We start from the raw sequence: 72,089 nt of genomic DNA, 5'->3' as shown, positions 1-72,089 counted from the left end.
CCCTAAGATAAAGGAATCCATAGAAGACCCCTTCAAGTAGGAGACTTGGTTGAGAGACGTTCATGTTGGGCTACATGTCAGAGTCCTAAATACAATCACTGCATCAGGTATGTAAGTGTTACTGTCTATGTACTAGCTTTGTCTTTTGATAGTGGATTTCCTGGGTTTGGCTGCCCCAGAGTGATTTTTCTCTTAACTAACTTTCCACTTCGTTAACAAAATATTTGTGTCATTTAAAGTCCGCTTTACAATATTTTGTTACACATTGTGCACACACACACGGTTAATTAGAAGTCATTCTATTTTTCAATTCGTATTTTAGGTCAGATTTTTTAATTTTATCAAACTATTTGTATGTGCCCTTTATTTGCAGAAATTTGATTTTGTATAAATGTGGTTATACTTATATTTTGAAGGATGCCACAGTAATAAAGAATGATAAATTGTTTATTTGTTATAGATTTATGGTCTATATATTATTACTTATAATTCTTATATTTCTAATAACTTTGAATTAGAACCAACATGTAGTCATATGGTTGTCCAAACATGAGGGGGTTATGAGTATTTCATCGCTTTCACTGATGATGACTCCATGTATGGTTGTGTATAACTAATGCGTCGAAAGTCTGAAACCTTTTTAAGAGTTTGAAGAGTTTCGAGCAGAAGCCGAGAAGCAATTAGGTAAATACATAAAGACTATTTGATCTAATCGTGTGGTGAATGCCTTTTCGGGAGACTTTAAGGATTATTTGTCAAAGGTTGGGATTGTATCCCAATTGACCGCACCAAGGACTCTTCAGCAAAATGGTGTGGCAGAAATAAGGAATATGACTTTTTTAGAGATGATAAGGGCTATGATGAGTTATGCTACTCTACATACATCCTTTTGGGATATGCCCTAGAGATTGCGACATACTTATTAAATTTGGTTTCTTCCAAATCTGTCCCCAAGACACCTGTCGAGTTGTGGTTTAGGCGAAAATCTATTATGAGATACATCCACATTTGGGTTTGTCCGACACATGTGCTGAAAGGGAAGTCAGATAAGTTGGAACCAAAGACAAAAGAATATATTTTTTTGTTGGGTATCCAAAAGGTACTAAGGGTAGATTGTTCTATAGTCCTGAGAATAGGAATGTGTTTGTTATCATAAATGACAGGTTCTTAGAAGATGAATATGTGAACAATTTCAAGTCAAAGAATATGGTAGTTCTAGAATAAATATCAGATGCTAGAATGGGCAAATTCTTTATAGTTGTCTAGAGATGATGTGGCTGTATCATATATACCACAAGTGACTACTGGTGAGATACTTAGTACCATCGTAGTAAGAGGCATGACACTTGATAGATTCATGTTCATGAGAGAAGCTTGAGAAATTATCCTGAAAGAACCTGAGTCGGATCCCAGGACCTACAATGAGGTGGTAAATGATGTGGATACAGAATATTGGATCAAAGCTATAGAAACCGAGTTGGAATCTATGTATTCCAATCAAGTTTGGAAAATTGTAGGGATGCGTGACAACATTAAACCCATAGGTTGTAAATGGGTCTATGAGAGGAAGAGAGTGGTAGATGGGAAGGTTGAAACCTTTGAAGCAATGTTGGTTGCAAAATGCTTTGCTCAAAAAGATTGGATCAATTATGAGGAAACATTTTCACCAGTAGCGATTCATAAGTCTATCCGGACTCTATTAACTATTGTCGCTCATTTAGATTATGAGGTTTGGCAAATGGACGTCAAGACAACCTTTCTAAATGGTTATCTTGACGAGGAGATCTATATGGTGCAAACATACGAGCTTATGGCTAAGAGCTAGGAGTATGTGATATGCAAGTTGTGAAAGTCCATATATGGATTTAAGCAAGCATGCAGGTCATGGAACGTCAGATTTGATCAGGCAATCAAATTGTTTGGTTTTGATCAAACCCTGATGAGCCATGTGTGTACAATAGGTGTCAAGATAAACTAGTAATATGCTTAGTGTTGTATGTTGGTGATTTCCTACTCATTAGGAATGATGTAGGGACATTATCTACAAACAATGTTTGCTTGAGAGAAACAAGCTACATCCTAGGAATCAAGCTTTGGCGAGATCGTAAGAATAAGATGTTAGGCTTATCCTAAGCTACATAAATAGATAAGATCCGGTCTAAATTTAGCATGCAGGACTCAAAGAAGGGATTACTTCCATTCAGGTATGAAGTTCCTTTTTTAGGGAGCAGTGTCTTTAGGGTTGGCAATTTTTGACACGACCCCCGAATCCGACACGAAGTTATAGGGTTAGGGTTTAGGCTAAATGAGTTGACGGGTTGACCCGTTTAGTGACACAATTATAAACGGGTTGACCCACCAACTCGTTTATGACACGTTTATAAACAGTTCAATTTGTCAACCCATTTATTTATTTATTTATTTTTAAAAAAAATATTCAGAACTTTAGAAATCAGAAGTTAGGAGAAGGTTTTAGCGCCTCTTGCATTTTTCATTCACATGTCATAGATTCACTCCAATCTCCAGCGCCGTCGTCCCCAACTCATCCATCGACTCCATAGTCCATACCGTTCGTCCGTCGACTCCACAATCCTTTTAGTTGTTCCAAAGTAGAGAGAGAAAGAAGACAGAGAGATAGAAGAATAGTTTGTTCCAAAAGGGGAAACAAAAAAAAAACCCCAGGAGAGAGAAAGCTTGCTCCGATTTCATTCTCACAACCCTTTTAGCTTTTTCATTCGAGATCTCGATTCTTCATTCCAAAGGAATGCTTTTTGTTTGTCAAAAAACAGGAATGCATTCGGTTTTTGCTTCTGAAAGTCGAGTCGTGTCAACCCGATATGGCCCATTAACTTAATCGTGTCGTGTTTGGGTTGGCCTAATCAGGGTGGCGGGTCAACTTGACACGATAACTCATTTTACCAACCCTAAGTGTCTTAAGACACCTCAAGAGGAAAAGAAGATGAGAGTTGTTCCTTATGCTTCGATAATAGGAAACCTCATGTATGCTATGCTATGTATTAGACAATTTTTTTTTTCTTTGGGTAATTACCTTTTTCCCTCATGAACTACTGGTCATTGTTAATATGTCATCACGAACTGACACCCTCACCAAAAGATAGCATTGAACTACCATTTACATATACTAAAACCCCCATTATGTCAATCAAATTCCTGAAAAGACTCAAATACCCCAATTCAAAATCAAAATTTACATATAATACCCTCAAAATTTAAACAAATTTAAAAAAAAAAAAAAAAAAAAAAAAAAAAAAAGGGACCAGCCACCACCCCCTTAGAGGGAGGGGGTGGTCTGCAAGCCACCCGGGGACCTGGGGGTGGCCTTTGAGCCCTCCTAGAGGTGGCTATGCTGCTTTTCTTTTCCTTTTTTATGTTTTTGTTTATATATATATTAGGCTTAATATTTTTTTATTAAATTATTGTTTGATGGCATTTATGTCTTTAAACAAAATTTAACGTCTAAAAATAGAATATTTTGTCCAATTTAATGAGATTCCCTAACGGAATGGGAGTTTTGGTATGTAAATGGTAGTTCAATGTTCTCTTTTGGTAAGGGTGTCAGTTTGTGGTGGCATATTGACAATGGTCGGTAGTTCATGGGAAGTAAAGGTAATTACCTTCTTCTTCTTCTTTTTTTTTTTTTTTTTTTTTTGGCAATTAAGCATGGTCAGTAGGTATCAATCAAATCCTAGACCATTACACTTGGTATAGGTTAAGCATAAATTCAACTATCTTTAGAGAATGAGGGATTAAATGCATGTCATTATGAGAATTTGATAGCCAGTGGTTATACATATTCTAACTTCCAGTCAGATTGTGATTCACATAGATTCACTTCAAGGGTAAAGTGTTTACTATTGTAATGCCCTAGTGAAATTAACTAACTGGTAGTTAACTTCATGGTTCGTCTTCCAGCCTTATTGTCGGAAGAATAAGACCACAGGGATTTCATCCTCTCGAAATGGACTTTGCATTGGAAGACTTTCACTTATAGCATAAAGATAGCATTTAAAATCCACAATCATAATATGAGCAATCAGAGCATTACTAAAGCATCATAACATAGATATGTCTCCAAATGTCAAAGTCAAAAGACTAGTCTCCGAAATTCCTAAAATATTACAACTAAATACTAATAGTCATAATAAACATCAAGAGAGTCAAGGCCCAGTCTTAATAAGATAAAGTAGTTAGATAATCTCAATCATGCTCTCATGAGTATCCCTGTCCTCATCCCACAGACTTAAGTGACCCCAGATTCAACTTTTCAAAAATCACACGAATCACATCCTCCAATCGGACCATCCTGCGCTCCGGCATCGGCATCGGCATCTAGATAACTAACTATAAAACATTTGTTTCATAGGTGAAAAAGATACGAGCGTAAGTCCACGACTTAGTGAGCATAAATACACATGATGCACATGTTATCATGGAGTGAACTCAGATGTTAGACTATAAGTCACATGCAGCAATTATAATCCTTTATTGACAAATGATCATGAATGCAATATAGATATAATATATGTTGTAATAAGAGAATTATGTCATAATTTAATTCCATATGGTCTATCCAGAATATTAACCACTTCCCAGTAGGGTTAGCGCTGTCCCGAGGGACCTGTAGGCTGTAATACAACACATGTGCCCTGAATATTGTATGCATACCTTCATATACTAGCAATTCGACCGAGTTCGACCGAGGGTGGCCCATGCTACTAGCAAAGCCATCACCGTGACCCTCATTCAATCATGGTGCATCGGTCACAAAATAACCATTGGTTCCAAGGCCCATCGTAACATAATCATAAACTTTTGACCATAGAAAATAACTTGTATAATAGTAAGCCCATGATCGTTATCCTGTACGTATCGATGTACTATGTCATACAATGTAATTTAATATTCATTGTCTTTTACATGCATGCTTTTATAAACTCATCATTTTCATTATCTTGTTATTCATAACTCATTTTCACAAAAATAAAGTTCACAGTTAAAAGTGTATTTCATGTGAGTTGTAAACATGCATGTTTGGTACACAAAATAATCATATTATGCGAGAAAAATAATAACAAATATCCATGTGAGTTTATACTCACTTTAGTCATGTATTTCTACCAGGTAATCCTCCAGGCACTCTTTAACCTCCAAATCTGTGAAAAGACCTGCCATTCGTCTCTGAACTCGAGCTAGACAAACCTTAAACCTTAAAAGTTCAAAATAAGCTTATTGCTCGAGGGTCGAACGTTATGACAGGAAGGTCAAACGTTTGGCCTTGACATCGAACGTTCATCTAGTGCAAGGTTGAAACGTTCAGTGATGGGGAAAAATTCTATTTGCGAACCTAAAAGCCACAAAACCATTTATAAGCAAGTCCTATGGTCTTAATATGATCTTTAACAGAATCCTATGCCTCAATATCACTTCATACAGAACTTGGTAGGTTAAACTTCATCAAAACACTAATCTAACGTTAAACTATCATTAAGATCAAAACAAAGTAAAGAAGATATAACTAGCTAGAGAAATTACCTAAACAGCAAGCAAGTAACACACACGTTAGGTAACTTTTGTCGAACATTCGGTGTATTGTATTACCTAGCGGTTTTAGGTTAGACCGAACGTTTGGTTGTCCCCCTTCAAAGGTTAGGTGCACCTTCTCACACAAAGCTGTTGTTTGAACTGTGGCATACACCAGATTCCTAGAACGTTCGTTCCCGTAAGATTCGAATGTTTGGTGTATTGTGATATCAAACGTTCAGTAACCCTAGTCGAACATTTGACCAGGACAAAAAATAAAATAAAAAATAAAAAATTACCTCTTTATCCAATCATAATCCCTCATCAAAACTGATTAAGGCTTACTTAACCCTAATTAATGTTCGAGGTATTACAATTATAGGTGGTGGAACTAATAGTTGGAGGAGTGTTAAGCCAATTTGTATTACCTACTCCACCGTGGAGGCTAAGTATGTTGAGACTTGAGAAGCTGTAAGTATCATCAAGGAGATACAATTGCTGTAAAAATTGCATAGGCTGAGAATATGCAGACTCTTTCACTAAGACATTGCCTCATAATACTTTCGAGTCTCACTTAGAGGGAATGAGTGTCAAATGTATGGCAAATTGGGTTTAAAAGAAAGTGGAAAATTGTTAGGGTTTAGGCCCTAAAAGCTAAATAATTTTGTATGACATTTTAGTTGTATTAAATAAAGTTATTTATTTGTTGAATTATTTCAAGAAAAATTGTGCATGTTATCCTGTATATACATGTAGTTTTTAAGTTATACTAAATGTGGTTTGATGTGTGTTAATGAGATTATTACATAAAAGATCTTAAACCATAAGCCTTGTAACTTATAAACTATTATTCATAGTCAGTAATGGAGTTAGTCATTCCATTTTATAAAACTATAACATATCAATCACGATGATTTTATTTTGATCATATGAAGTTAATACTTCTAATTGATATGTTGGTGCGGTAACAATGCACTAAATGGATCACGTGAGTTGTTATTCTATTATAACTACTATCAATATAAATAACTTGACCTCACAACTACTTATAGTATTGACTTTCAATCATGAGAAGAATGTGAACTCAAATGTGAAGTGGAAGTCACTTTGATATATTTAAGAATGAGATCTTTCATAGTCAAAATCTAGGTGTGTTGGGTGATCACATGTAACATTGTGGGCCCTCTAGAAAGAATCCATAATCCTTTGATTTTTATCAAAGATACATGAAATATCTAATTGAGAAAGATTTAATGGGAATCGATTATTCCAAGTCTTTGGCCGAAGCATTTTAGTAAGAGTTACTAAAATAAAATGTAATTTCTTTAGTACAAGAATAATCAAGAGATTAAATTGGGTACTAAAGGATTAAGAGAATTAAAGCGACAATTTATTTATGACTTTAATTTGAAATGAATTATTTCATTGAGGGGTCAAATGCAATTATAAAAATTCATTGGGAGATTTAATTAATCAAAATAAATACTAGGGAGCAACTACAAATTTTTAGTAGAAGTAATTGTAATTAATAGTAACCTAGAACAAGTCATAAGATGACAAATGTCATATGGTTATCAGAGTTAGTTTTATTTTTCCACTAGGTCCTTTCTAAAGCTGATTATTACCTTTATTGGGCTACCTAGTTACATAAAACAACTACCCTTGGTGGCCGTGTATGTAGTGGTGGCAACTAGAGTTTTTCAAGTCCTACTTTAACAAGAAAACCTAATATGTACTACCTTTACTAAGAGATATTGGCCTATTTAAAAAGAGATTGTGTAGGCATTAGAGTCTGAGAAATGATCCATACACTCATTTCTCACAACAGCCCCACAACAAGCTGACGTGGCTGGTAATATTTTATTATTTTTTTACAAAAAGAAATGAAAACAAAACAAAAAAATAATAAAATATTACCAGCCACGTCAGCTTGTTGTGGGACTGTTGTGAGAAATGAGTGTAGGGATCATTTCTCTTAGAGTCTACACTTTTGGTCTCTTAATCATAATTAAAGAAAATGTTTCAAGGTCTCGAAACCCTAACCTATTTGTTTGGTTTGAATTTTGGAGCAAGATAATTCAGATCAGACACAATCCCTGGATAGCCAACTTTGCATTCTGAGCATTATTCTCTTACAAATTTTTGTTTTACATAATTTGATGCTATACTTTTATGATGTTGTAATTGAGATATTTTCCGTTGTAACTTTGAGTTATATTTCTAACAATCATAACACTTTTTTAAAATACTCATAAAACACATTAACAAACAAAGCCGTATGTTATACATGCGTGTTCAACCTGAACAAGTTTTTAACCAAGCTTTCAATACTCATTTCTTGTCGGAATTTCATGATTCTTGAATCAATTGACTCCTTCAGAACACTAGAATCATATAGAATAAAAAAATTATAGCTTGGCTAACAGCATTCCCTCAAAATCCATCCGAACCCTAACAAAACTCTTGGAAATTCTAGTTTTGACCAATGCAGCTTGAAACTCAAATTTCTCCCAATTCCCAAAACCAAAATACCCAAGTAAACACTCCTTAAAAAGCTTAAGTTTTAACCCATAAAACCATCCAAACCTTAAGGAAATCCATGACCCACAGCAAAAGTTACATCCATTCCTGATCAAGTGAAAAGCACACTCAAAACCCATCTCCACCCCCAATTCCTTCTCATCTCTTCGGGCTGGATCCAACCCCTCGCCCAAACTTCCATCCTTAGCCGTCGATAAGGCCCTAATCCAACGGCCTAGTTCAAAATTTTACTACGCCCTCAATCCGTGTCGCGAAGCTTTCCACCAATCAGCGCTCACTATTTCCCTCACCCTCCCACTATATAAACGTCCCTCCTCAACCGTCGTTTCTCACATATACTCAGATACTCTTCTTGCTCTGAAGTTGAATTTCGAAGTTGAATCTTGACTCGCTGAGTTAACTCACCATGGCAGCCGCTGTAGAGAAGGCCAAAAAAGCCTCTGGCCCAAGCAAGCCCAAATCCCCGCCTTCCCACCCTCCTTTCCTCGAGGTATTTCTTTCTCTGATAAAATGTTTTGCGGGTTTTGCTTTTCGTATCTGAATCTGATTTGTTTTTCTGTTGGATTTTACAGATGATTACGGACGCGATTGTGATTCTGAAGGAGAAGACGGGTTCGAGTCAGTACGCGATCACGAAGGTCATTGAGGGAAAGCACAAGGAGTTGCCGTCGAGCTTTCGGAAGCTCTTGCTTTTCCACTTGAAGAAGCTTACGGCTTCTGGTAAGCTCGTCAAGGTCAAGAACTCGTTCAAGCTGCCTTCGACTCGCACTGCTCCGATCAAGACGGCTACCACCAAGCCCAAGCCGAAGAAGCCGGAAGTTGCAGCGAAGGCGAAGACCCATGTCGCCAAGCCAAAGCCGAAAGCTGCGGCGAAACCTAAGACGAAGGCTGTTTCTGCGAAGCCTCTGCCGAAGGTGGCAGCCAAGCCGAAAGCGGCTGCAAAGCCCAAGGCGAAGGCGAAGGCGTCGGCCGCAGTGAAGGCGAAGCCGGCTAAGGTGGCGAGGACGTCCACGAGGACGACGCCGGGGAAGAAAGCGGCTCCGGCGAGAAAGCCGGTGGCCAAGCCGAAGAGCTTGAAGTCTCCGGCGAAGAAAGCTGCGAAGCCGAAGAGCGTAAAGTCGCCGGCGAAGAAAAAGGCTCCGGCAAGGAAGGCGAAGAAGTAGAAGAGTGTTTTTTAGGGTAATGGCAGTCGTGTAAATTTGTCAGTGTAGTAAGGGTAGTTTAATTTCAGGAAAAGAAAATGATAGGTTTTAATACGCAGGTAATTTTTTTTTTTTTTTTGGGCTTTTTTTTTTGAAGGTTTTTTATTTTAATATAACTTTTGGAGTTTTGGTTGTAGAATGCTTGTAATTGATTTAGAAGTCTTCTTTTGTTGAGCATTTTATTTTCAATGGCCAAGATATCATGCTCGTACAGATTCACGTGGGCCATCGGGTTTTTCTATACGTACAGATATTATATATCTTGTCCTTTCTTGCGCAGGTGGCGCACCGTAGTGGCTGCACGTGGCCACGTCTGCACTTGCCTGAGGGGATTGCATTTGGTCGATTCTCACAAAGAATGTGTACGAAATTGACGTCTTCTTTTGTGTGGTCAGGAAAGGTTTCGTGGTGAGCGGTGTTGCTAACACGTGTTAACAGAACGCGCTAGGGTTTGCTTGGGCCGGGGGGATTGGTACACGTACACCTCCGGCGCGCTTTCGATCTGTAGCATAATTAATTTTGGAAAATAACTTTTGCACGACAATTATTCAAAGTTTTTGAGATAAGAAATAATTATCGTATAATGACTTTTATCACAGAGATCTTATTGTTGAATACTAATCATTTCTGATTGTTCTCTGTTTGGCTGGCTGTTAAGAAAATGAAAATACGTATAGAATAAAAGTTGGGATTCTCTTGTTCTGTCATGTTTTACTTTTTTTTTGGGGGGGGGGGGGGGGGGGGGGTTTGTTTAGGCCTGAAAGTTACAATTTTGCAAAGAATGTTACGTTAGTGGGATTTCAAATTTGGGAGGCGCCTTCAGATTTCAAAGTGTGGTATTCGAAAAAAAAAACAAAATGATTGTTCTTTAAAGGCAAATATAAGTTTTTTTAAAATTATGTTTTTATTACTTTTATTTTAAAATCATTAGTTTTCAAATCGGTAGTCCAAACGAATTCTTTTTTTTTTTTTTTTTTTTAACTTGTTCTTCTCCTTCCCTTTACACTGAATCGGCTTGAGAAGTTATATGACTTAAAGAGCATTTTTAGTAAACTCCCTAATTTTTTTCAAATTTTAGTTAAAAAATTTACTTTTATTATTTTAACTATTATTTTTAACAAACTTTCTATATCAAGATCTTCAAATATTTTTCTATTTTAACTAGATATTAATTTTTTATTAGTTTTAACTTCTAACAAATGAAAAGAAAGGAAAAGTAAAAAGTGAAATGAAAGGAGAGAGAAATAATTAAATATTTAATAATTCATAAAATTTGTGAGCTAAATTTGAAATAAAATTCTGATAAGAGCCAAAATAAAAATAAAAAATTATAAAGAATTTGTTGAAGTAGACTTTATTAAGTTTTTCCCTAAATTTTAGTGAAAATTTTGAAATATAGAGCTCACTAAAGATGCTTTAAGAGCATCTGTATCAAGCTCTCCAAATTTTAGCCAAACAATTTATTTTTGTTATTTTATTTATTACTTTTAAAACGTTTCTTACATCAAACTCTTTAAATATTTCTCTATTTTAACTAAATATTATTTTTTTTATTGGTATTGAGAGCAACTATTTTAGCTGTCATGAACATAAAAAATTTCCTACATCAAAACTCCCTCATTCGGCCATCCTCAACCAACCAAAACACTCAACCATTTTTAGCTTCAAAAAATCCCAAAATTACACAATCAAACACCACCCTATCGACCATCAACAGAGAACTCAAGTTCTCACCAAAATCGGCCAAAATATGGCAAATCCTCAAGCTTTAAACAAAAACCCAATATACCGAGAATCATCCAACAAAACATCACAAATAGAAATCCAACCCACAACTCAACAACCAATTGAAACCCACAATTTCAAACCCTAAATCAATTGAAAACAAATAATGAAACTTACGTTTGGGAAGGGAAATTCGGAGCACATCAGAGGATGAGGGACCTCGACAGCGTCAATGGAGTTCTTGAGGTGGAGATCAATGAAGCCCGTGCTATCGAACAGAGAACGGAATGGCTTGGACACGGACCGAAACTGAAGAAGCGTCTGAATTGGCAGTAGGTAGAGCACGACAATGAAAATCGATTTGTGAGCATCTAGGGTTAGGGTTAGGGTTAGGGTTAGGGTTAGGGTTGGGGCTGGGGTTAGAGCTCGAGAATCGACCCGTTGTCCTCTCCACACTCGACCACACCCTCCCTTTTCTCCACAAGATCCTTCGCCTTCAACCTCACCAAGCCGAAATCCCCGAAAAAGGAAAAAGGGGCTCTGAGGAAGAGAAAGAAGAAGCGGGAGAAGGAAAAAAAAAAAATGATAAAAAAAATAAATGGTTTAAGAAATTTTGGGGTTAAATTTTAAGAGGTTTTCTGACATAATTTATTTTGAGTAAAGTTTGAAGAGCTTGACGCATGGAGGAAATCCTGGTTTTTCTCTAAATTTTGCTAAAATTTTCAAATTGGAGAGCTTAGTACAAATGGTCTAAGCTCACACTTGGTTTGAGAAATTTTATCCTTTCAAAAAAAGTTGGGTTAAATATTATTTAGCTTCTTAAATTAACAAAGTCATTAGTTGCTACGCAAATACAAATTCTTTTTCTAAACATGTCATCCATCATTAAGTAGGTAAGAGCATTTATGAAGTTCTCATTACTTTGTGTTTGTGTCTCTTTCTCTTGCAGTCCTGGATTCAGATTTTAGTAGTGCTTTTACTGCTTTAACCTCATTCCAGTCGTTGTTGTTATTTTCAAGTAGGGGTTCATATAGGTTCGCCTTAATCTGTACCCTTTTAGCTTCTATAACCGTCTTGTGCAGCCTTTTAAGAGGACTGAGTCATTTGTCTAACTCATTTTTTACTATTTATAATTATTTCAGTACTGTTTTAATTTGTTTTTGGTCTATTGTTGGGGAGCCCCACCCTTTTTCATTTATAGTATCATTCACTCATTCCTTTTAGATCAAGAGTGGAAAGAATCTTCTTATATAACACTTTCCTTATTCAATTAAAAGAAGAAGAAGAAAAAAAAAAAAAAAAAAAAAAAAAAAAAAAAAAAAAAAAAAAAAAAAGGAGAAGAAGATATCACTCACTCATATGTCTGCTCCAAGCCCTCATAGACATCGGTACGTACCATTTCATGTTTAATAATACAATGTCCTCATAAGAATTTAGAGCTCGTTTGGCAATGCGATTTCGCTGACTCAAACTGCGATTTTAAACTAAATTGTAGGAAATGTTTGGGGGTTTGTTTCTAAAAAATTGTGATATGAAAACGTAGAAAAAAAAAAAAAAAAAAAAAAAATTGTGTTTTCAAATTGCAGACTAGAAGATGCAATATTTTATTTTATTTTGGAATTTTCAAAGCAAGCTTGATTCCAATGAGCTCCAGCAAAATGGCACATGTTCTCTGTTAGTGGATAATTAGCTTGTAACTTATTTTGATTAAACTTTCAGTTAAGTCCGAGGAAGTTGCTAGTCTGGTTCTTTCATTGATTGTTTTCCATGTCTGATTTCTTAAGAAACAGATAGATTGATTGTGATAATTCACCTCAATAATCTTTGGGTGTTGGCTTTCTCTTATTTATAACCACTTACAGAATATTGCTTGATGAAGGAATTAAGTAGAACAATAAATACATTGAATACAAAGAGAGCCAAGTAACCGTAGCTTCCTTGCTATTCTTGTTGTCTAATCAGATGCACATCATCTGTCCGATAGCTGTTCATATTTCAGCAAGTGTAACGGTGGCTGGCTTTTCATCTGGCACCTTTTCATGTTCAGCAGGTGTAACGGTGGCTGGCAACTTTTCATTTGACACCTTTTCATGTATCAGCAAGTGTAACAGACGTGTCTTGCATTGATGCTTCAATAGCCCCCCTCAATCTCAATGGTGGAGGTGTAACATTGAGATTGTTCCGTAATAAGCAGAATCGCATGGACGGGAGAGGCTTTGTGAGGATATCAGCAAGTTGGTCTTTGCTGGACAGAAATCGAACATGAAGATTTTTCTTGGCAACACGATCACGAACAAAATGGTAATCAATTTCTATATGTTTCGTGCAAGCATGATAAACTGGATTAGAGGACAAATAGGTGGCACCAATATTATCACAGTAAAGAGTAGGAGCTGAATGTAGAAAAACCCCAAGGTCATGAAGAAGATATTGAACCCACATTAGTTCAACAGAGGCATTGGCCAAGGCTTTGTACTCTGATTCAGTACTAGATCGGGAGACTGTTGGTTTTTTTTTTTAGTTCCAAGAGATTATATTGTTGCCAAGAAAGATGCAATAACAAGAGTTGGACTTTCTATCATCCGGGCAACCATCCCAATCAGCATCAGAAAAAGCACTGAGGTGCATGGAGGAGCATTTGGAAATGAACAATCCATGAGTGACTGTATGCTTTAAGTATCGAAGAATGAGTTTTACCGTAGACCAATGATTATTGCGAGGGTCATGCATGAATTGAGCAACTTTGTTGACAGCAAAGGTGAAAAATTGAATTGACTTCTAAAAATAAAGTGTGTGCATAAGTGTCAACAAAAATTAAAGCACAGCGGAAAGTAAATGACACACAGATTTTTGTTGACGAAGTGGAAACTCAGTTAAGAGAAAAACCACTCCGGGGCAGCCAAACCCAGGAATTCCACTATTCAGAAGACATAGCTAGATACAAGACAGTAACACTCACATGTACCGATGAAGTGGTCGTACCTTGATCTCTAACGTGTAACCCAACACGAACGCTTCCCAACCAGGTTCACCTACCTGAAGGGGTCTTCAATGGAACTCCTTACCTTAGAACCGACCTCTAAGATAGACTTCGGTTTACAGCACAGCACACTTGTAAAACGGCTTCAGAGGAAATATCACATCTCTGAGCAAGTGAGGAATTCACATCGAATTCTTGCAGTTCACAGTGCCCAAGGGCCTCTATTTATAGGCTGGGGGCTCAAATGAGCGTCAGGCAAAATATACCTAGGCACCGTCCGGACGGTGGACATGGGCCGTCCGGACGGATAACTGTGCGAACAGATTTTCCGAAATTCTCGCGGAGCAATCTTTCCTGTTTAAGGACACCATCCGGACAGGATGGCACATCGTCCGGACGGTCGCACGTCCGCTACAAGTATTTTCCTTATAAGGCTCTCAAGCGTCCGGACCATGGGGGATGGGCGTCCGGACGGCTATTTTTCAACACGCAATTTCCATATCAGTAATGCGCGCGTCCGGACCATGATGGCAGTCGTCCGGACGGTTGAAGTCGAATCGGCAATTTCCTTCTTTGATGCACGCGCGTTCGGACCACGGCTGTCAGACGTCCGGACAGTCATATTTGAATTGCGATTCTTGCCTTACGGAGACGCGCGTCCGGACGGGATACCACATCGTCCAAATGGTTGATTGATCTTCCCTTTCTTGGAACTTGGAAGGAAATCAGAAACTGATCGAGTACTGGGAGGCGTCCGGACATGCTACTGAAACGTCCGGACGGATGCAAGCTGGCACAGAAACTTCTCGATACAGTATGGGGTCCGGACGGAATGAACACTTCGTCCGGACGGATGATGCAGGTCTGTCTAGCGTCTGGACGGGATGACACGTCGTCCAAACGGATGGATCAGTGGACAGATAGGCGTCAGGACGGGATGGCTCGATCGTTCGGACGGCTGACAGGGAACTTGAATTTCTTCTGACTTGCAGACTCTAAATAGTGGAACCCCTGTTTACAGCATCTTTACACTTAAGTGATTTTGTCCAAACACAGAATGAGGCCAAAATACTAACAAACTCCCCCTTTGGCCATTCTGGGACAAAAATCACTTGACCGGTTTGGAAATATATTTCCCGGTCGAAAATAAAAATTACTCCCCCTTTTTGTCACAAAGGGACAAAGGGTAAAACAAAGTAATAAAGACTAATTGTCATAAGAATTACTCCCCCTAACGGTCTCAGAAGGACCCGGGAAACAGAGTAATATATATCCAAAAAGTTTTAACAAAGCAAAAATTGTCTCAAAATAACAAAAGATAACAATAAAAGAACTATAAACATAAGAGGGAATCAAACATCCTCAGTCATGGGTAAAATCCCATCTGCAACATCCTCATCATCACTGCTGCTAGGATGATGATACTTCAGGCACTCCTGAAGGTCCAGCTGGTTCTACTCCACGCGCCTGTCGATGGAGTGCACTGCTAGCTGCATGGAACTCATAGACTGCTGCATGGAGAACATAGACACCTGCAAGCTGCTCATCCCTCCCTGAAGTGCAGCAAGAGCCTCCATAATATGAGCATAATTGACCTCTGGCTCAGAAGGTGGCACAGCATGTGAGGATGAAGCCATATCCGGAAAGCCGACTGGCATAGCAGCAGGTGGAGGCTCCTCATCATCGGAGTCATCTCTTCACAGCTGCGCATTAGACTTCATCAATGTCTGCTTTCTGATGGGCTGCTAGATTTTCATCTTCGGTTCACCATTGACATTGATGCCCGACTGTAGAATAATCTGAGTGAGAAGGCAACCAAAAGAGAGACCAGCAATGCTCTCATCACGGGCCTCTAATATAACCCCCAAAATGTGCTTACACAGGCAGAAAGGCAAGCGGAGGTGGATCGCGTAGACAAACTGGGCCCGCTTCAGGATCAGATCACTGCGCCGGGAAACAGGCCAGATGTTCTGCTGAACAATCTTCGCCAGCATGCGGTGGGTGGATGACAGTGCACCAATCCGGATGGCAGTAGTGCGCTCCTCACCATGGGGAACGGCACGAAAGAATTCCTTGAGATCATCCAAGGATGGAGGAAACACCACCTCATTGTACGGGCTGGCCGAGATCTCGAGCACTAGGAGTCGGATGATGTGGCTGATGACCTGAGGATCAACAGTGATGAGATGGCCTGCGACTGAGGACTGAAGTACCACTCGACGATCATCATTCTGAACCACCTCCAGATTGGCGTAGAACAGCTTGACTAATCTAGTGTATACCTGACAAGCACAGCTGTGGAGATATCCCCAATTGTACGTCTGGATGATGCCAAGTATGTTGTCCAGCGGTGGCACCATGAGATCAGCCCGAAGAACGTTCCGCTCAGCAATGACAGAGCGGTCCATTATTTTGGCCTAAATTGCAGCCCTATCTTCCACAAGCCTCTGACGGACCCTGCGGGGTGGACTGCCGGTAGACATGATTCTGCAAAAGATCCAACAAGAATTTTCAAAGAAAAATATTCCAAAAATATTCTTGTTAGGATAACACAAATTTGGCAGAATAACAGTAGTAAAAGGACTTGGGAAAATAAATTCAAAATAATATCAACTAAGTCCAAGAAATTTCAACATGGCAGATATATGCATCTCATATTCCAAAAAATAAATAGCAATCTAACAATTTTAACAAAAACTGAAGAGATAAGGGCTGAAACACAATACCTGGAATATGAGAAAAATGCAAAAAGCCAAAGAACTCAAAGACAAATAACTCACAAGCAGCCAAAATTTCAGATTTTGTGGGGTATGAGGAAGAATGCGAGGAGCAGGGGTTTTTATAGCCTCTGTGGGGTCCCCTTCTGGACGATGGATTGAAGATGTCCAGACACTCGCTACCTCAGAAAGGAGCAGACTGGCCGCGCGCGTCCGGACGATATAAAGAGACGGTTCGGACGATGATGATAGCGCGAGTCCGAACTCCGTTAGGTCCTGTCCGGACATGTGGGTTCCATCTCCGTCAGGACTCCAAGGGAGAGCTGTCCGGACGTCAATGTAGACCGTCCGGACGCTCCACACTGAAACACCAGAAAAACTGAGAAAAATTTACAGAGATCAAATTTTCTCAAGTCAGTGTCAGAATACGCATGCATAATCAACTGATAACACAATCAGAAAGCATCTCAAAAATAAGCAGAGATATAAAAAAGGAAGTTGAGATTTCAATTGGCACAAATAATTTTTCCTGATCATATAAAATTCAAATAGGCAACACAACTCAAGCAATGCGTGTGTGTGTGGAGACTCATTTCCCACAAGGTATGACTTTCCAAGACATGACACAGAGCAATTTGATTTTCTAGATACGAGAGAAAATCAGAGACAGATTAGCCAAAAGTCAAACCTTATAACTTGCTAGGACCTAGACACCCTCATCTGATACACTCCCCATAAGATACAGCACATAAAATTTTTTTTTACTTGCTCATAGAGGGCAAGGTAAGTTTAAGCATATAAGCAGTGATTAAACAAATTTAAAGCACATAACTTTTTATGAATTACTGCTCTAATCTTATGGTACTGTGAACTGTAGGGAGTGCCAGAGTTTATAGATGCTAGGTTCAACTAGCATGTGGTCAATCTGGCCATCTTATCAAGGACTTCTTCTCTTATCCAAAATTTCCAAAAACAAAGAGTCAGAGAAGGAAAGATGTACCTTTAGGGGAGCCTGAGATAGTGCACTTTTTCATCGCATGAGAAAAGAAGCTATCCTACTTTTTGCATAAACAGGAAAAACACTTGGCTAGTATAGTCAAAACTCTCAATTATATTTAAGCGTATTTAATCAATGCAAACCGAATTGAGATATCAGGCAAGAAAGCACGCAATATCTAATAAGCCAAGAGAAATAAAATCCTGCAAATTTTCCCAAAATACCCCTTTTTTATTATTATTTAAAAAAAAAAAAAAAAAATGCAATATGGAAATGACATCATATGCAAAGGTAAGATCACACATGTAACTGCTCAAAGATGCCAGTACAGAAAAACAGTCGCTCGACCTGCTTTTTCTGTCTTCCCCAATATATACCTGCAAAGTTCTCTCAAGAGAAACAGGGGGCACAACAAGCTAGTTCCTAGATTGCATGACAAGCACATAAAAACATAAAAGGTGCAAGCAATCAAACCTGATGCCTTAGGATTAGGAACCAAATCCTAGGCATGAACACCCGAACCTGCTAGGTGCATCGGTTCCCCTTCCTGGGGTAACTGCCCTTCTCAGCCCAAGTCTGCCTACCAGTGGGTGGTTGCTGACAAGACTGCATCATCAACTCCATCATGTTTTGCATCCAGACAGGAGGCTCACTGGAGTATTGCTCTTGGGACCTTCTCAAATGCTTAGGTTTGCTCTTGTAAGTGCCTTTGTAATTGGCTGGTACAAACCGCTGTTAAGGCCGCTGATGCTGAGAAGTATGAGACCAAGGGGCTTGATACTGATGCCTTGAAGCTTGTCCCCATGGTACTTGATAAGATGCCTGATGCCAGGGAGTCTGATGCTGAGCCATAGGTCTAGCGCCATAATGAGCTTGTTTGGGCGCTTCCTTTTTGGCTTTGGCCTTTTGTGCTTTCAAGAGGGAGCACTGAGGCCGAACATGCCCACTGAGATCGCAGTGATGGCAAATAGGAGGTCTTCTAATGGAATGAGGCTGCTGAGTGCCTGGAACATCATCATTGACCTTTTCCTTCTGTTTATCTTCAATAACTAGAGGAAGCTCTGGGACTGTAGGAGGCACAAATACAGTCTTTGAGGAAGAAGGAACATCATAAGAGAAAGCTACATACCCGAGACCAGTCTTGTCATGTGGGCTCTTCTGGATGGACAGCATACGAGTCATTTTTTCATCAGTGACTCTCTCTAGCTGGAGCTGTGTCTCAAGTAGCTTTTCCTCGAGCTCCTGTATCTTGAGCAGCAATGAACTCTTCTCAGTATGCAGACTGTTCAGATCATTAACTTGCTGCTTTCGGCCTTCCCTCAGCTTCTCAAACTCTTTGTAGAATTTCTTGTAAGCCTCCTTGAGCTTTACCTCATTCTCACTATGCTCTGAGTAGTATGAGTCTTCTTCTTCAATATATGGGGCCACAAAGGCCAGAAATTTGTCAGACTCTGGAGCATCTTCTTCGGACTCATCACTGAGAGTCACATTGTAAGCCTTCCCCTTGCCCTTCTTGAGATTTCCACAATCCGCCCGGATATGCCCAAAGCCTGAGCATTCAAAACATCGGGGTCCTCTGGGATCTCTCTTCTCCTCTTCCTCTGGTTCAGCTTCTCTGAGAGGTTTCTTCATTTTGTCAGAAAACTTCTTCTTGAACCGATCATCTTTCATCAGTCTTCTGAAATTTTTGGCTAACATAGCCACAGCTTTGTCTTCATCCTTAGAGTCATCTTCAGAGGAGGCTTCTTCTTTCTTCTTGGAAGCCTTTAGAGCAATGGTCTTTAATTTCTTGACCGGGGGCAGAGACAGCTCATATGTTTGAAGAGATCCCACCAGCTCTTCAATCTTCATTTCTTCAAGATCCTTGCTTTCCTCAATAGTCGTTACCTTGATCCTGAAACGCTCGGGAAAAGATCTGAGAATTTTTCGGATGAGTTTTACATCTGAGATAGGTTTCCCAAGACTCACCATGGAGTTCCTTAGGTCACTTATTTTGGAGTAAAACCTTCAAATGTCTCTTCCTCTAACATCTTAATATCTTCAAATTTTGAAATCAACATTTGAAGTTTGGCAGATTTTACAAGTTTTGTGCCTTCATATGTTGTTTCCAAAATTTGCCATGCTGCCTTGGCTGATTCGCAATTTGAAATTTTGGCGAATTCAGATGGAGAAAGCGCTTGGCATAAAGCATGGAGGGCTTTGTCAATTGAAAGACGAGCGTTCTTTTGAGGGACTAGTTCAGGTGTTGCATCCTCTGGTTTAGTCCAACCAGTTTCAACAATACCCCAACAGTCAATAGATTTCAAAAAGAAACGCATACGTGTCTTCCAATAGCCATAGTTCGTACCATCAAAGGTAGAACAGAATTAAGAGTTTGAGACATATCAAAATATAGAAGTCAAAAGAAATAAACACTCAAGAAATTAATCTTCTCAAAGTGTACAAAGCTCTGATACCAATTGAAAAATTGAATTGACTTCTAAAAATAAAGTGTGTGCATAAGTGTCAACAAAAATTAAAGCACAGCGGAAAGTAAATGACACACAGATTTTTGTTGACGAAGTGGAAACTAAGTTAAGAGAAAAACCACTCCGGGGCAGCCAAACCCAGGAATTTCACTATTCAAAAGACATAGCTAGATACAAGACAGTAACACTCACATGTACCGATGCATTGGTCGTACCTTGATCTCTGACGTATAACCCAACACTAACACTTCCCAACCAGGTTCACCTACCTGAAGGGGTCTTCAATGGAACTCCTTACCTTAGAGCCAACCTCTAAGATAGACTTCGGTTTACAGCACAGCACACTTGTAAAACGGCTTCAAAGGAAATATCACGTCTCTGAGCAAGTGAGGAATTCACACCGAATTCTTGCAGTTCATAGTGCCCAGGGGCCTCTATTTATAGGCTGGGGGCTCAAATGAGCATCAGGCAAAATATACCTAGGCACCGTCCGGACAGTGGACATGGGCCATCCGGACGAACAACTGTGCGAACAGATTTTCCGAAATTCCTTCGGAGAAATCTTTCATGTTTAAGGACATCGTCCGGACGGGATGGCACATCGTCCGAACGGTCGCACATCCGCTGCAAGTAATTTCCTTATAAGGCTCTCGAGCGTCCGGACCATGGGGGATGGGCGTCCGAACGGCTATTCTTCAACACGCAATTTCCATATCAGTAATGCGTGCGTCCAAACCATGATGGTAGTCGTCCAGACGGTTGAAGTCGAATCGGCAATTTCCTTCTTTGATGCACGCACGTCTGGACCACGGCTGTCAGACGTCCGGACGGTCATATTTAAATTGTGATTCTTGCCTTACGGAGACGCGCGTCCGAACGGGATACCACATCTTCCAGACGGTTGATTGATCTTCCCTTTCTTGGAACTTGGAAGGAAATCAAAAATTGATCGAGTACTGGGAGGTGTCCGGAAATGCTGCTGAAACGTCCGGACGGATGCAAGCTGGCACAAAAACTTCTCGATACAGTATGGGGTCCGGACGGAATGAACACTTCATCCGGACGGATGATGCTGGTCTGTCTAGAGTCCGGACGGGATGACACGTCGTCCGGACGGGATGGCTCGATCGTCCGGACGGCTGACAGGGAACTTGAATTTCTTCTGATTTGCAAACTCTAAATAGTGGAACCCCTGTTTACAGCATCTTTACACTTAAGTGATTTTGTCCAAACACAGAATGAGGCCAAAATACTAACAAAAGGCAATGTCTAGTCTTGTGAAAGAGAGATACTAAAGAGTCCCCACTATGCTTATGTACAAGGTTTTATCAGAAAATGAGGATCCCATGAGTTTACTAAGAGAAGTGGATGAAGACATTGGAGAGTGTACAGGTTTGGCGAGAGTTATTTTTGTGTGGTGCAAATATCTCTATTGCGAGAGAAGTAGACCCTTATTTGTACGAATGACCTCAATACCAAAAAAGAAGTTCAAGTTTCCCATATCTTTGATAGGAAAATCACAGGACAATGTGGCAATAAGCTGGGATAACACATCATTGCTTGTGCCAGTAAGTATAATGTCATCAATGTAAATGAGAGCAAAAATCTAAATGCCAGTAGAATTAAAAATGAATAACGAACTGTCAGATTTAGACCCGTGAAAACCAAGTTCAAGAAGTCTCAAGCGAGAGAACCAAGCTCGAGGTGCTTGCTCGAGGCCATAAATGGCCTTTTAGGTTGTAAACTGCATGAGGATGCTGGGGATGAAAGAAGCCCATAGTTGGCTTTGATACCATGAAAGAAAACATAATCGAATAGAAAAATAAAGACAAAAGCGGAATAATTGAAAATAGACGAGATTTTACGTGGTTCGGTCTATAACCTACGTCCACAAAGTAAAGCCCAAAAGGCTACATTGTTGCTCTTATTCCTTGATCATTTACAATACAAATAATCCCTACTTATGAGGATATAGAGAAAATACAAAAGGGTCTATAGAGAGAATACAAAAGGATATGGAAGATCAAATCAAATCAGAATTGAATGTATTCAAATCTGATTTAATTATAATCAATTACAAGTAATGCATAAATTAAATCTCATTATATATTCTAACATCCCCCTCAAACTCAAGGTGGAACAATCTAGAAGCTTGAGTTTGCAATAAGTTATTCTTCTTCTTCTTCTTCTTTTTCTTTTTTTTTTTTGGCTGGAGATGGCAACAATCAACAAAGGTCGATGGCGATGACTAGAGGTGGTTGGCGACAGTGATTGGAGATGCGCCTTAAATTTCAATATGCCAACTATGGGCCAAAATCAAAGTCAACTATAAGCTAAAATGGGCATAGGTTTTAAATAATACTACAAATGCCAAAAAAGATAGGCAAACTATAGGCCAAAATAAGAGCCAAATATGGGTCAAAATGAAAGCCACTGTCGGCTGAAATGGGCAACTTGGCATCTTTTGATTTTTTTCTTTCTTTCTTTCTTTCTTTCCTTTTTTTTTTTTTTTTTTTGGTTTCCAACTTCGTCCTACACATGCAACCAAGAGAATTACAAAGGCAAATAGACATTATTGAGAGACAACAAATGGATACAAAGCAAAATAAGGAATTTTGAATGTCAATGCTGCCGTAAGGTGTAATTACTATATTAATAGCAATCAAATCTTCATCCTTGTTGAGCTTTCCCTGTTTTGCTGGATCGCGTTGAATGCTTGCATGTGCTTTGCTGTCTGTAACCAAATCCTCATTGTGTTTTTCTTCACTGAGGTCGCGACATATGCAGCGACTCCACAAGAAATCTGCTCCAAAAGACTTTGACAGTAAACAACCTAGATGGAGTCCCTAAATGTACAACTAGTAGTTTAGGAAATTTTTTTGTTTTTGTTTTTGTAGTCGGTAGGAAAAAAGGCAAAAATATGTAGACTCATAAATGGATTTGTTCTCTGATATATGTGAAGATCAGACACAAATCGATGAGGAAAAAAAAAATTAAATTCCACAGGATTGAAACTGGTGTTTGCCTATAGCTGGTGGAGTGGCAAGTGTACTACATGGGTGCTGAGGACGTGTTGTAGAAGCCTCAAGAGAAGGCTGAGCAAAAGTGGACTGTGGAGGGCAAATTCCATGAGGTAATAGAAGTAGGAACCTGTTGCTGAAAAGGAAAAACCGATTCATTAAAAATAACATGTGTAGCTATGTAGACACGACCAGTTGAGATGTTGAGACATTTGTACCCCGAATGTGGCTTGTTGTAGCCAAGGAAAACACACAATTGCGAGCGGAAGGAAAATTTATGAGAATTGTAAGGCCTTAAGAGAGGCTAACACTTTCAACCAAAAACCTTAAGAATGTTATAGTTGGGGCTCTTTTGGAAAAGAATTTCAAAAGGAGATTTGGAAGGATTGATGGATGATGGAAGCTGATTAATTAAGTAGCTTGCAGTGTCAAAAGCGTCATCCCAAAATTGAAATGGCACATGAGAATGAGAAAGAAGAGCCAAATCGATGTCAACTATATGGCGAGGCTTCCGTTCAACACTCTCATTTTGATGGTGAGTATGAGGACATGTTTGACGATAGGAAATGCCATGTGTAGCAAGGATACGTTGGAGAGGAATAAACTCTCCACCGCCATCAGTTTGGACACTTTTGATCCGACAATTGAAGTAATTTTTAACAAGAAGTTTAAAACGAGAAAAGACAAAGGAAACCTCAGTTTTATTTGTTAAAGGAAATAGCCAAGAGTAATGACTCAAATCATCAATCACACATAAATAAAATCTTTTATTGGCATTAGATAGCAAGGGAGCTGGGCCCCATACATCTAGAAATAGAAGGTCCAAAGGACCATGAGAAACAGTTGGTGAAGGACCAAAGTGAAGGCAATGAGATTTACCTTGTTGACAAGAGGAACACACAACAGAAGGCTTATTTGAAGAGACTGGAAGATGATGACTAAAGATAACACGACGAACAATTCTAAGCACAGGATGACCAAGACAATGATGCCATTGATCCACCGAAACTCACTCACCAACAAGTGCAGTAAGATTGGAGGACATGGGCTTATTTATTGGCCACAGATATAGGCTACCTCTACTCGGGCCTTGAAGGAGTAGTCTCCTCATTCAAATATCCTTGACACGAAAATAGGAAGGATGAAATTCAATAAACACTGTTATCATGAGTAAATTGATAAACAGAAATAAGATTCTTTTGAATTTCAGGAACATGTAACAGGGAGGATAATTGAAAATTGCGAGGAGTAGGTAAATTTGCCAAACCCGTGTGTAAGATTTTCAAACCTAGGCCATTTCCTACTCGAATCACCTCATTGCCGAAGTACTCATCAAATCGAACGTTCAGCTTTGCCAAATCATTAGTGAGGTGATTGGTAGATCCAATGTCTGGGTACCAATTCATATCAAGAGAAGTGGAGAGAGATATGAGATAGGCTGCTGGAGGATGATTGTCACCCTAATAAGAGTGGTCAAACCGGTGGTAGCATTTTGCTGCTGTATGGCCTGGCTTGCGACAGACTTGGCCAGGGGCGGAGCTAGGGGGGTCGAGAGGGGGCACATGCCCCCTCTCGACCCTCAAAATTTTTCCTTACCTCTAGCAAATTTTTTCCCAATACCTTAGTTGCCCACCCTCAACCACTCGCCAGAGGCATCTACATTATGCAGGCAAAGCATTTCCAAGATTAGGAGGGCTGAGATTCGGTCTTCAAGCTTTCACCATTTTTGATTTTGAAGTTTCTAAAACTTTTAGGTTAATATTTGACTCTTCCAAGAAGGAAGATGAACAAAACGCACCGTTTCATTAACTTTTTTTTAACTAAACGTGTTGGGGAGTAGTGTTATACGTGCGTCAAGAGTCTGGCTGGTGTCCGACTCTTGACCCACGTGGCACGTCTTTTTTCTTTTTTATTAAAAAAAAAAATCAAAAATAAATGCTGAAAACGCGGGTGGGTCGACATTTCAGATTCACTTTCCAAATTTTCCCCCCATTTCCCAAATCTCACCCTCTCTGGCTAGTGTCCCCTCCCCCACCGACCGAATGACCAACCGGCGCCCTCTGACCCACACCATCCCTTGGCCAGCTCCCAGCTCGTTCTCTCTCTCTCTCTCTCTCTCTCTCTCTCTCTCTCCAAACGACGGACCAGCGCCCACCGACCGCCCAAAACTTTTCCCCCTTCCCCCCTCTCCCACTCACCTAATGCAGCTCCAGTCACCACCAACCAGCACCGGAAACCACCAAAGCATCTGTCCACCATGAAACAGCTCATCCGCCCACCATTCGGCTGATCTCTCTGTTTGGTCGCCTCAGCCCACCGAACGACGCCCACTCCTTCCTCTTTTGCCCACCGAAGGAAAATAAGCCACATGTCTGTTGATCTATTTGACTCTTTGGCTTTTTTGGGTTCTCTCAACAGGGATAAAGTAGCAGCCTGTATGATTTATTTGGGTTTGGCTTTGGTTGTATCGAGTGGGAATGGGAGACTCTGTGAGTGGTGGTGGTGGTGGTAGATTTCGGAACCCATGAATTCTTCATTTCCAGAAGATGGGTCTCGAGCTCAAGTGTCTTCTCTGGTACTTTTTTTTTCTTTTTTTTTTTCACATTTTTTTTTGTGTGGCTGATTTTGGGTTATTTTGTCGATGCTCTGTTTGGTAGCTAAGAAAATCCTTGATTGAAAGCCAAACAGTTTGCTGGGTAGCGCAAATATTTTTTTTTTCCTATTTCTTGGTTCACATTCTAGAAGAGAATTTGAGTTATAATCTTATGCAATTGTTTGGTTACAAAAGAGAGAGTATTTTCAAGTTTTTTCATTTTGCTTGCGCTAACTTTCTTTCCAACTTGTATTTAATTTTAAGAGAACAAATCTGTTTGATTTGTAGAGAAAACACAGATACTTCAATTTTTTTTTTTTCTCTAACCAAGGTAAAAGACAAATATTTTGATTTGAAGTTTATTTATTTATGTTTTTGGTTTTGATCTATTGGTGAACTGAACATTGTCTTAGTGATTTCTTTGTTTGTGACTGTAATTAATTATGGGTTTCATGTTGGTGTTTTGCATATTAAGCTTGCTCAACAGACCAACGTTACTCCCCTGCAATCACATTTTCTGCAAGTTCGTTTACACTGCATCTCGATCGTGATCTTAGTCTTTATTCTTCGTCTTTTCTTTTTCTTTTTTTCACAAATTATTCTTGATTTGATTTGTATTCTGGGTTTGGTTTTTGAGACACCTTATAGTTCCTGCATACCCATTTCAAAGATTTTTTTTTTTTTTTAAAAAAAAAAAAAGTCTGGTAATTAATTGTCAACAATAATCTACCTCATACAGCTTCAGTACACTCAAACGTCATGCCCAGAAATTGTTCGATGAAATTCATGAGAGAGATTTGTGTTATTGGAATACAATCTGGTCCAAAGATGGTGTCTTTGGAGGGAAGCTTGTCTCATATCTGTGTGAATTGTTCGATGAATTCCTATAATCTACCTCATACAGCTTCAGTACACTCAAACGTCATGCCCACAAAATGCATGGTATCAACTTGGTCAACATTCTCAACACCGCAACAAAGACAACAAATTTCTTTAGCGCAGGAAGGGATCCTTCCTCCTCACTTTAGGCAATTTTGTTTTTCATTTTCCTAAGTTTTCCTTGCAAGCAAACGGTTCATGAAACTTTTTTTTAGTCTAATATCGATATATATATACACGCACATACATATGATGGAGCAAAACACCCAAGGTTCACTCAACAGAGACAAAAACAGGGGAAAATGCAACACAATTTACTCACACACGACCAAAGAACATTGAGAAGTCTCATCTCTTTTAGGTAATTGGAAGACAATCAAATATCTCATAAATACCAAAGGTTCAATTACAACCATATATAGGCATCAACCCATTATTGATGAACACAAAACATAACCAAATGAATGAACTCCAACTACGTTCATTGAAATGGATATAACTAGATGAACTTGCTCCCAGCTGCCGTAATATATGCAAGATGAAATCATTTGGTTTCTCAGCATCATCTTCGACGTCCAAAGTAGTGAAATCCCTTAGCAATATGGATGAGGCAGGCGCAACGCGAGTCTCTTAATTTTGACAATGAAAGACAAATAGATTTAGCAAAGCAATAACAAGCAACAAACCACAGTTATTGTTTGGCTTAGGACCACAATGATTAATTTATATCCACTCTTGGAATGACATCTTCATAAACAATAGATTAAAAGAAAAACAGATAATATATAAGATCACTAGCTTCACAATTACTAGAAATTGTTACACTAGAGTTATGGTTAAACATCAATCACATCTCTGGTTAGGGTTTTTCTGCTATGAATCCTATATGAATAATAAATGTGACCCTAACTTATTAAAAATGTTGTTGTTGACAATTAATTACCGGACCTTTTTTTTTTAAAAAAAAAAAAAAAAAAAATCTTTGAAATGGGTATGCAGGAACTATAAGGAGTCTCAAAAACCCAAACCCAGAATACAAATCAAATCAAGAATAATTTGTGAAAAAAAAAAAAAAGACTAAGATCACGATCAAGATGCAGTGTAAACAAACTTGCAGAAAATGTGATTGCAAGGGAGTAACGTTGGTCTGTTGAGCAAGCTTAATCTGCAAAACACCAACATGAAACCCATAATTGATTACAGTCACAAACAAAGAAATCACTAAGACAATGTTTAGTTCACCAATAGATCAAAACCAAAAACATAAATAAATAAACGTCAAATCAAAATATTTGTCTTTTACCTTGGTTAGAGAAAAAAAAATTTTAAAGTATCTGCATTTTCTCTACAAAGCAAACAGATTTGTTCTTTTAAAATTAAGGGGTAATTACCTTTTCCCCCCATGAACTACCAGCCTGTGTCATTTTGCCCCCACGAACTACCACTTCGACCAAAAGAGAGCATCAAACTACCATTTTTACACACTTTGCCCCCTTCTGTCAGTTTAATTCATGCAAAGACTTAAATACCCTAACTCAATTTCAAAAATGACCTAAATACCCTCATCTTAAAAAAAAAACAAAAAAAAAAAAAAAAAAAAAAACCTAAAGGAAAAGGGGTGGCGCTAAGGTGGCCGGGTGGCCTGCGATCCACCCCCAGAGGTGGCTCCGGCCACCTCTGGGGTGGCTCGCGGCCCACCCCGGCCTAAGGGGTGGCCACACGGCCACCCTAGGTCTTTTCTAGGGTGGCCGCGCGGCCACCCCAGAGGCAGTGGGTGGCCAGCAAGCCACCCCTAAAGGTGGCTCCGGCCACCCTAGAAATGACCTAGGGTGGCCGTGCGGCCACCCCTTAGGCCGGGGTGGGCTGCAAGCCACCCCAGAGGTGGCCGGAGCCACCTCTAGGGGTGGCTCGCAGGCCACCCGGCCACCTGCCGCCACCCCTTTTCCTTCAGGTTTAGGTTTTTTTTTTTTTTTTTAATATATTAATTTTAATATTTTTTATTAATTACTGTAGAGGGTATTTTGGTCTTTAAATCAAAATTAACGGTAAAAAATGATATATTCCATCCAAGTTAACGGAATTCCTGACGGAATGGGGCAAAGTGTGTAAAAATGGTAGTTTGATGCTCTCTTTTGGTCGAAGTGGTAGTTCGTGGGGGAAAAATGACACAGGCCGGTAGTTCATGGGGGGAAAAGGTAATTACCCCTAAAATTAAATACAAGTTTGAAAGAAAGTTAGCGCGAGCAAAAGGAAAAAACTTGAAAATACTCTCTCTTTTGTAACCAAACAATTGCATAAGATTATAACTCAGATTCTCTTCTAGAATGTGAACCAAGAAATAGGAAAAAAAAAAAAAAAAAAAGATTTGAGCTACCCAGCAAATTGTTTGGCTTTCAGTCAAGGATTTTCTTAGCTACCAAACAGAGCATCAACAAAATAACCCAAAATCAGCCACACAAACAAAAATGTGAAAAAAAGAAAGGTACCAGAGAAGACACTTGAGCTCGAGACCCATCTTCTGGAAATGAAGAATTCACGGGTTCAGAAATCTACCACAACCACCACCACTCACAGAGTCTCCCATTCCCACTCGATACAACCAAAGCCAAAGCAAACCCAAATAAATCGTACAGGCTGCTACTCTATCCCTGTTGAGAGAACCCAAAAAAGCCAAAGAGTCAAATAGATCAACAGACATGTGGCTTATTTTCCTTCGATGGGCAAAGGAGGAAGGAGTGGGCGTCGTTCGGTGGGCTGAGGCGACCAAACAGAGAGATCAACCGAATGGTGGGTGGCGGAGCTGTTTCATGGTGGCTAGATGCTCTGGATGGTGGTTTCTGGTGCTGGTTGGTGGCGGCTGGAGCTGCATTAGGTGAGTGGGAGAGGGGGGAGGGAAAAGTTTGGGGGGAGGGGGGAAAAATTTTGGGCAGTCGGTGGGCGCCAGTCCGTCGTTTGGAGAGAGAGAGAGAGACAGAGAGAGACAGAGAGACAGCGAGCTGGGAGTTGGCCAAGGGATGGTGTGGGTCAGAGGGCGTCGGTCAGTGGGCACCGGTCGGTCATTCGGTCAGTGGGGGAGGGGACACTGGTCGGAGAGGGTGAGATTTGGGAAATGGGGAGAAAATTTGAAAAATGAATCTGAAATTTCGACCCACCCGCGTTTTCAACATTTATTTTTGATTTTTTTTTAATAATAATAATAAAAAAAAAAAAAGGACACGTGGGTCAAGAGTCGGACACCAGCCGAACTCTTGACGCACGTATAGCACTACTCCGTGTTGGGTCGTTGGCGTATTGTTGCTTTGGGACCTGTTGCGTTTTAAGTTTTTTACTTTTAAAAGTGATGTTGTGTTGGCGACGTGGCATGATTAAAAGCCGGCGTGTTTAAATGACATACTTGGGAGTTGGGAACCTATCTAAACTCTAGTATCTAGAACTCGTAAGTAAACAAAAAAAAAATTACTCTGTCACACATCCAAAACTTAAAAAAAAAAAAAAAAAAAAAAAAAAAAAAAAAAAAAAAAAAAACAACTAGTCAATGGAAAAAGACAAGAAGTCAACAATACTTCTATTTTTGTAAAAAAAAAAAAAAAAAAAAAACAATATTTCTATTCCTTCAAAAAAATTACCAACCAATCAAATATCTTAAATGATAAAAAATAGCTTCTTTTTTTTTTCTTTTTCTTTTTTTCCTGGTAAACGGTAAAAAGATAGAGTGAAAAATTTACCCTTTTTTTTTTCCTAATTTCTATTCATAGAATAGTTTTAGGTATGTAGTGAGATTTATGTTCTGATTTATTTTTAATTTTATTATTAAATAATAATAAATTTTCCAATTAAGTTTTACATGTAAATTGTTGTTTTAAATTTGTTGTTTATATATACTTTAATTGTATGAAATATATAATTGTAGTTACTTGAAATTATGGAGAACAACAATAATTTCATTGGGCTTTCGTGTCAAGCTAGATTTAGCAAATTTAAAATATAAAAACTCGTGGAGAATAGGCGTGACAAAATAAAGTATAAGTTACATTTATATATTTTAAGCAATAAAAAAAATTGTTAAATTATTTATTTGTTTCATTAGTAATATTTTTTTAATATTTTTAATCAAATTGTGTTCACCTTTAATTTTTAATCACCCCCCCCCCCCCCCGGTAATCTAAAATCTTGGCTCCGCCACTGATGTGGACGATTTGACGAGTTGAAGAAAAACAGAGAGGAGGAGCCTCTTCCACGACCACTGCCATGACCACACCCTACTGGATCGGAGGACCAGAATTGTTGCAATGATTTTTGGAGTAATTTCAGGTAGGGTTATGATATTGAGCCATATTGACGCTAGACTGTGAGAAATCAATGACACTATTGGCAAGTTCAAGATGTTGCTCATGAGTTAAGAGTAAACTATATAACTCATCCAAGGAAACAGGATCAAGACATGTGATGATGGAAGTAACAAGCGGATCATAGTCAAAGCCCTAGCCCTGCCAAGATGTAGGAAAAAAGTTCTGTCTCCCTAAGCTTCATTGCTGGCAGCCAGAGTTTGGGCAAGATTTTGAGTTTTTTGATAGTAGTCAGAAACTGAGAGAGCGTTCTTTTTTAGGGTGGCTAGTTGATATCTTGAGTGCATAATTTTGGCCTTTGATTGAGAGGAGAACATTTTTTCTAAAGTAAACCAGACAACCCAAGAGGTTTCATGAGAAACCACATGAGTAAGAATGGGTTCAGAAAGTGTGGATACTAACACACTGAGAATAAGTTTGTCTTGCTAATACCATGTCATATAGGCTGGATTTTCAACGAGATTGGAGGAAGAAGCATAATCTGTGATAGAGACAATCACCTTTGGTGGGCAGGGGGTGGTGCCATCTACATAACCATATAGATTATGGCCTTGAAGATAAGGAAGCGGCTGAGAACGCCATGAGGGATAGTTGTCACAAGTTAACTTAATTTGAAAATTGGGATTGATATTAGATAGAGGAACTGTGAATGCAACTGGACTATTGGGCGAACTCAAATGAGTGTTGGACTGGGTTTGGGTTTGGGTGGGCTGAGAAGATGAATTGGTGGAGGCCATGGATATAGACGATGGTCTTAATACAGTTCTGATACCATGTTAAATTATCATTTATCCTAAAAGCTTAAGCCGATAGGAAGAGATAAATTTAATCATTTAATCAATACTTTAACATTCTCCCTCACGTGTGGGCTCAAACACCCTTTTAATAAGTGAGACTCAACACATGGAATATTTAATTGAAATGGGAGGTAAACGAATGGGACAAGGCTCGAACTTAGGATTGATTATTATAATTCACCTCAATAATCTTTGGGTGTTGGCTTTCTCTTATTTATAACCACTTACAGAATATTGCCTGACGAAGGAATTAAGTAGAACATTAAATCCATTGTATACAAAGAGAGCCAAGTAACTGCAGCTTCCTTGCTATTCTTGTTGTCTAATCAGATGCACATCATCTGTCTGATAGCTGTTCATATTTCAGCAAGTGTAACGGTGGCTGGCTTTTCATCTGGCACCTTTTCATGTTCAGCAAGTGTAACGGTGGCTGGCAACTTTTCATTTGACACCTTTTCATGTTCAGCAAGTGTAACAGACGTGTCTTGCATTGATGTTTCAATAATTTCCTTATCCTGATTAAGATTCATCTACTGTTTAATTTCTTATTTACATTTCTTTGACTACATGTTTGTGTGGTTTGGGCCACTTTTCTTTAACTTCTGGATTTCTTAATCATATAAGTCTGTACAAGATTGCACTATTTTTGTTGGAGTGTTCACTTTCGTACACCATTGGTAAGTCTCTGAACAATCAGAAAAAGTATCAATTATCCAAATTACTTGTAGAAATTGATTCTAGTAAAGATAGCTCTAAATCCTAATTCCCAAGTGTTTCGATCTGCAGCAAAAACCACGTGTACCCACCAATCACATTAGGCTGGATATTCTAATATTTAGTAGCTGCAGACAATGCACAGGGTATTTTTCACGTGTTATTTATCACGCCAGTCACTAAAATATAGGCAGTCACATACGTCTATTTTTGTAAGGGAGCTATGGTGAAGTTGTAGTCACAAACAACTGTTCAAAATTGGCAGTTTTGAGAGGCCTTCATGTTTATCATTTCTTAGAAAACATGTTGCAATAATTTAGTTACAAGTACATTACAGGGTTCAGAGGAACAAAGTAAGCCATGGTGGAACAAGCCAAAAGACTTGAAAGAAAACTTTCTTTTTTTTTGCTTGGAATTCAACTCTTAATAGGAGGCCAAAGTTTGAAATCCAATACTCATCAAAATATATCTTTAATTTGTAATATATCTTCCTTAATAATCAAAATATATACTGGCACTGTAATGGCGACTCCCTTTCACTCTTACCAAATTGCATTGATAACTCCCTTACCATTTATTTAAGATATTTTTCAAAATTGAACGCCACTAACTATATACTAATCGAATTGTAAATGATATATGCTCCATCTTTGACCTAGTAAAGATGGGTAGGTTTTGAAACTACATGGCAACTGTCAAACAGGAGTGCCTGTATATTTATTTATATTATTTGTTATATTTGCAAGTCTCTTCCACAAGGCAACATGTGGTTTGAGGTCAAGAGATGCTTCCTCCATGGGTTTCTTGTGCTTATTACCCTATTCCTTGCATGGAGCTTGTTCTTCAACGGTAAGAGGAGCACCTTTCTCTCTCTAAATTTTGTATATATTGTTTGAGATGCATATATTGCTTCACATTTTGTGTTTTTTTTTTTTTTTTCCTTGTGGGTGTGTGTGTGTAAACAGTATAGAGAGGAAAGGAGAGCCTTTTCTTTGAACTGCTCTGTTAAACCTCCATTACTAGATGCAAATGGTAAGAATTAAACATGAATAGAAGAAAGACAATCAAATATTTTCACCCTGTTTTCTTTTGTGAAATACTAAATGATATGGCTTCAAAGTAACTTTGAAGCCTCAGGCCTCAATATAGATAGATAGATTCTGTCCTGACAATCCGATTAACGAATAGCAAATAATGATTTAGCCACACCATTCCATCAAGAATTTCTCTTCTTGATAAATCAGTCTAACCTCTATAACTTGATTGAATGTGTGGTGAAGTTTGTGGCACCGAAAGCGGAATAGCCTAACAACCAAAAAATATAGTGGAAAATTATGCAGTAGAATGCAAGGGTACTAGAAATTTGAAGGCTACTCTAACTAAAGTTAATTTACAGTGCCTGTTTTACTTAGCAATCAACAATGATGAACTTGACACCATCATTTATGTCATGTCTGCATCCAATTGCACTGTGTTTATGATCTTTTAACACCAGTTAGTGCCATCTTTTCTTAACTTTTTACTTGTCTGAAACTGGTTGTGGTAATTACCCTGATCAGGTGAGAAAATGGAGAAGTTAGCTCATGCAACGGCCACAGAAGAATTGTTTGGAGCTGTTACTGTAAATCAAAGGAAAGGCCGACCTTTGCTCTTAGCAAAACTAATGCAGCAACGACCATCTGAACCACCACCGCCACCTCCTCTTGTGCCCACAGGGCCCATCCCCTAATATATAGGCATCCCCTGTATTTCATGTGTTAGACATCACTTGATGTGACATAAAGTTATCAATAGCCAAATATCGAAATCAAAATAGTATTTACCCCGAATGTTAGTTCAACATCAACCATTGAATAAATGTGTTAGCAGAAGACTCATGATTCTTCTTCACATTCTAAAAGCACCATACGTACATCCTTCAAAGAAATTGAAGTTTTATTGAAAACCTACTCTACATGGTGAAGTTAGAATATTTTATTGCGGGGGACCCTATGGTGATATTGATTAGATGATATTACTAAAAATTTATTTGATGTATAATACAAATCAATTAGGGTATATAATTTTATGCTCAAGAATATAACAAGCTTAATTATGAAATCACAGTTGAGAAAAACTGCACTTACCCAAACAGAAAAATTCTCATGCTCTGGCACAACTTCAAGAGGCAAGTTGATATGCCTGGGCCTCATTTATCTCTTTTTCAGACTCCACTCCCGGAAATTGTCCAATATCATGTCCTTCAAGCGGTTGAAACTCATTATGTAAACCAATGGCAAACTCTTCAGGACGAGCTCCACCAGTTTGGAAATAATCTGCAATCTGCATGTAAAAGACCAGTCTGATGTAAACATCAATTACTTTGATGGTACATTAAACCTTGAATAAAATCAAAACCACAACTTTTACAGTCTTATGTCCATAGAAATTTTAGTTCACTTAATACTACATAAGGAAATTCGTAGTGAGTTTGGCGAATATGAACAGCAGCATCATTATCTTTTTTGAGATATGTAGTTATCTACACAAATACAAACAAAGAACTGAAATAGAATAAAATAAAATAAAAAACTGAAGTGGCACTTACGTGATTGGCAAGAGTCATTCCACTTAAGGCTGCTGACTCTAGACTTGAACCAAGTAACCAATCACCACAAATACCAGCCCTTCCATGAGGATCAAAGATGCAGGGGACACCAGGTGTATTAGTTGGAAGAGCTGCACCCCTGTAGAACTCCGGAATACAGGTCATAAATCCCAATCATTGTATCCAATTAAAAAAGAAAATCCTTTAAGCATTCATTATACGAGAACCATAATTAGGTCATATTATCAAAAAAAAAAAAAAATTTGCTCCAGTAGTCCTTTTATCAAATCGCTCCCTAAGTTTCAAAAGTTATCAATTTACTCCCAAGGTTTGAACCATTATCAAATAAATCCTTCCGTCCACCTTCCATTAAATTTTTAATGTTGTTGCCATGTAATATCCAATTAAAACATGACATGTCAAAAGAGTACAGTCAGCATGCCTATGTCATTCATTAGACTCGTTGGCATGCCACCTCATAAAATACGTAAGCCCTTATTTTTTAAATATCACATGCCAGACAATTAAAAAAATGATAGATCATCATCTTCTATGCAATTTGCTTTGCCGCTCGGTTCTACCCACTCTCCATCGGCTCTCCGTGCAGTTTAGACTCATGCCCCTGTTAAATATCTGCAACCGTTGCTACCATGGATTTGCCAATATACTTCCATTGCTTCTACAAATTGACTTCTTAAGTTGCCAATATACTTCCATTGCTTCTACAAATCGACTTCTTAAGTTCAAACTTTAAAGATTCCGAACTCCACAGAGCCCAACACAATATAGAAAATTCGTCAAATTTGTCGCTCCAAAGAGATGATGATATGATCATGTCTAGCTCTCAACATTCTCAAATGATTTCCTCCATGTCGATTCTCACTGAGCAGCTGTGGGGGAAGAGTGGCTAACAAGAAGAAGATGGTGATCTTTTTATGAATAATAATTTATTTTAGAAGAAAAGCTCACGTACAAAAAAAGTATACAAGAGAAGCAACAACCCTATTGGGATCGAAAATCTAAAAAGTTTTCAAGATCTACAAGACTAGAGGAAGAGAAATTAGGAACAGAAGATACAGCCCAATCTAAAAGAGAGCTCAAGAAGGAAGATTTTAGTTGTAGCACATAATGCACATTAGACTCGCGGTCTTCGAAAAGACGTTGATTTCTTTCTCTCCAAATGTCCACATTAGTAAAGTAGGGATGACTTTCCATATGGCCTCTTTGGATTGTCTTTGCCCTTGTGTCTTCCAACATAGAAGTAGCTCTAGAATATTGCTAGACATGACCCACGAGACTCCAAATAAGATGAGAACCAAGTGTCATATCTCGCTAGTAAACTCACAATGAATGAGAAAGTAGTTTACGATCTCCTCGCTCTTCTTGCAAAGACAACACCAACTGACAAGGGTAAGACCCTACCTCCGAAGGTTATCAATCATAAGAATTTTACCTAAAGCTACACTACAAGTGAAGAAAGCAATACGAGGTGGAGCCTTCACCTTCCAAATGATCTTCCATCGAAAAAGGGAAGACTCTCCAGACTATAAAGTATAGTAATAGTTCTTCACTTCAAACCAATGATTACGAGTTGGGGACCACAATATTTTATCGGTCTCTCTAGGGTGGGTTTTCGATGAGTATAAAAGATCAAGGAATGCAAAAAGGGACCGAAGCTCCCAATCCTGGACTAGGCTTGGCAATTTTTGACACGACCCGCGAATCCGAGACGAACACGACATGAAAAAATCGGATTTGGGTTTGTCATTATCGGGTTCGGATCATAATCGGGTCAACCCGATTATGATCCGATTATAATCGTGTTTGGCAGGTCAACCCGCTAACACGATTATAACACGATTAAAAAAAAAAAAAAATCCAAGAAACGTTGAAACGAACCCAGGAACCTAGCCGCAATGCCGCACTTTTAGTCTTTCATTTTTCATTTTCACTTTGTCTTTCTAATTCTTTCACTCGTTCAGTCTGATCGTTCACACTTCACCCGCCGTTCACGCAGCCACGCCCACGAGCCCTCGACGGCGACAACGCCTCACGGCTCTCACAGAGTCACACACAGCCACCAATGCTACCAGTAGCAGAACAGAGTGGCGGCGTGCGGCAAAGGGGGCAACCGGCGTTGTAGAATTTGGAAATGAGTTCCAGGGCCGAAGATATGGACAGATCGATTCACCGGCCAAGAAATCTATTTGGAGTCTGGACACGCCGTAGAACAGTCCCACCAGTGCTACCAGTAGCCTAAAGCTTGCTGGTATACTATTTTTATTTATATAATTTGGTTATTTGTAATTGCCTTCTAAGAATTGTGCGGTTCTGGATTCATAGATGTGACTACCTTCTCTTCTTTCTTCGGATTCTTCCTTCTTATTCTTCTTCACAACGGGTTACCCGGGTCGTGTTCGGGTAACTCGATTAATTCACGGGCCGTGTTCGGGTTTGAGTTTTCAACCCGATTAATAATCAGGTCGGATTCGTGTTGAACCCGATTATGTAATCGGGTCGGTCGGGTTGACACAAACCTGACCCGTAAACCCGAATTGCCAAGCCTATCCTAGACCACCCTTAGAAAACTTGGGTTCCAATGGACATAAGCGCTGGAAGAGTTCATGTAATCCGATACTAAAGCCTCTTTGTCCTGAGCTATAGAATGGAGTTCAGGGAATAAGGACTTGAGAGTCACTTTTCCACACTCCACATCCTGCCAGAAATGAAGGCTTTTTAATATTCCTCCAAAGAGCCACCCCATACCCATATGGCGCTCGTTTCCTTAGAACGCCAGCCCCCTCTCTAGATCCCATACTTCTCCACAATCACCTATCTCCATAAGGAATTCTCTTCTTGAGCAAATCTCCAAAGTCATTTACCCAATAAAGCTTTATTAAATAGCTTGAGCTATTAATGGAAGGTGGACAAAATGATTTATTTGATAATGATTCTAACCTTAGTAAGTAAATTTATAACTTTTAAACCTTGGGGAGCGAATCGATGAAAGGTCATACCTCAAGGAGCACTAGAGAATTTTTCTCCCCCCTCCCCCCCAAAAAAAAAAAGCATTTAGAACATAACCCATATGAAATCTCAAACACCCTACATGATTATTAACATATAAAACACTATCTTATTTTTGTCATTTTTTGAGGTCATAGTATACAAGCAACTGGCCAAAAAAAAAAAAAAAAAAAAAAAAAAAAAAAAAAAAAAGGCGTTGAAAAAAAAAAAAGACTAAAAGTTCACATTGCTACAAGCATGAAGAAAAGCAAGTATTGAAAAACTTTGATGTATTCTAAATGGAGTTGATTATGGATTTATGAGGACTTGTTTCAGTTTATATAATGTGATGGTTGCAAAAGTATAGCATAACATTAATGTCATAAAGGGAACTTCTCATCCAACAGCATTGATATCATCCTCTCCCATACTCCATTGAAATAATTGGGATCCCAATGTGCATTTTTTTTCTTCTCAAAATTACAGTTAAATTAATCATTTTTGCCTTTTCCTTTTTCTTTTTGTTATTAAGAAATGAAATAAAAAGGAAAGAAAATGGAAGATGCGGTAAAAGGAGCTGTACTGGAAAAACAGAACAAACAAGCACAAGGAGTGGCCCATCAAGTTCCCATAGTGGTATCAAGCGTGATGGCACTCCTATGAGCAAATAGGTCAGCTTCCAAACAAATGGAAAATATAACCAGTCACTAGTGATATTGCTGGGTGGTTTCTTACCATAATTGGACACGGGTATAAAATGGTTTTGTAAGTGATCCTTTTGGTAATCCTAGCGCAGCTTCAACACCCTCAAGCATGCCTGCCTTCACCTTCTCTGCTGTGACAGTTGGGATGTTCTCCTGATGACAAAAATTATCACAATAAACACTGATCAACTCAAAAATCTGAGCCGCGTATAAATAAGTAAGTGCAGAAAGAGAACGATATGTGGGGACACGCATGCAGACTTTTCTTGGGTAAGTACTCACACACAAACATAGAAAACATATGAATTTCCATGCTTCTATCATTTTACATAAATCCTTGATTTTTAAAAGTTTTAAATATTTGGTGAACACGATCACTATTTTATTACACATGGCTGAATTTATGAGCTTTCAGGTAATGTGCAGCAATAAATTAAAAGCATTAAAATATGAAGCCATTAACTGGGTTTTCTTTATTCATCTATAGCAAAACGTAAGGGTTATATATCAAACAGTTTTTTGGTCTAGGTGCCACTCTTAAAAGTCACAAGAAAAGGAAGGTTAGAGGAGGCCACAGCAAAGTGGCACAAAGCATTACAATCGTAAAGGCAATCGGAACCACCTTCCCTCTCTGTCCCTCCTCTTCCTCTAAAAGTCCCTAGTTTCTATTCTTTTATTGCTTGGTGCACCACCTTCTAATTACTCAAACAAACAGTTATAGAATTCTTCATAAGACTTACCTTCAGACGCTCTTTCGTTATCCTACAAAATCTCTTAAGAGCCTTTAACAGTCCCACCAACCCTCACCTAAAGGACAACAAAAAAAAGGAAAAAAAAAAACAAAAAACAAAAAACAAAAAACAAAAAAAAAAAAACATACAACTAGGTAACTCAGAGGGCAGAGGACGCTTCAGAAGCGAGTTAGCCCAAGGTACATATCAGAATGCAAATGAAAGGTAATGCATACCATAGGTAGTTAATAGCCCAGTAACTAATTATACACATAATTCATGATTTCCTTGTTCAACCAGGTTGATGTTGACGATATAAACTCTCTTCTACCAGTCCCCTCTACCTAGTGTATTGTTTGGTAATGCCTTAGCCAAAAACCAGAAATTTTGCAGACTTTTATCCCTATGAGTTATGTTAATGATCCAAAGCATCAAGAGTGAGTATCTGGCTGCACATAGTCAACTTAGTACTGACCTGTGGAACCTTGTTCTGCTTTCCATAAGCTGCAGTGCTAAAAAAGGTCCAACAGTGAGGGCCACTACTTTGGGAGCGCAGAAGTTTCTTGTTATTGTTTGCCATCCATGAGAGGGAATTAATCCCTTTGACAAAAGCTCCTTCAAAAGATGTACCGCCTGGGATGGGAAGAGGGTCCTCAAACGCTGCAAGGAGGGCCCATATAGAACTCAATTCAAGCCTCTAGCAACACAGACAGCATAAAGCAAGAAACAATCTGAGATAACTCAATCATGGTTAAAAGCAGGAGAATACACTAGATTGCATCTTATAATCCAAACCGAGACGTTACGGGGTATACCTTCATCTGTCTTGCAATTAGAGGTAAGCCCGACGATGCAAGCAAGCGATTTGCACACTTTCCTGTAGTTGACACAAAGTAATATTACAAAACAAACTCAAGTAACTGATCAAATAATATCAGACACAACTAATATTATTTTGGAATGTTTCATAGGATAGCATGTTTCAGACAATATAATTATTTTTGAACAATGGAGAACATCTAAAATTTCATGATACACAAGTAGTGTAGTGTAGTATACTCTCGCTGGAAAGTTATCTGGCAAGCATATTTCAGCTAGAATTGCAATGGTAACATAGAAGATGGGAAATGGTATTCAACATTCAGACATTACTACCAGACATCAAACCATGGAATTGTTTTAATAAAGACAAGCATAATCAGCAGGGGCAGAACCATGTTAATGCTTGGGAGGGCGTTAAACCCTTTCCCTTCTACCAATCAATGCTAAATCCTAGTTTCAACCCTGGCAATCGCATATCCTTCTTGCCATAGCAGAAGCCAACTCTCTCACGTATAAGTAATAATTATGATGTAATAACAACGAAAAAACAGATTCTTCATATAATGTGAACATAGTATAGTAATGGTAAAATAAACTTAACAAGTAACCATGGAGGCACTTAGTTACCATTATGTGCAATAACAATCGCATCAAACTCTCCACGAGGTTTTCCATTTTCACTCAAGTGCCACATCCCGTTAAATGGTTCAAGTTTACTTATCCAGCAAGGTCTCACCACATTAACCATACAAGCCTGCCACAAAGTGAAAAATAATCGATTAGCTATGACATGAACGAAAAATAATCGATTCACTATGACATGGGTACAGCCGAAACAACAAATGTGTATGAGCTAAGTTCATTTTATTCTGAAAAAGGAATCGTAAAATATTATAAAATTGAAAACACAGTTCCATAAACCCTAACATATTTTAACATATTCAATGCTAGAAAGGTTTTTTTATATATATATAAGTAAATTTAGTCTTATTGATATTCTATGCTAGATAGGTCAAGCTAAGTGAGTGAATTCCTATCATAATCATCATTACATATAGAAGTCCAACCGCATTCAGAGCAACTAGATTATTGTCTATGAGCAAGTAGCGTTTTTAAGTTTCCTCTATGATAATATTGATTCCCATCTATTGCAACCCTTTAGGATAATTCAATTCTTCACTATAATTCTTTCCTTTTAAAAGAAACCTAATATGATATAGAAAGGAGGATAAGAACGCAGAATGAAGGACAATAAGGCCAAATGAAGGATAATTACCCCAGACAGTAATGAGTCAGCAAGGGGGCGCATGCCATTAACACCTACATATCTTGGAGTAGAAGAAGATAGTGGAACAAACCGTCCACCAACGTCAAGATCCCCAATGACACCCTGCCACTCTTGAACCAGACCTTTCTCCAACCAGCAATTCACCAACTCAGCAAACCAAGAATCACTCACTGTAAAGAACTGAGCCGCATGGTCAAATACTAATGGGTGAGGATCAATTATTCTGGTTCCCATTCTTCCTCCCAAACCATGCATCCCCTAAAATATTAAATATTGTAAGAAACCCTGAAAACATGATCATCATCACTGAAGCACTAAACCAATGACTGTAGAATTGTCAAGCACTACATTGGGGTTTCAAAAGGAAAAGGAGAAGCAAATGAAAATGGTTCAGGTGCAGAAGAAAATGTCTATGGTGATGTAGGCAAGGGATTCGAAGGAATACAAATAACCTCTGGCCTTTTCAGATTTGGCAAGCATCTGGAGCAACTAGTGAATTACAACTCTATTGTACCACAATTCAAATTGGTCTTTGCAGCTTTAATGTTTTTTACTGCTTGTTTCCAGATGGAGAATCTACATCAAATCACCATTTTTCAGGGTAGATAGGACTTGGGTCTCTTTCTTGGGCAGGGCATCAAGGATCGTATAGTTACTTTCAATCTTTTAGTGAAGCCACCAGTAGAAAAGAAATCATAGGGCGAAAAAGATATTTCTTCAATTTTTTGACAAATGGCACTCTAATATACCCATCATAGAATATAATTCACAGTTTCCATATTGGCCTATCTCTCCACATGAATCTGATGAAGCATAAAGGAGATATGATAACATATAAAAAAATATTTTTACAGCAAAAATAGAATTGAAGAAAATAATTGATTATCAAAACATATCCAAATAGACATAATTACCAGAAAATATATATATATATATAGACACACACACACACACATATTGGCAAGAAGACAACACAAAGTATTGACCTTTAGCAAACTAGGTGAACAAATGCCTATTGCAAAAGGGTAGCTCTCAAAGCTTTCTAGCTTGACGTGATTTACAAATTACACTGAATATGAATAAAAACCCATGAATGCATAATCGTTTTTTCAGTTTGCAATAAGTTAATGTCTAAATAAACTAAAATGTAAACGTTGGTGAGAAGAATATGGAGAAAAACGCACAGAAATCCCCATGTAATTTTGAAAATGAGAACAGATAGTTCAGGTATATTCCATGTAATGGGGGTTCTAAAGGAAGGGCGAGGGTTACCTCCCCTTGCATAGGCCATTGGCCCAATGAGCTTCAAATGAGTCAAAAGAAAAGAAGGGGGAAAAGGCAACACATATCAAGAAATTTAGAAGCACGTGCGTTCATTCTCGTGTAAATTCATGAATCTGGAAAATGATCATCCACATAGCATCATATCACACTAGACATAATTTTAATACCATAAGATCCCAAATCCTACGCTTTAACCAACAAAGCTACCCGTCATATTCAGACAACATCATTGATGATTTGTGATAAGAATTCGTTCTTTGTTTACCAAACAGTAAAATTTGATAACCCAAAATTCTGTCTGCCGCATTTTGTTTCTTTTCCTACAAATTCTCAACTTTCACATACATTCTACAACCCAACCCAACAGAACCACTGTCTCTAACACACACAACACCACAAAAATACATGCACAACCACTCAAAACCCACGTCAACCAAAAAATAAATAAATAAATAAGGAAGTAACTGAGCAACCGTATCGAAAACCGTGGACCGAACCCCTCTTTTCTCCAAATGCTTGGCACATATCAGACCCGACATCCCTCCGCCGATTACGGCGACAAGCGGGTCATCGGGGACCGGCGTGGTGAACATTACTTGCTCCTGTTTGAAAGTTTTCTTGATAACTGACCTTCTGGAGGTGCCATATGATGGTTTTTTACGGTTTTTGGAGGTGGGTTTGTTGGCATTCACGGTGGCTCTTCTCTTGGGTTTGGGGCTGGATTGCCATGTTAAGGTTTTGGGGGACAAGGTGAGGTATGATGGTTTTGTGGGTTTGAGGGTTTGGAAAACGAAGGAAGAGGGAAAGGAGTGAAAGGAGGCGAGCATGGTTTTTGGAGGGACAAAAGATAACAGAGACACCATTTGAGAGGATAATAAGCTCACTGCCCACGTAGTTGGTTACAGTCTTGCACTCTTACAGTTACAGACAATAAGGGCTCCTTTGGGTATTCGAGGTTACAAACTTACAGAAAAATAAGGGCCTGTTTGTGTGCATTAATTTTTTTATATTGTATTATACTATTTTTTACCATATTTAAAATTATGAATATCGAAAAAAATATATATTTTTTGAAATTATATTTAGATAATTTAGAAAATTTGAAATAAAATTAAATAAAACTTGAATAAAATTTAAATTTTAAAAATTCACCCAAACATATTTTTTTAAAAAAAAAAAAAAAAATATATGGATTACCCAAACATTCTCTAAGAAATGGATAAAAGAAGAATTGGCACCTAGTTGCCGAACAGGATTGTGTAATGAGCCTAATAATAATGGGTATAGATTAGGGTGCAAATGTAAGAGTTCAACATGGTTTAAGTGTAATTTTAAGTATGTATATAAGTTTAGGGGAATGATACATGCACTACAAGTGCACAACTCCAAGGCACATTGAGGTGGGGTCTACATATTGGACTCCACCTCAATGTGCCTTTGAGTTGTGTACTTCACTTATTGTAATTCTAGCATTTCCCATAAGTTTATAGACACATTTTCCTTATAAGCCAGTTTTCAATTGTGAAATCTACCTAAAGTTTATATCATTTTGAATTTTGATTATTATCTCTGGTTATATCAATCATTCCCCACAACCCGATTACTAATAACCCATTTGATTGAGTAATGTAATACATCACCCCTCCCCAATCCTCCAAAGTTTATGTGGTGTGGTCTCTCGTAATATTTGGTGCATGGAGATTTGTTTTTTAGTTGAAAAGACCACGCCACATCGGTTTTGGTGGGAGAGAGGAGGGTGATGAATAGAATTACTCTTAAAATAAATATTTTGTTTCTTCAACCACTTTTGTCCTTCCCAATCTTGTTCGGTACCCATGGCTAGCCACCCCCGTGCTATCGCCCGACCTCACTTGGATGAGAATGAGTGCAATACCACACAATGGCTCACATAAGAGGGTATTCGAGTTCATATGTTCGAGTAGGTGTTTGACTTTTTGAGTAGTAGCTCAAATTCCCTGCCCAAACAAGTAGGGTTCAGGTGTCTGCTCACATGAGTTGTATTGCAACTCATTGCACCCGACCTAAACAATCATTCCAAGTGGGGAATTTTAAGAATAATAACCCCTCCAATACCTGGTTTCAATCTGCATTCAGGTAAGAGTCGGACCCATATGGGATTCGCTTAGCCAAAAAGTATAAATAAAATTGGGAAGAATAATAGCAAAAGGCTTGGGCTGGGGCCTGGGTGTTCATCATATGCATCATCAACATTAAAAAAAGGCTCTATGCTCATCAGTTTTATATTAGAGACCTTTCAAAGAGAACCCTTCATAAAAAGGATGGTCCACGCTCATCCTGCTAAAACCAGAATATGTATCATTAAGATTTAAAATTGCAGGAGTCCATAACAGCAAGATCAATCACAACCGACAAAATCATCACATGACCATAAAAAGTAATATAATACAAGTACAACTTCAACTTCAGCTTCAGCTTCCCCACGTTATCTCACCGAAAGGAATACATAAGATTGAAACAACCCATTTGGTCAACATAATAATGGATGATGACTCTTTTTATATCACAAGATATGTACCAATATAGCTTACAAAACATATACAATTTCACATTAACAGCAAGCCACTTAAACAAGTCATTCCTGAAGAAAAGAAAACAGGCAGTTCCTTTTCAGAACAACCACCAAAGGAAAATGAAGAATCTCTCAGCACTTAAAAAAGTTAGACAAAAAGGAAAGACTCGAGTTTGTTAATGAACAGCAATGTCTCCATTAGTCTGCTCGTTGATCTTAGGAAGAGCTGTTTCCCTTGTCTCCTCCTTTTCCAGCTTTGGTTGGTCTCTGACTTTGCAAGTGCCATTAATGTTAGATTCACTGATCTGGCCCTTTCTTTTCGGAGTGCTCATGGTAGCAGGCTCCTCTTTGAAACTACCAAGGCTGTGGCGGTGCACCCGACTGCAAAGTGCCTCCTGAGATGAGTTGGTTGCATCACCATAACTCCTTCTCCGGCTTAGTTTTGGTGACTTTGGCCGAGTCAATGGCAACTGGCATTAAATAAGCAAGTGTTAAGATTTTATTTTTCCATATAAAAGCAGCAGGTAAAATGTAAGTCAAGTGCCTGTTTCCCAGAATATATACAAGAAGGAAGCACCAATATATGAGTATCACATATATACAAGGCAAAAAGTTTAGAGGACTTCAGCATAAGGTTTATAATGTTCTTTTTTTGTGTGTGTGTGTGTGTTTTTGTAAGTAATTTACAATGCAAAAAGACAGGAGTTTGCCTGAAAGTGTCTTAAGCCCCAAATTTTTTGCAAATCATAGTAAAAATACATGCTAGTTCAGCGGGAAGTATATTGCTCTACTAAACTCGGACTAGGATTACCCCAAATCGCATAGGTAAATCCTAGTCCTTCAATACAGAATAAAATGCATTCTGATTCAGTTTTATGGAGTCCCATGATATCCAGTCTCCATATTCACTTGAACTTCTGCTAAACGCTGAAAATTTAGAAATCTTTTGCCATGTTCGTATACATCCTGGAGCTTAAAGGACTTGTAAGGAACTAAGGAAAGAATATCCAGTGAGAGTACCTTCTTGAGTTCAACCTTTGGTGGAGGGCCCTCATAGTAGAAACTGGGTACTGGTTTGGCCTTGATCACCAGGTTCTTTCTAAGTTGCTTGATGGCTGCTTCTTGCTCTTCCTAGAAATATTAAAATAGATTGTTCAAAGAAAGTATGGTTATTTCAAGAACACCTCTTCATACGTGCAGCAAGAAGAAAATGCAGGAACGAAAATAACAATATGCAGCCATACAAACATGCAAAACGGTACATGAAAGATACTAATGAAAGAGATGTACCCTGGTCCTTGCCTCACAAGCACTTTTCTCTGCCTCCAGAGCTTGGTTTTTCTCCTCTAACTTTGAGTAAAACTAAATAAAGGGAATGATAACAAAGATAAATGACATATTGGATGTGATACAAATCCACAGTTGACAAAGGATATCACAGAGTATATATATATATATCAGAATAACTAGTTTAATTAAGGAAATACCTCCTTCCTTCTTTCTGCACGTTTAACGCTTCTAAATGTTGGAGCTGTTCCAATAGTTACCTTAGATTTAACTGTTCGCACAGATGCACCAGTACTAAGTACGGTCAAGGATAATCCAATCACAAAATGGAATCTACACCATCTATATAATTGAAAATGCACTCAGATGTGAACTGTTTACAGTCAAACAAAGGATATGAGGAAGCGACAGAACAACTATCTTCTTCATCATGATGCTTCCCAATATCAGGTTGCAAGGGCTTCCTCAGCGACAGAGGTGAGTTTGGCTGAAAACAAATGGCAAAATTTTCAAAAATTAGTTCCATCTCTAACTCTGCAATTGCAATACACTGAGTCACTGACCTTACCAAAAAAAAATTAAATTATCATTCTAGTCTCTAGCCGCATATCATACTACACAAGCAGGTAACACAGTAATACTGCTACCTCCTATTATAACCTCAAAACTCAAAGCACATTGCGGATGCATTCAAATTGACAAAATAATATAAGTTCGATTCAGAGTTGTTACCTAGGCACGGTAGGGAAGTATAGTCTTTTTTTAAAGCAAAAAAAAAAAAAAGAAGGTAAGCATTCTACTTGATCAAATTCAAATTAAACTAAGTATGGGAAGTTAAAAACACGAATGCCAGCCCGAACCAAGAGCCTAAATCATTTTTCCTTTTTTTGTTAGTTGGACATGGTCATGAATTAGGTTGGACACCTCAGCACAAGCCCTAGCTTATGGGCCAATCTAACAACCCATATAAAAAAATTTGAAATGGTCACCGGTGTAAATGGGTGGAAAGTGGAAATAAAGTCTACATTGAAATGAAAAGACAAGAAAATTTCACTCATTGTTGTTAACGTACGATGCTTAATTTGGCAGGAAAAGAGAATCTGTATTACAGAGAACAAATTGAAAAAAAAAATAACAAATTGTTAAGAGCGTTTCTTCTAAACACTTTGACCTTTTCCTATCCAGATCACCTACTGCACATTGTAAATGTCACCAGCTAAATTAGTTTACGGCACTACATGTCAGGTCTGGAGTCTTAAACTTCACTTGTCTATGTTTGAATTTGTCAGCTACAACCCAACCCCAATAATTTGGTTTAGGCCAAATCAATGGATTTGATTCCCATAGCAGTCAATGAGTCAGAATGCGCCATCCCAACTCTGAGAAGGTATAGCATGGTATTATGGTAATAATATCACGTAATACTGTCGAGGATTTTAATTACCTGTGAGTTCTTTGTTGCTTGAGGGGAGTGCATATTGTTAGCTTTGGGTGAATAGCTCACACCATTAGCAGCGCTTTCAGCCCCAACAGGATGTGTGCATGGACCACGCTTTTCAGTTGCCAGAGAAAACGGCTGTGGAACAGTGTAGGTGCGCACATTCCCAACAGCAGCAGATTTTGATGCAAGCGGACTTGACTTCTTATTGTCACTTGACCTATGAGCCCCAGGCTTCTCAGCTTTCCCCTCAAGCAAACCAGCACCAAGATTTGTGCTTTTAACACCTAAAACTTCTTGTTTCTCAAGACATTGCTCAACAACTGAGTTTTCCTCAGTACATACCTTCACATCATAGTCCTTTGCTTCGATGCTGTCTTCTGAAATTTCAGGAGCAACACGAACTTTATCAGAAGAAACTCCATTCGAAACAAGTACAACACCACTTGGCTTCTTTTCCATGTGCAGATCTGTAAGTTCTCTCCCCATTACACTGCATAAAAAGTTTTAGCTGAGCATCACTATGCTTCAGGAAAGTGACAATATTGTCATCAAGAAAAGCATAACAACTCCTTTATATGCTAAGGGGAGAAAACAAAAGAAAGCCCCACAAAATAATAAAAGCAGTTCTGCTCATCTATAGTTTCCATATATGAACAGAACACTATCTTTCAATTGACAAAATAAAAACTGCCCAACATTTTAGGTTTGAAAAGGAACCCTAAACACTTATAGGAATCTTTCCTTTTCCACATCAGAACACGCAATATCCCACTTTATTTAGATTGGTTATTGAAGGACTCTCCAACTCTTGCACAATAGCATATGATTTCTGTAAGTGTCTAAGAACTCAATAGGAGCATGTGACACTAAAGTTACAACGGGGAAAGGAAATTGAATTTTTACCAAGAAACATGTGGCGCTAAAAAAAAAAAAAAAAAAAGCAATTCAAATTATGAAGAGGAAAATTCACTGAAATTAACAACCATAAATTACTAGAAGAGCTAACATTTCAAAAATAGTTTCATTGGGGCACGGAAAGCTCCTGAGTTAAAAAAAAAAAAAAAAAAAAAAAAAAAAAAAAAAAAAGAAGGTAATTTAGTACTCTGACGAAGATGTTACATGCTTCTTTTTATATGTCAGTTGATTCCATGTACCTAGCAAAAGCAAAAATCGGGAAGCAACTGAAGGATCACAGAAATAATATGCAAATCTATGTCTTAAGGCAAAACCTAATTGTCACACAGATCTGAAAGGGGGAATCCCATTGCAGCTTCGACATAGAACTTTTTCTGCATGCATAATGAACAAAAAGTTGTGTGAAGGAATTCTTAGATTTTCTTTTTGAGTTTTAAACTCCACCTTATTCTTTTCACTTTGTTTCAACATCAGCAAAGGAAAAGATAACAGGGATACTCCAAAGTACAATTCACAGGAAGAAACCATAGAATCGTCTGGCAGCTCCCAAGGAAATTTCCAAATAAAAACAAAAAAAAAAAAAATTAACTGTAAGTTTCAATAGAGAAAGACAAAGAAAGATTACCAAAAAAAAATATAAAAAGAATATAAAAACATCTACAAGCGTAATCATGTTAATTGGTACATGTGATATGAAGGGAAAAAAGAAACTTATTTCCCAACGAAGCTGATGTCTTAAGCCAAATCCACACCCCCCCCCCCCCCCCCCCCCCCCAACAAAATATATATATATATATATATATGGGAGAGAGAGGGTGGCTTCAGTTTGCAGAGAAAACTCAATGAAAAATTTCGTAGAGCACCCAAATATTGAAGACACTGAATGACCCAACAAATTCAAGCAAAACCCACAAAACACCACCAATTGCGTACAAAGCATTACAAAAAATTTCGTTTCTCAGACTAGCAGGGAAAATTATAAATAAAAATTAAAAAAAAAAAAAAAAAAAAAAAAAAAAAAAAAACCTATAATTTTAGACAGCTGCAAGACTCAAAAAAACAACAAACAAAAAACAAAAACAAAAGCTTTCATTTCTCACCTAAAGATTGCAATCTGAGCATACAGTCAGAAAAACATAAAATAAAACGAAAAAAGTTGAGGAACACAAAAAACCCAAAGATAATATGCATGAGAGAGAGAGAGGTCCTCAGAGCTCAGCATCAAGCAGCTGAATTGAGAGCGACCAGCGTAAGAGATCAAGAACACCGACATTGCAAAAAAAGAAAAATACAAAGAAAACAAAGAGACGTGGAGATCAAACAAACGAAACGCACCCCAAACTACCAAGAAACTTGAGAAAGATTTGCTTACAGTTTGTGGTCCGATCTGACAAGATCTTCTTCTTCAACACCCTCTCTCTCTCTCTCTCTCTCTCAGAGAGAAATAAACAAAGACAAAGAATAGTTGATTTTCCTTGACTATAGCTGAGACTGCTCAAAACAGGCGTTTTCTGTGTTCCCATTGTTGGTTACTTGCTTATATATATATCAAGCGGTTATTTTTGTTTTAACTTTTAACCCCCCCTCCCTTTCCGGAGTGATTTGGATAAGATAGGGATGTAAATTCGTCTTGTGGAGTTGAGGTTGTTTTGAAATATATGAATATAAAATTAATAATTTAAATTTAACATAATTAATTAAACGGCTCAAAATTATTAATCTTAACTAATTAATTTTGTGTTTACAGTCAGTCTTATATTCTGTTTGTTTCAACGTAAAATAGTTTCTGAAAAATGATTTCAGTATTTTCCGGTGTTTGATGGGGCGAAAATAATAGTCAACCGGAAAATAATTTATGTTTCACAAAAAATGCTTAGTAAATTTCAGAAAATGATTTACGTTTTTTAAATCATTTTTTCCGGACGGTAGATGCAGTAGATCCTCTTTTAAACGACTCAGTCGACCTTCACACTCAAGCAATCAACCATCGCCGGATTCCAACAAGCCAGATTCTTACACTGATCAAAATCCTGTCGGTGCCAAAATCTAAAAATTTCAGTTGGATTTCAGCAATACTGTGCCAGATTCCGACCAAATTGGTCGAAATCTGGCTAAAATGGTCGAATGGCGAGGATCACACCAAAACAGCCGGATTCAAAATCCAGCACAAATGGCCAAATTCTAGCTACTTTAAAAATAATTTTTCAAAATAATACCAATTTGTAAAATATATTATTAGTGTTAGTCGATGTGTATATCTTAGTTAAACATAATTTTTTTAGTTTTTTTTTAAATTATTTTACATTAATATTTTTATGTTGTGAATAAAAATTGATTTTTATAAGTTAATATGATTGAATAAAAATATAAAAAATATTTGTGATTTTTCGTACGCGCCAAACACCGATAAATATTTTCAACGGAAAATATTTTCTTGAAAAATGACTTCCAAAAAAATATTTTACAACTAAAACAATTTTACGTCGAAACAAACAGAACATTAATGTCGTACTTCGGATTCGAATCATAGTTCAACTATAATCTTATCCATTTAATTAAATACATCAAATCCCTCCACCCTAACCAATTAATTTTATATTAAATTTGTGGCGAGTTTACAATCGTGTCAAAAATTACCTACTTAACCTTGGATGAGATTGGATGTTTGACACTCGATAGCGTTTGGTAACAAATTTGTGCAAGTTTAGAAAGAAAGAAAAAAATATTTTGGGGTTAGTTTGGATTTGGAATTAACTACCAACTAGTAGTTGCTACTAATTACTAATTAAAGCAACTGATTTAGTCAACTCTTTAGCAAATTACATTTGGATGACGCTGGCCAAGACATAATTTGTTCAACCAACTTTGATATGATATACACTAATGTTTAAATTCAGTTTTTGATGAAATTGAATTAAATTAAATCACTTAATTTCCAAGTGTGTGAATAATGAATAATAATAATTAGGCATGGCAGGGGGCAGAAAGTCAACTGGATTTGTTTACGTTTCAATTCAATTAACATGTTATATATTGACAGAAACTTTAAGGATATATTTATTAATTTTCAAATAAATAGGGTATATAATTAACATTTTAAATTGAGTATTATGTTAAATTTTATATTAATTTATTTCTGATTTCAATTAATTAATCATAAAAAGGAGATTTGTGGAATTCGAATTTCTGAATTTTTTTTGTTTTAGGATAATAATTTTTTTTTTTTTTAAACAAAAAAAATAAATTGATTAGCCCAAAAAATAAACAACCAATGAAGTAATGATAAGAAGATTGGTACATTCGCAGTGGCCGTTGGCCCTGACAAGCGGGTCGTCAATCACGGCAAGATTTACATTTCGAGTAATAAATGATGGTTTGAACGGCGTCAAGTGACGGCACGAATTGAAAGACTTTTCCTCCGTCCAAATGTTTTTGTCCTATTCAGACGTGTCACCTCATCTTCTTTCAAGGCCTATTTGTCGGAGATTCCTCAAAAGTGACGATTGAGTTTGAGTTTACGACGTTGCCCCTCCCACGTGTACGTTCTCTCTCTCTCTTTTTGGTAGGGAAAATGGCCCCCCTTTTCTTTTCTTTTCTTTTAAAAAAAATAAAGTAAAATAAAAAAAAATAAAAAGAATAAAAAAAAAGAAAAAAGAAATGGTCCAGGTTTCCACCGAAGAGATTTGAAAAGAGGGCTAAATTTATAACTTGAAAGAATATGAGTGTAGGATTTCACTCCACGTATTAGGCATAACAATTTTTGTGTCGGGTTTATAGGCCGTATTAAACATTTTTTGTGATGCTTGTATATTCAATTTAGAGTCATACATATTATCAACATTTAATTATAAATCGAATGATTATTTGGGATTGAGTAATTCTAAACGGCATCTCCCTATTCCCTTTCCGTCCTCTAATCTATGCAGCGTGGTGGTTATTTACGCTAATTGATGAGAGATAAATCTAACTTGATAACGTTGTAATACAAGTTGTAGTATCTAACATTTCTCTACAAATGCATATGATGTAAATAAACATTCATCATTAATTGAAAATGTTTATTTGTACCATCGGCATTTCGATTAAGAGAACGTCGGTCGAACCACCAACAGTCCACTTGGCCATATAAGAAGCAAGCACTTATAGTCCAAAAAATATGAACACGTTTGATAAAGATTTTGAAAAGCCTATGTTGTTTTTATTTGAAAAAAAATGTTTTGATGTGATATAAGAGTGCGTTTGGTATTGCGATTTTGCATAAAATAAAATTTAAAAAAAAAAATGTATCATTTGGCAGCACATTTTTAAACAAATTGCGATTAGAAAATTTAGAAAAATATGTTTTCAATCGCAAGCAATATTGGAATGCGTTTTAAAAAATACACGATTTTAAATGTTAAACTGCAATTTTACTAATTGCTTAATTACGTTTTTAAAAATTACATTTTCAAATCGCAAACTCGAATGAATCTTAATGTTCTAACAAGAATGCATGGTGTTTATATTTCAACCCATCTATCACCTAAATTTAGAAAAACAACCAATTTGTTAAACCCGTAATATTCAATAGCCAAGCAATAAATATAGGAGCTCAAGAGGACGTTAAGGAGATGAGAGGCAATAAATATAGGAGCTTTAGAGGAATTTAAGGAGAGAGAGAGAGAGAGAGTGTTGCATTGTTAATAATTGTACATTCTTGATAGTGAATAAGTCACACCATATATATACTTTTTTTTAATACTGATCAATGGAAGAGTGTAAGTCACAATATTAATGTGAAATTTATAATTGCAATCTTGTACAACTCACATTGTACTTGTGAAAAAAGGAAAGTCCACCGGCTTGTGCATTATATGCACCCTAGTTCAAGATATTTACTTGTTTGATTCGAATTTTCAGCAATTTTTTTATTCAAACGGTTGACAATTTTGAAACTGTCTAACCACGTATTTGAACAAGTAAATTCTATATAAATTCTTTTATACTTGCTGTCGGAATTACTATCAATTTCAAATGATCTTTATAGGTATCGAAGAGCCGCAATAATGAAGGTGTTTTTCAAATGGGTCTCAGGAAGCCATGTTTTTCAATCTTAGTACTCTACCATATATATATATATATATATATTTGTCCCCATATTCCCCACATATTGAGTGGGGGGTGGACTCTTTTGGTCTAAGACTCTTATAAAGGATTATTTTTGAAGTTTCTGTCCAACTTGAGAGCCTGCTGTCTTTTAGCAGTAGAAGCTTGAGAAGAGGACATGGGATTTAAGACATGTCTTTGCTTTAATTATCATTTTTAGGCTTGAAACTACGCAAAGATGGGTGACCCCAACCTCCTTAATTATCATTTTTCATTTTATTTGTTTTGATCTAAATTTTTAATTTTTTTTAGAAAACGTTTTCCTCATTTTTTTAAGTGTGAGACATATATAATATTTTGGTCAATATAAATGCAATTCTCTTTTATAAAACTTTGAAAAAAAAAGCTTACGTTTTTTAAAAGATAAATGCTACATATAACTTCAAGTGCTTACTTCCTAATGTGACAGTGAAAATTACAATTGAATTTTGGACAGGTTAATCTCTATATGATATATCAATCGTAATTTTCTTGGACACGTCAAGGAGTTAAGCACTTGAAAATACAACTAGCATTTTTTTTTAAAAAAAAAATCATAAACCTTTTTCTCTTGGATGCCGAAGCGACCAACCCCCCTCTCTCGCCTTAGCGACCCTTCCTTCGGCTCCCTTTTTCTTTATTTTTGTTAGGATATTAATTAAATAATTAAATTCGTTATTTTTCATAAGCTTAAACTTTTAGAATAATTGGTAATTTAACATGGTATCAAGGCAAATGTTTTAAATTCGATCATTGTTTTCATAACTCACCTCTCATTTCAATTAAATATTCTACATGTTAGACCCCATTTACATTTTGAGAGAGAATTTAAGCCTACATGTAATGTGAAAATTGAAATGTTAATACATTAATTAAATGAAAAAAATGCAAAGTTAGTCCATGTGGTTTCACCTATTTGCAATTAGCTCTCTCAGGCTCACTTTGTGATTGAAAACTTCATTGGGTACGTAAAAAATACAAATAGGTCTCTGGACGTCTCTTCCATTAGAAAAATTGTCGAAATCTATTAATATGTCACGTCAACATTAATCATATTGTGACATGTCATTTACAATAAAAATGTAAAAATAAAAAATAAAAAAATTAAGAAGGTGACTCTAGTTGGCCTAAGGTAGCTTAACCACCCGTGGCCACCCAAATGACCAAACGGGGTGAGTTTCATATTTTATAGAAAATTTAATGGTTGAAAATCTAAAATCAATTTTTTTAAACAAAAGAGGTGGACAAATGGGAGATGAGGGGAGGATTTTTAGCATTTCCCCTAATTTAATGGTTGTGCTTATTGTTGTTAGTTGTTATTAAAATTGATCACTTATTCATAATTTTTTTTTTTTTTTATAAAAAAAAAAAAGAAAAAAAAGAAAAAAGAAAAAAGAAGCAATAATAATACTTCACGGCTTCACCTTTTACTTTTCCGTTTCTTTCCTTTCAATTTATGATGATTTCCGAGAAAGATCAAAAAAGATTCTGGCAACATATCTGCGGCACCATTTTTCGTGGCTGAGAGATATTTTTGGGGTACTTTTTTTAAAAATAAAGAATAAAATTGATATTTTGATGTAACATAAAGATAAAATTTATTTTTATATTTTTAATAATATTTTTTGTTTAGTTATTTGCTAATATTTTTGTTTTAAGAGAATAAAATAAAAGAAAAACAAAAATAGCAATCGGAGGAGCCTTAGGGTATGTTTGGGTAGCATTTTGTTTGTTTTTTATTATTAATTTTTTTAAAAAAAATATGTTTGGATATGGTTTTTAAATTCATATTCTATTCAAATTTTATCTAACTTTTTTTTTTTTTTTAATTTTATCTCAGGTTCTTAAACCATCCAAAATAATTTTAAAAAAAATAAATTTTTTCAGTGTTCATAATTTTAACATAATAATAAAAAAAAAAAAAAAAAAAAACGCAACCAAACAACTCCTTACCTTCCAAGATTTCATGAAAATTTGAAAATGTTGGAGAAATTGAAGTCCATAGTCAAAGTAGGTGGTCAAGCCCTAACAGCTTTGAACACAATCGCAGGGAATTGTCTCTAAAATTGGGAGGGGACATTCTTTTCTGGTCTCTTAGCTTGACTGCTGTATGTGACAAGGAAAGTGAGAATTCTCTCAAAACATTTCCTTTTCTTGGATCGGAGAAAGATTCTCTCTATTATTGATAAATAATAAATTATTATTATTATTATTATTAGCTTCTTTCCATCATAAAATGTTAACAAACAATGATTAAAAGGGTCCCTGTTTAGTGTTAGGTCCAAGAATAAATGGAATAAGAAATTCATATTAACAACTTCCATTTCATAACACATGATTGTAAACAATTGTATTATTCAACATCCACTTCACAAGATGTGATTTCTTACCAATTTTCTTATTTGTACAGATTTTTTTTTTTTATTATTATTTTTTTTCATTTATCCTTATTGTAATGGAAATTCGATTAATTTTTTTAAAAAAACAAAAAAAATGGGATAACTTCACAAAAGAGTATCAAACTATTTGCCGTTTTAAAAAATGGTATTGAGTTTCTAAACGTCTCAAACTATGATATCAAAATTTTCAAACGTCTCAACAAAAGGTAATTCATTAGGAATTACAGTTAAATCTTGTCAAAATTCTCAAAATAACCATGCGTTTATTTTTTATGAAAAAATTTAAAAGATCCAGGCATGGGTATTTTTGTAAATTCTGTTAAATTCCGATCAACACCTAAATCCTAACAATTTTTTTTTCTTTTTTTTTCCTAAAAAATAAATAATTTGAAAATTTTGACAGGACTTAACAGCAAATCCTAACGGATTACTCTTTGTTGAAATATTTGAAAACTTAGATACCCTAATTTAAGATATTTGGAAGTTCAATACCTTTTTTTTTAAAACGGACGATAATTCAGTATCATTTTGTGGAGTTATAAAAAGGAAAAAAAATTATGAGCTCATTTTTTACGCATGCTTCACACGTATAAGAATAGCCAAAAACAGGCAGCTTTTGAGGCATATCGTTTAGAAGTTTCTGAGCAAGTTGAAGTTGGTAGGAAAAATTTTCAAACTCAATTCAAATATAATGCTTTTTTGGTCAGTCTTTTGAAGATGCCCTATTTGCCCACCTTTCGATGCCCAAAAAGCTTTAAAGTCAAAAAGATGCAACCGTTTATTTGGAAAAATTTTCCCTCCAACTTTCTTTCTGATTTTGCCCCTCTTCTTACAAAGTAACGACCTTTTAAACCTGCCTCTTCTCCCTCAAGGTTGTTTCAGAACTTACACGAATCTAATTCGCATGTTGGGTTTGAGTAGTGTTGAAATATATGTATAAAATTATATAAGTCAATTCTATTTTAATCCATTTAATTATACGGATTAGATCCTTCAAACTTAATCCGATAATTTCATATTGGGTTTACGAGTTGTGTCAAATATTATCGACTCTTACGTAGCATACTGGGTTCGGATCGTGTCGGAGCATATAAATATAAGACTATATTGTTCAACTTTAACCCGACTATTTGATTAAATGGGTCAGATCACTATCTATTTTATTTAGTTATTCAGTTAAACCAGTGATTCGTTATCTCGTAGTTCTTGGTCTGTGAAGATTATGTTGGTAGATGTTCCGTTTTATTTTCCCCTTTCTCAACACTAACATATTAATTTCGTATTGAATTTGCGAATCGTATAAAAAAATTACTAGCTCTACCTCATATTTTGTAAAAAATATTTTGAAAATGTGAGCGGAATCATTTGAATTAAGCCTAATGATGTATCTTGTAATTTGAAAAATAATCCCAACTAACATTTCAATAGTCATCATTTGGGAAGATGGTCCCTTGACTTCCTTTTTTTTATGGATGCCATTAGGTCCTTTTAGTAAAAAAATTTGGAATGTGTTTTTTTTTATTATTATTTATTATTATTATTATTAAAATAAAATATTTGATGTGACAAAACATAAAATTTTTGCATAAGGTTTTGATGGACTAGATTTGGAGGTGAAAGTAGGGGGGGAGGGGGGCAATGGAGGGTGTGGTAGCGTCGACAGTGTAGGGGCCACGGCTATGATTCTCTCTCTCCCTCTCGTGCCTTTCGTGAAGGGGAAGGGGAAGTGGATCTCATGTAATAAGCACTTATTTGGACCACATTCCAACCACCAAGGAATATTTGAATTCCATTTTTAAATATTCTACCTATTATTTTATTTTTTTTCTTTTTTTTTTTAAAAAAGAGACTTTTAAACAATATTCCAACCGACATCTTGACAAGGTCAGCGTGGGAAGACTGCCTTAAAAATAAATGCACACATGTTTTTGTTGTGAGATTTTCTGCTTCTGACCAATCTCTTGTCTTATTATATAATGTAATTCCTATTATTATTACATTTTTTTTTTCAGCTGAAAAACAGATTACAATAGTGTAGGACTCGGCAACCCAGCAAATAAAACCTAAGAAAGAAAGAATGGCAATGCGTGATGATGTGGGTTTATTATTTTTTGTACAGATGCCAAAAAATTGGGCCGCCAATAAAAATGATTTGAGATGTATTAAAAGTCCATACAGTGGCGGATCTAGGCTTGTAAAAATGGAGGTGCCAAATTGAAAAGAAAAAAAATAGAGGGGGCAAAACTAAAAAAATTAAAAAATTAAGGGGTAAAATTTTTAATTTTTTTTTTTTTTGGAAAAAAAAAATTTTTTTTAGGGGAAAATGGCCCCCCCAAGCCCCCATGTAGAACCGCCCCTGAGTCCATAAGACCCCAACACAAATATTATAAAGAAAAACATGGAGAAGAGGAAAACAAAGGATTGAACAAAAATATTACAGAGATAAACATGGAGAAGAGGAAAACAAAGGATTAACAGAAATTCCCATAAAAACTGAAAAAGGAAAAATAAGCAAAACACTGGCTTGACAGATCGGCAGTTGCCTATTTTAGCACGTGATGGCCACGCGCCAACACTGAACGACCTCTCTTCGGTTGTAGACGTTACAGACAATCGAGATCAACCATCAGCAAAGACAGGTAAAGGCTGGGGGGGAAGGCTGCAAGGCTGCAAGCCATGCTCCATGGTGGGGAGGTTCAGACGGTGAGCGGTTGATGTCGGCAGCGGCAGGTTACATATATGATACAGGTTACACTGTAACACCCATTTTGCCATTTTGGAAGAAAATGAGGTTTACATATATGATACAGGTTACACTGTAACACCCATTGAATCATAAGCTAATTCGATCTATTACAGTTGCATGCCCAAGCACTTACGTTGGTCTAAATTAGCTACTTCTATTCTGCTATTTATGTATACGATCAATATTCTACTATTTAATTAATTAAACAAATGGATAATTGCACTATTAATCTTTGAGGTTGGCCTAAATTACAAATTATTTTTTGTGGTATAAATAGTTCATGAAGAGCTTGTGGTAAACTATAATTATGAATTACTCCATAAACTTGTTTTTCGTTCACTAAGTTAACAGATTCCGTTAATTTGTTACGTCATACACAATAGAAAATTGACTTGTCCATTACAATAAAAAAAATATTTTTAAAAATATAAATAAATAAAACTTAAAAATTATTTTTTTTATAAAAAAAAAATAAAAAACAGTGAAAGTTGGGCAGCCACCCCCAGGCAATGGGGCCCCGCACGCGACCCCCGTATACTCTTGTTCCCCATATCCTCGTACCCACTCATCTACTCAAGAGTCCCCTCACCATCTTCTTCATCGCTTGCGAATGCGAAATTATAGTCAAACTCGTTTTGGAAGTGGTTTACCCTGCTGCAACACTCGATTCCGCCCTTATTCTACTCTCCGGCATTCTCTGAGGAAGACCCATAATCTTCTTCAACTTCAACCCCCTTCGAACTACTTACTAGAAAAGATGCTCGCGACATCCCTCCATCCTCGTAAAATTTCGCACTCCCATAACCCTTTTCAGCCTCATATGGCCTAGAGATGATATGTTCAATGGCATGTCCCCATTGGCTTGGGGTGGCTGCCCAACCCGTCACTATTTTATATTTTGTTTTAAAAAAATATAATTTTTAAGTTTTATTTATTTATATTTTAATATATTTATTTTTTATTAAAATAGATACGTGTTGATTTCTTATTGAATATGACGTAGCAAATTAACGGAATATGTTAACTTGATGAACGAAAAATGGGTTCAGAGAGTAATTCATAATTACAGTTTAACACAATGACCCTTCATGAACTTTTTGTACCATAGGAAGTGATTTGTAATTTAGGTCAACCTCAATAACCAATAATGCAATTATCCCTTAAGCAAACTCCTCAACAAGTTTCCCAAAGTCAAACTTCCCTTTGCTGCCTTCTACGACATTTAAAACCTCTTGGAAAATGGATAGTAGAGACATTGCATGGAACCACGAGGCAAAGAGTTTGCTCGAACTTGAACTCGTTGTGTGATTTCTCCAAGAACATCTTGATGAGCAGGCGGAGAGATAAAGCCGGTGGGAACAACAAAGCTAGTGTTGGCACTCCTCTCCTATATATAGGCCTAATACTAAAAATAGGCCAAAAATACCATTTTTTTTTAAAAAAAAAATTAGTTACCAATCCTAGTAACTGTGTTCCAACTGGAAACCGATAGCCGGTTAACCGACTACTCGATAACTGGAGTCGGTTGAAGATTTTGGTCAATTGTCTACCGCGGTTACAGTTACCAGTTTTAACCAATAACCGGTAACCATAACCGGGTTTTCATCCATATTGGTAAAGTTGTTGGAGACTCATTTTAGACTATTTTAACAAATTGACTCATCAAAATAGCAAAAAAAATATTTTGATGAGTCTACTAAAAATGCTCTTAATGTTGCAGCTATGCATATTTATTTTATTTGACTTTGTCTCCATATAATATTGCTTCTCTATAAACCAAATTATTTTTAATCGGATAAATTATTCGTTCAAAGCTAAAATTCCTCTAATTTAATTTATTAAAATGACATTTATCTTTAAAACAATATTTTTAATAGGACACGTGATTCTCACATCTAATTTTATAGACTAAATAAAAAAAAAAATAAAAAAAAATCAACCTAATATAAAGAAACTTGTATAATCGGAAATGTATAAAATGTTGTACCGATCGAACTTGTTTTTAAAAACTGCTTTTCAACAACTATTCTTGAAAATATATATAAAAATGATGTTTTCTAAAATATCACGTTTGAGTTTTATATTAAAACACAACAAAAGAAAAAGTCAATTAAATATGAAACACTATTACCATTTCATTGAAGTTGTTCTACCATGGTCCAACTTTCAAAGTTAAAGAGTCTGTTTTGAATTGTGTTAAACGATTTTAAAAATTGATTCTAGTAAATAAAAAATTACTTCAAACAAAAATAAGTCATATGATAAAGTGATAAACAAGTTTAAAAAGCAGTCTTTTGACTTTTTTGCTATAAAATAAAGCTCAAAAATGCCTTTTGAGGAAAGTTGAAAATTGAGACTTTTTTATTTTATTTTATAGACAAAAACTATATTTCTTAACGCAATTCCAAACGGTCCCTCATTGATCTATGTTCCCTAGCCAATTCCTTCAAGTTTCAACGTTGTTTACTTATTAAAAAGAAAAAGAAAAATAAAGAAGTTTCAATTTGTCTATGTTTCTTAGAGCATTCAAGGTATTTGACTTTTACAAGATTTAGGAAATAAAATTACTTTTTACTTTTTTATTTAAATTTCTCTACAGTAGCTTATTCCATTATCTTTCCCCTATACCATTAGAATATTATTTCATTACAAAATACAAATTTCATACATATCCTCACATTTTTACAAAATTCCAACATAATTTATAATTAAAGGCAAATAAAGGAGAGCAATGAGATAAATACTTTGTTAAAATAATTGATATAGAAGCTTATAGGGAAGCTAAAGTGTTTCTCAATGTTTTGTATTGCACTATAGCATACTAATGTATAGGGAAGTTGCTTTACGTTATTTTTTTTGAGATATTTCTTATATTTAAGGCATGAAATATATATATATATATATATATATATATATATATATATATATATATATATATATATATATAGGGGTGTACAAGCGAGATGGTTATTAATCGCTACGCTAATAACTAATAACCACCAACAACCGCTAACCGCATAAGCAGGAAACCAGAAATAACCGCAACCGTATAACCGGATGATCGAGTACCCTAATTGCGGTTATCGGTTATAGGGTTTTAGGAAACCGGTTAATAACTGAGTAACTGGTTTATATATATATATATATATATACAAATAATTATATTTATTGTAGATGGGCCTTAAACTTAACCTTTAAAATCAAGAAATGAATCATCTTAAGTTTTTTAATATGAAGATTTTGTATTTTTTTGAATTGCCATCATATTTTGATTACAATATAATTGTTATTATATTTTATAATATTTGTTTGTTTGATTTTCTTTGTAATCATTATATTTAATATATAGACTTGATTGTTAGCTCATTGAGATGAATGAATAGTGAATAGTAAATTAAATCATGCACGTCTAGTAGTATTTACTATTTATCATTGAATATTGAATGGTTGACTATTGAATACAAAAAATTAAAAAAAAAAAAAAAAAAAAATCAAAAAATGAACAATGTATGAAAATCGATTACCCGATTAATAACCGGATCGAGATAACCGGCGTTTGGTAATAATCGTCGGTTGTGTTTGTGGTTATTTAAATTGAAATAACTGAGTACCTCGATTACAGTTATGAAAAAATAATCACAATCAACTGTACACCCTTGAACCTGAAAGGAGTTGAGGAGGATTAATAAATTATTACAGAATTAAGTTTAACATAATGCAATCTTCTTTGGGAAGAAATTTTCCCAAGGGGACAAATTTGTCAAGCAATGTATGTGGCACGAATTGACATTTTCTGGTATCAATCAAATCCGCAATTGAAATGCGGTTCATTTAGCAGAAATTTACAACAAAATTATTGACTTTCGGCAAAACGTTTCGTCAAACATCCACACTTTTCACATCGCTTGCCATTCGTTTCTATCTATTTAGGATTACTTTTTAGTGTTAATTATTGCATTAAAAAAGTAATTTAATGTACCCATTAAATAATAAAAAAAAAAAAAAAAAAAAAAAAACACACTCTAAATTAGTTTGAAGAACTCCAACTTAGTGGGAGCATAATGATATAGCAGTTTGAACAAACGCACTTAACTTAGTGAAGATGAGATTTAATCAAAGGATATCTATCTCCTTGATTTTGCAGCTTAAAGTGCGTGGCCACCATTATAGTTTGAAAAGAATCATAGAAAGTTGTGATTGTGATGCGTACCAACTAATACAAAATACAAGAAAATGATAAATTAGCTCGTTCGAGAGAGTCGTGACTTCTAATGATTACTTTAATAAACTGTATTATACCAAATAATATTCATCATGCATATTTTTCATAACAATACTAATCAGTTATAAAGATAACTAATAATCAAAATATAACTCTTAAACTATATATCTAACTGACCGATTATGATCAAAACGGACTTTATTATTGGAATCAAACTCCTTATCGGAGATTATTTGTTATTCGACACTAACACAAATACTACATAATATGATCACGTCAAATTGTGTGTCATAGGCTCTATTTGTTTCAGCGTAAAATTATTTTTGAATTTTTTATTTTTTCATTTTTCGGTTTGGTTAAACGGAAAATAATAGACAAACCGAATATTTCTCCTTTAATTTCCGTAAAATTGTTTTATTTTTTTAAAATCGTAAACCATTTTTCGAATTTGAATTTCATATTCTCAGGTCGCCGGAATTCACCTCCTATAAAACTTGCCTTGGCAAATCTTAATCACCGAAATTTGACCATAAAACTCCTTTTCCAATTATCTTCAATTTTGCATTGAAGGTCAAGAAAGGCGGTGGAAGGTTGATTACTAAGGATTAGTCAAGATTGGTGGGTTGGTAATGGGGTGGTAATGACTAGATTATCACCCATAAAATGTTGATTTATCTCAAATGGAAGGGGACAGCAATTGCACTCCCTAAGAAGCTTCCTCAAATCCTGTCCTAGTCATAATATGGTTTTGTTTTTTTTTGGGTTTTTTTTTTATTTAAAAAAAAAAAAAACCAAAACAATATCTTGTGCTCCAAAAAAACCAACAACTAAAAAAAAGTTTGATAAATCTGTATGTTACCGATTTTCGGCCGCACCAAACATCAAAAAATATGAACATATTTTTCAAAAAATAATTTTACACCAATACAAATAAAAGCCGAGCCCGAGTATAAAAAACATATTACAAGTACTAAAGTGATTTTAAGAAAAGTGTCATGACTTAATTTTTTGTTACGAAATTAATTATTGTTAGGGTTGTAATCGAATAGAGTGTTAAGAGTGTTAGAAATTTAAGTTTGGTTAGTTTAATTTTGTTTGGAGTAGTACGAGTTAAGTTCGAGCTTTATTACTAAGCTACAATATATATTTAAGTTTAATTCATTTATTTTTAGAACGAGTTCAAACTTGTTTATGGGTTGCTTAATTAATTTATTTATTATTTATATAAAGTAAATATCATTACTATTTATACTTTTATTGCAACTCAGTATGAAACTATGAATGATTATTACTTAATTATTGATATGATAAGATTGCACCGTTTGATTTAATTAGATAAACTATCTTCTTCTTCTCTTTTTATGAACTTCCCCCACTTCGATTTATGACAAAATATATATATGATTTTTTATTTTGATATGGACCATTTATATCATATTCTATGGTATTCTTTACAGTTTATGAATAAAAAACTTCAGTTAATTCTCTTGAACTTCTTTTTTTTTTTTTTTTAAATGGCTGCGTATTTGTCTTTGCACAAGTGACTAGTCTTTAATCCCAAGCACATATATATGGTTTTGAAGCATGTGACCTTTACTCTGGCAAACCTAATTTCCATAATTACTTCAGATAAACCTAACATCAAAATCATTACAATACTTTTTCGGATGAATAAAATTATCACCACAAGTTATGAAAGCTTTTCTCCAAAGATTCTTATTTTTTTTTTTTAAAAAAAAAAGAAGAGTAAAATATATGAACCTAGATCCTTTGACTTACTATTTATTATTATTATTATTTTTCCTTTTTGTGGTGCATATCAGGAAGCCTGGATTTGGGGTGAGTACTTTACTGCTTAATCTTCTCCTTTGTTTTTTTTTTAGACCTCATTTGGTTTACGGAATGACTATTCCATTAAGAAAATTAATAGTTATTCCTAAGAATAGAAGCTGATGGAATGGAGTGATTATTTTTAATCTTTAGTTTGGTAACAACTAATATACATTAATTAGAATACAATCAAAATTACTAAAAAAACCTCACATTATATAAATTTTAAAAATAATAAATAAAAAAATTGAAAACTATAGAGTGGCCGACCACCACAATTGGTGGTCGGCCACCCACAAAATATATAGGGGGTGGCCGCGGCCACCCCCGTGTGACTCTGGGGGTGGCCGTGGCCCCGAGGGTGGTCGCACCACCCCCGAAGCCATTTGTGGCTGGGCGACCACCTATTGGGGTGGTCGGCCAGCCACTGTTAAAGGGGTGGGGTTTCGATTTTTCACCCTTTAGCTATTCCTCTCATTTTTTAGAGGAATAGCTATTCCTTTTCGTAAAGGAATGGGTATTCTAATGGGAATAGGTATTCTAAGGAATAGACCCATAATAAACATAAGAATAGTCATTCTATTCTTGGGGTCTATTTCGCAAACCAAACGAGTTATATTTCTTTTAAATCATTAAAAGTGAAACGTATACGCTATAGGTAGTTATTGAATGAAATTCCACTCGTTTTGATCAAAAATATATATAAGATGAACATTCATAAGAAATCTTGTCCCATTACTTAAATTTCAAATCATTTTCTTAAGAAAAGAAAAAAAAAATCTTAAAAAGCAATGTCAACCTTACTTGCCTTACATCTTTCGCACGTGTAATCAATTGTGAAAATAATTACAAACATGTTACACACAGAGGAAGCAAAGTTGAGGCAGACTTGTGTGTGTTACATCCTACAAGTGATTGCATTTGGACCACACCACTATCTCCCTAATGTCTCTATGTATTTTGAGTCCCATGATTGAGACTACACATAGCCTTTGGTACGAAGACTCCACGCTCATTATTGCACTACTAAAAAGTTGGTATTTACCGGCGTTAAATGAAAACACTGATAAATTTTGAAAAATATGGTGCTTACCGGTGTTCAACGAAAACACTGATAAACTTTTAAATATCGGCGTATAAGATAAACCCCGATAATGATTGAGACTACACATGGCCTTTGGCATGAAGACTCCACATTCATCTTTGCATCGATAAACTTTTAAAAATCAGAGTTTAGCTTAAACGACGATAATGATTGAGACTACACATAGTCTTTGGCACGGAGACTCCACGTCATTCGTGTTATTTTGTTGGCATTTTTCTACCCACTTATTTGAAAATTAAAGTTATGCTTTCCTTGTATATTATTATTATTGTTATAGTTAAGGTTATTTTGGACTCATTGGAGATGATCTCTCCTTCTAAACCTAGAATTGTGGATTCTCAGCAACTATATTATAGGAGAGATGAAATTCCCAAATAATGTATTTATGGAAAAACTGATCATTTTTGAAATATTTCAAAGTCTCCAAGCATGGATTCTTTAACTTATTGCAATAAATTTTAGAAAGGGAGTACAAAAATCACGCCACAAAATTTGAGAAATCTCTTTATACATAAATAAAGCCTTTTGTTATTTATTGCATTTGAGTTGATCCTAGGCCTGTGGGCCGTGGCTGAACATATCAGCCTGCAATCGTTTGAGTGTTATTGGGCTATAAAATTCGACAAAAACCCACTGACTCTTTAGGATGGAAGTGGGCCGGGTTAATTGGGTAACCCGATCCTAATGGAACCATTTTAGGTATCAGTTAACTCAGGTTGAAGATTTTGAACTGTTGGTTCGGGTTTGGTTTGGTTAATTTAATAAGTTTTTTTTTTTTTTTTTTTTAATATTTTTTTAAAATTTAATTAGTTTTGTATAGAGCTCTAAAGTTCTAACAACATTACATTAACCCAACTTACATACATCATCTTTCTAAAAAAAAAAAAAAAAAAACTACATACATCAAGTGTTCAAAAGTTATACATCTTAATTACTAATAAAAATATATCATAAGTAAAAGTGACCCCCCGTCTTTAAATACAAGTCATAAGTAAAATTATTTGAATTATTACATGACGTTATTACATAAATGAAATATTCACAGAGGAAAATACAAAATTTTTATTTTCTCTTATGCCACAAACTCACATCAAATATAACACCAAAGCCTCTAGTTGAAATAACATCTTATAAATTTTATGCTCCGTTTGTTTTGACGTAAAATATTTTTTGAAAAATATTTTTGGCATTTTTCGGTGTTTGGTAGGGGCGAAAATAATGGTCAATAGAAATCATTTTTAATTTGACTGTAAAAGTTTCTTTAATTTTTGAAAAACGATTTACAGTTTTAAAAATCGTAAATCGTGTTTTTTAATTTAAACTCTTTATTATTGCACGCAAGCTTATAGGAATTCGCCACCTCCTGGCATTGTAGCTTGTTGGTAACCTAACTCTACTGCTGAAGATCATTGAATTTTAGTATTCGATTGCCGAAATCCGACAGCACTGGTCGGATTCCGACGACCAATCCGACAACTGTCGCCGGAATCCAGCCAGTATAGCCGAATTTCGGCCGTTTTTCTTGGATTTCGGCCAGTTTGACCAGAATCTGAAAATTTACGTCGAAATTCGGTGACTTTGCTGGGTTCTGGCATACCAGATTCTGACCAAACTGATTGAAATCTGGCTAGTACAGTCAGATTCCAGCTATTTTGTCCGGATTCTGACCAGTGTGGTTTGAATATGGATATTTTTGTCGGAATCCAGCGATTTTGCCGGATTTTCGGCCAAATTGGCTGGAATCTAACCAGTACAACCGGAATCCGGCGACAGCGGCCAGATGTTGTCGGATTCCGTTTTACGTCATTGGTATTTTTTTATACGAGCCAAGCACCGAAAAATATTTTCATGAATTTTTTTTTTCCTAAAAAATTATTTAGTCGAAAATATTTCACAATGAAAAACATTTTACGTCGAAATGAACAGAGCTTTAAACATTTTATTTACAAAACTTTAACGCTAAAATCTATTCATGCTATCAAAAGGCGGGACATGTAATGTAAAAATTAGTTCACAACAATTTTGCACAATAATGCTGATGTGTCCATCATTTTTATTTTTTTAAAAAATGTTGGACACATTCGTATTATTGTGTAATCGTTGTATAAGAGTTGTGCAGATAACATATCTCCTCCACTAATGGACAAGCAATGTAAAGGAGATTTAGGATTAGCTTTGCTGAATCCATGATTTTAGTATATCACTTCAAATAAAAAACCCACATAACAATTGAAACAAAAAACAAAACAAAGGAAATGAGGAATCATAATATGTATATATATATGAAGAATTTTCAGGGGAAATTCTACAGAAAATTCCTCAACGGATTGAGTTTCTTAATCCGGATCACACTAATAGTATCATCCTGGAAGAAGTTCTTCAAACTTCTGCCAAATTTTTAAGGGATAATACCACTAATTATCATATTCATATTCAGATACTATTGGATAATCTAACTCGAGCTTTCATCAAAAAACACAGAAATCTTCATGAAAAATCCATGAAAGCCCTCGAATATCATTTAATCTGCAATGAGATTTTGCTACAATCCATTGCTCCTTATAATAATCCGCCAGCGGCTAAAATTATTAATCGGGCCAGATCTCCCACTGAGATCTACCTAATCCAAAGAATTAGTCCTAAGGAGATGGGAACAGCTCGACAAATGGTTCTTGACCTTCCTGGCGAGATCCAAAATCTTATTTTCCATGATCCTTTATATACTGAATATTTTGACAGATGGATTCAGAGAATGATGATAATTGCCAATGGAGATGATATAGAATATAAAAAGGACTTTGGTGAAAAGTCTCTTAGGGTTTTTGAACCTCATTGTAGTTTTCCGGGATTAATTTATATTCCTGAAAAAGATTATGGTATATCCAAGCAAAGAATGAATGGAGATTGGGAGTATTATGAAATAGGAAATCCTGAATTAGGAGCTCAGCTTTTTTAAGAAGGATTTTTATCATATTATCCTGTCAGGTATAATGAAGAATTACGTGACTTTTCCCTCATAGTCTGTAATACTGTGAAAATTATACATAATGATTTAAGAAAAAGGCATAAGGGTATGAGTTTTAATCAGACTACTGTCCTAAGAATTTGGAGTACAGTCCCAGAATTTGATCCAGAGAATTATATGGAAGTCAAGCCAGCCCAGCATTGCATCCTAATCAATCCTTCTAGTAGTGATCAAATAGTTGAATTAAGAATGGGAATGATTCCTCTTAAAATGCATGATCCATTAGGAATTATGAACTTATGGAGAATTTTTAAGAAAAAGGCCATGATAAATGCAGTCCAAGAATTATCTCCAATTATAAAAGTCTTAGCAAAGAATGATAGGATTATTATTTTCGGAGAAGATATTTCTAATTTAGGAATTTGGGAAAAACTTCTTCATCAAAGCAAGTATAATTACCAGAATGAGAAATGGGGAAATCAGACAGACATAAGTCCGTTGGATATTATAGATAAAAGCATTGCATTAGATTCAGATGGTACAGAACGATTAGAATATTGCACGTACTATAATGAATGGGGTCATGATACGTTCATATGTGATTATCCAGAACATGAATGGCAACCTACTTTCTCTGATCAGGATTATGATTTATATGATGATTATTATAGTGACGACTAAATAGGAAGAATTAATTATATGAAGACTTTATGAAGATACATTATGACAACTTTATGATATGAAGAGACTTTTGAATTAATGGAATGAAGACTTTTGATTCAGACTTCATGAATTATCAGCCTACCAGCCGACGCAAAAGACAAATGATGCTTAAAAGACTTAGAATTATTGCTGCATTACTGTTCAGAAGTCATGCGGATGGAACATTGAATTATTACCTACTCAAGAATTATTGGTGCTTCACTGTTCAGAAGGCACGTGATATATCGAATTATTGCTGTTGTCCAGAATTACGTCGAATTATTGCTGCCAACATTATTGCTACGAAATATTGAATTATTACCTACCTTACTGTTCAAAAGATATGTAGAATATTTTCTACTGTTGATATTTGTAATTTTCCTTTTATTTTCGCCTATAAAAGGCTTGTAAGTTATGTTTAGAAGGCAGAGGTATTTTGAGAGGAAACTTGTAAGCCATCTTAAGTGCCTATCTCGCCTATCAGTCTTTTTAGCCTTTTGAATCTTTTGTATCCTTGTATCAGTACTATTCCCTTCCCCTTCCTTGTATCTTATCTTGCCTCGCATCAAGGCTTTGTATCATCTCAACTCTTCGAATCAATAATATCAAGTATGTTCATTACTCTGTCTTTCTCTACACTATATGATTCTCCTTTGTATTATGTTTTCGAATTATTTTGATAAATTATTTTAAATCATTATCTTCCATCATCTTCTTCCATTACTTTCATAATACTCATTATCTTCATTATTATACTGTCTTTCTCTTAATACTATCACCTGGGTGAGTTTATGGAATTATTCCTTAGAATGGCCTAGAATTGAGAAATGTGGTGTGAACTCATACTTTTTAGTACGTAAATATGGGTTTTTTTTTACTGCAATTTTTTCTTTTCTTTTTTCATATCACACTTGCTAATAATCATTTTGCCATGAAATTTCTATCTCATACATTATTTGTCTTTCTGTATCATGTATTTATAATTGGTAAAGGAAAAAAATATTGAAAAATCGCTATCTACATATGAGGTAACACTAAATCGACGTCATTTTAGTGAATTTCATTAAAAATATATTACATATAAAAGGTATGCAGATGCGAATGCGAATACGGTTATTAATCGTTATTCGCTTCTGCATGTACCGATAATAATTTTTGCTAACCCATTTAGAAACTGGACGCGTGGCAAGTGCCAGCCCAATCCATCAACCACAAAAATATTGAGGGATAGTATGGTCACTTCAAACGGTCAGTAGGTCAACATGCAAATCCAAATCTTGGAGACGACCACAAATACAAATCCCAAAAAGATAGTATACCAATACACAATAACACACACTTACCCCCAATCACATAAAAATCTCCTCTCCTCTATTCTGTTCTCTTCTCTTCTCTTCTCTTCTCTCTAAACCCACCCTTCGAAACCCTAAAACAGGAGTTGCTTCTTCTTTCTTCCCGAGCCCTACTTCCTTCAATCTCGAATTTCTCATGTAAGTATCAAAGAAATTGTTCTATATAAATCTATAAAATTCCACGGTTTCTCTACGTATTTTTTTTTTTTTTCCTGGGTAATTGAATGCTTTAAGTTTGACCTTTAATGGGGTTCATTTTGTTTATTCATTACATGGTTGTTTCTATTCCGCTAAGGTTAGCGTTTTGGAGTGAGTTTCTGGGGTGAAGACCTTGCGAACTTGGGGATTTTGGGTTTACTTACTTACTTCTTTGGATTTTTATTTTCGCTGACATATTTATGTTGTTTGTTTTCTTTTAGTTTTAGTTTGTTTTCTTCACTGTTCTGCCAATCAAATAGGAGTATCCATTTTTTTGTTGGATAATACCCATGTTTTATTCTTTTCTTTG

At 36.2% G+C, this 72,089-nt stretch overlaps 4 protein-coding genes across 6 annotated transcripts in view; 2 read left to right on the top strand and 2 right to left on the bottom strand.

Moving 5' to 3' along the window:
• Window positions 1-8,404: 8,404 nt before the first annotated feature.
• On the top strand, window positions 8,405-9,461 carry LOC133851776 (histone H1-like). The gene is made up of 2 exons (XM_062288352.1): window positions 8,405-8,572; window positions 8,655-9,461. The coding sequence occupies exons 1-2, from the start codon at window positions 8,489-8,491 to the stop codon at window positions 9,243-9,245; spliced, it is 675 nt and encodes a 224-aa protein (XP_062144336.1). The 5' UTR covers window positions 8,405-8,488; the 3' UTR covers window positions 9,246-9,461.
• A 24,236-nt stretch (window positions 9,462-33,697) lies between these two features.
• Window positions 33,698-43,910, bottom strand: LOC133883078 (uncharacterized). Of its 2 annotated transcripts, XM_062322277.1 has the most exons (9): window positions 43,416-43,908; window positions 41,647-41,916; window positions 40,998-41,124; window positions 40,364-40,425; window positions 40,024-40,245; window positions 38,849-38,970; window positions 35,108-35,246; window positions 34,647-34,842; window positions 33,698-34,263 (listed from the first exon to the last, which is right to left on the bottom strand). In XM_062322277.1, exons 1-8 carry the CDS (start codon window positions 43,803-43,805, stop codon window positions 34,681-34,683), a joined length of 1,494 nt encoding a protein of 497 aa, XP_062178261.1. In that variant the 5' UTR covers window positions 43,806-43,908; the 3' UTR covers window positions 33,698-34,263; window positions 34,647-34,680. The 2 variants fall into 2 exon arrangements, with proteins under 2 accessions (XP_062178261.1, XP_062178262.1); XM_062322278.1 differs by lacking the exon at window positions 41,647-41,916 and having other exon boundaries at window positions 43,416-43,910.
• Window positions 43,911-45,433: 1,523 nt separating this feature from the next.
• On the bottom strand, window positions 45,434-50,652 carry LOC133852024 (protein WVD2-like 2). Of its 2 annotated transcripts, none has more exons than XM_062288687.1 (7): window positions 50,509-50,652; window positions 48,225-48,711; window positions 47,180-47,267; window positions 46,981-47,072; window positions 46,784-46,855; window positions 46,514-46,624; window positions 45,434-45,963 (listed from the first exon to the last, which is right to left on the bottom strand). In XM_062288687.1, exons 2-7 carry the CDS (start codon window positions 48,705-48,707, stop codon window positions 45,670-45,672), a joined length of 1,140 nt encoding a protein of 379 aa, XP_062144671.1. In that variant the 5' UTR covers window positions 48,708-48,711; window positions 50,509-50,652; the 3' UTR covers window positions 45,434-45,669. The 2 variants fall into 2 exon arrangements, with proteins under 2 accessions (XP_062144671.1, XP_062144672.1); XM_062288688.1 differs by having other exon boundaries at window positions 50,472-50,648.
• A 20,911-nt stretch (window positions 50,653-71,563) lies between these two features.
• Window positions 71,564-72,089, top strand: part of LOC133851718 (flowering locus K homology domain) — a 9,459-nt gene continuing 8,933 nt past the window's right edge. The window contains exon 1 of the mRNA XM_062288270.1: window positions 71,564-71,719. The gene's annotated coding sequence lies outside the window, so the exon portion shown is untranslated. The remainder of the gene's footprint in view (window positions 71,720-72,089) is intronic.

The sequence above is a fragment of the Alnus glutinosa genome, chromosome 12 (assembly GCF_958979055.1).
Source record: "Alnus glutinosa chromosome 12, dhAlnGlut1.1, whole genome shotgun sequence".
Taxonomy (NCBI): domain Eukaryota; kingdom Viridiplantae; phylum Streptophyta; class Magnoliopsida; order Fagales; family Betulaceae; genus Alnus; species Alnus glutinosa.
Note: the sequence above shows the minus strand (reverse complement) of the source record. Positions and strands in the feature narration are given on the sequence as shown.

Excerpts from the sequence above, each read along its gene's own strand:
- LOC133883078 (XM_062322277.1), bottom strand. The coding sequence starts at position 43,805 with ATGGTGTCTCTGTTATCTTTTGTCCCTCCAAAAACCATGCTCGCCTCC. Across the intron at positions 40,426-40,997 it reads GATTGTTATTGCACATAATG|GAAAGTGTGCAAATCGCTTG; the intron begins GTAACTAAGTGC and ends TGTCAACTACAG. Across the intron at positions 38,971-40,023 it reads AGCAGAACAAGGTTCCACAG|GAGAACATCCCAACTGTCAC; the intron begins GTCAGTACTAAG and ends TTTTGTCATCAG.
- LOC133852024 (XM_062288687.1), bottom strand. The coding sequence starts at position 48,707 with ATGGGGAGAGAACTTACAGATCTGCACATGGAAAAGAAGCCAAGTGGT. Across the intron at positions 47,073-47,179 it reads TAGTTGTTCTGTCGCTTCCT|CTGGTGCATCTGTGCGAACA; the intron begins CATATCCTTTGT and ends CCGTACTTAGTA. Across the intron at positions 45,964-46,513 it reads CAAAGGTTGAACTCAAGAAG|TTGCCATTGACTCGGCCAAA; the intron begins GTACTCTCACTG and ends ATTTAATGCCAG.
- LOC133851776 (XM_062288352.1), top strand. The coding sequence starts at position 8,489 with ATGGCAGCCGCTGTAGAGAAGGCCAAAAAAGCCTCTGGCCCAAGCAAG. Across the intron at positions 8,573-8,654 it reads CCCACCCTCCTTTCCTCGAG|ATGATTACGGACGCGATTGT; the intron begins GTATTTCTTTCT and ends TGGATTTTACAG.